This window comes from Euleptes europaea, chromosome 7 (assembly GCF_029931775.1).
Source record: "Euleptes europaea isolate rEulEur1 chromosome 7, rEulEur1.hap1, whole genome shotgun sequence".
In the NCBI taxonomy this organism is placed as follows: Eukaryota; Metazoa; Chordata; class Lepidosauria; order Squamata; family Sphaerodactylidae; genus Euleptes; species Euleptes europaea.
Window position 1 is genome coordinate 77,573,746 of NC_079318.1, and position 63,410 is coordinate 77,637,155.

At 43.7% G+C, this 63,410-nt stretch overlaps 1 protein-coding gene across 1 annotated transcript; it reads right to left on the reverse strand.

The window, feature by feature from the left end:
• Window positions 1-9,017: 9,017 nt before the first annotated feature.
• RAB10 (RAB10, member RAS oncogene family) lies at window positions 9,018-49,398 on the reverse strand. The gene is made up of 6 exons (XM_056852480.1): window positions 49,095-49,398; window positions 22,801-22,861; window positions 14,423-14,561; window positions 11,001-11,090; window positions 10,089-10,190; window positions 9,018-9,668 (listed from the first exon to the last, which is right to left on the reverse strand). Exons 1-6 carry the CDS (start codon window positions 49,219-49,221, stop codon window positions 9,585-9,587), a joined length of 603 nt encoding a protein of 200 aa, XP_056708458.1. The 5' UTR covers window positions 49,222-49,398; the 3' UTR covers window positions 9,018-9,584.
• Window positions 49,399-63,410: the final 14,012 nt, after the last annotated feature.

Genomic DNA, 63,410 nt, shown 5'->3' on the forward strand with positions numbered 1-63,410 from the left:
CCAGGAGGTGGATCCAAACGTGATACCTCCCTCCTCACTTCGCAAAAGAATATCTGAAGAAAAATAAAGAGGAGGGAGGAAGAAAGAGAAGGGGGAAATGGATCTAGAGTTGCCAACCTCCAGGTAGTCGCTGGAGATCTCCTGCTATTACAACTGATCTCCAGCCGATAGAGATCAGTTCACCTGGAGAAAATGGCCACTTTGGCAGTTGGACTCTATGGCATTGAAGTCTCTCCTTTTCCCAAACCCTGCCCTCCTCAGGCTCCGCCCCAAAAATCTCCCACCAGTGGCAAAGAGGAACCTGGCAACCCTAACCTACACACGGATTAAGGAAAGTCTCCACTTCTCCTGACCCTCCAGTACCTGTGGCTATTACTGCAGCTGTAGACAACCCTTTCATTTGAATAAAGGCAGCTAATAACAAGCCCTCAGATCTTGCAAAGATTTGCAAGATCTGAGCAAGGCTGTAATAGACAGGACATTTTGGAGGGCATTGATTCATAGGGTCGCCATGAGTCGAAGCGACTTGACGGCACTTAACACACACAATGACAAGCCCTGCCTTACAATGGCCCCATCCACTTTCTGAAAAGCTCAGTGGGTGCCAAAGAAAGTAATGGCACCATGTCGGGGAACCCTGGTTTAGATTGTTTCAAGGGCATTACAGTGCAGGTGGTTTTATTTTCAATTTCCTAATATTTCCTGAGCATGGAATTTGCCTTGTTCACTGCTGTCTGTTCACTGAATGGACATTTTCATTGAGCTGTCCACCATGACTCCAAGAACGCTTTCTGATTAGTCTTCTGGTTAGTTATTTCTTCCATTGCTTACTCTTTTTTCATACACTGCTTTGTGGGTGCTTATTTAAAATGTTGCACAAATATTTTACATAAACGTGGACCATGACTATAGGATCATCTACGAACAAATGTAATTGACCTGGTCCTAATCAGTTGTGTGGGGTGGAAAGTTTTCCGAAGTGGAAAATGTTCTGATGCTATATTTTTCTGTGGAAAAATTTCTGCCTCACATATCTAAGTAATAGTCTGTTTATCTATACTTGACACTGTTGTAAATCAATCAAGTTAGATGGGCTAAATGCGGGATATGAAGCAAGGACACCCCCCACCCCGGCTTGTACATGGGACAGGCTTGTACATGGTATATTTGCCGCCTTCTGCTAACATTATTTAAGTATTTTCATCATTTATTTAAAACCGAATCAGAAAACATTACCAGGAAATTTCCATCACAAGTTATAATACACATCGGGGGTGGGGGGGACTCCATTGCTTACTTCTCTCCATTAGGATCATGGACCGTTATTTATTTCTTAGCCAATTACTGATCTATAAAAAGGACCTTGATCTCTTATCCCAGGCTGAGTTTATTCTGATTTCCTTTCTTTTTCATTTTATCTGAAGAGTTCTGTATGATTCAGAAACTTACATGTTTACTTTTCAATCACTGAAAAGGTATTGCTTCACAGATTGCTCACTATCCTTTGTTCCCACTCTCTCAGCAAGGGCATTGGCAGAAGAGAGTCACCACTTGTGTTTTATCCTTACAAAACAAGGAGATGCCACTTGGGTTGTCTTTGGATATTTAAATCTGGAGTTTGGGGCCATGAACAGACAGGAAGGATCTTTCTACAAACCTGAGAAAAGACCAAAACTTGCAGAAAAATCTGAAATCTAAAAAAAAAAAAAAAAGATAGTGCAGGTTAACCCTTAAATAATAGAAGCAGCACCTGTAGCTTTAAGAACCAAATGCCCTCATTGGTCATTCCTAGGCAATCACATCAGCACTGCAAGTTGAAGCCTTGGTTTCTGTCAGTAAATGGCAGGGGGAGGGGACAGGGCCCTTTCCAGGGCTGTTTTGGCTTTATTTATTAAAACATTTATATCCTGCCTTTCCTCATAGTTCAAGGCAGCTTACAATACTAGTTAAGAACATTTTAAGTTAAAAACAAAATAGCCAACTCCAGATCTCTCCCACCTGAACTCTCCCCTTTGAGGGAGGACTCATCCAGGTCAGGCTCAGCAGCAACTACTGGAGACTTGCTGCCATACAACTTGGCATGACTCACTCAGTCCAGGCTGCTCGTTACTTTTCAGTAGCAGCTACCTCACAAAAGCCAGTGTGGTGTAGTGGTTAGTTTCAGACTAGGATCTGGGAGACCCAAGTTCAAATCCCTGCTCTGCTATGGAAGCTCAATGGGTAATGTTGGGCTAGTCTCACACATTCACCCTAACCTATTTCACAGGGGTATTGTGAGAATAAAGTGAAGAAGAATGCTGCAAGCTGCTTGGGGTACCCACTGTGGAGAAAGGTGGGGTACAAATGACGTAAATAATAAATAAAGCTGAAGATGGGGGGGTAGATAGAAGGTTGGTGGGCGGGTAAGGGAATAAAAAGAAGCATGGGAAGTTGAAGATATAGGGGTTGCCAGGAGGTTGAAAAGAAGAAATAGTGTAGGGTAGGGGATACAGGGGCAAATGACCAGCAACTGGAACCGAACAGTTTTCTCAGGGAGAGGCTGCCGGGGGAGAGAGAGCTGAGGACAGCGGGGTAAATGAAGGGCAGTTGGCTGGCAGATGGGAAGCAGAGAAGGAAGCAGGAAAAGGGGGCTTTCAGGGAAAGGAAAGAGGAAATAGTGGGGGAGGGGGAAATGAGATGTCCCCCTGCAAGTCCTTGTGGATCCTCTACTTGTTGCTTATATTTCCTTGTGTCATTTCAGCAGTACAAATTAAAGGATTTAGTAGAACCGACAAAAATAAAGCCTATTTGGAACAGACTAATAAGCACAAACACACCAGTGTGGTATAGTGGTTAGTGTGTCCGACTACAATCCTGGAGACCTGGGTTCAAATCCCCACTCTGCTATAGAAGTTTGCTGGATGTCCTTGGACAAGTCACATACTCTCAGCTGAACCTACACCACAGGGTTGTTGTGAAGATAAAATGGAGGGAGCATGTTGTAAGCCACTCTGGGTCCCTGTGGGGAGAAAAGTGGGGTATCAACGAAATTGTTCTCCCACCCTCTCCTGTTTGAGGATCTCCTCATTTTGCCTTGATTCATGTTAGTTTAATTTCCTGAGTTTACCCAAACAACATTACTGGCAAAGGTCAATTGTCCAAAAGCTGAGCTTGCTAAACCAAACCAAAGCACTTTGCAAGACAACACAAGCAGCTTTGCAGAACCCAAGCTGCTTGTTGCTTGCAAGACCTTAAGCTCTCTTCTGATCTACTTCTAGTGTAGATCTTTTTTATATTAAATTTTTTCAATGTATTATAAAACATAAAACATACAACAAAAAGCATACAAACCACAGGACATAACAATTCTGCCTGTCAATACATCTCTAGGACAAGTTACTGTTTGTGAATAACTGGAATGGGTTTATAATCCTTCTAACCTGGACTGATATAAAACTATTAAATGCTTACACAACATAATATTGGTTGGTTAAAACTACATTGACCTGCTATATATTTATCTATATATTTTACTTTACTAAAACATTTTACTTTCATGTCAGTGAATAATTAATAGAATTAAACTCAATTTGCTGATATCAAAAGTTAGCTTATATGGAGTTTAAAAAGCAGGTGCAGATCTTGTCAGCAGATCATATCTCCCGTGTCACTAAGTTAAGCAGGAGATGCCTAGGCTGGAACATACAAAGCAGAATATGAAATCTCCTTCCATTTTAAGAAGCCGCCTTCCTATATTTTTAATATGCTTTGTTGGTGGTATTGGAATAATTTGCTCCATTATTGAAAGGGGTTGTTGTCCTGGTATTGTTCCTTGCTCAAAAAATGTGTTTGCTGGTAGTGATATTTACTTGTTTGAGAGCAACACTGTAACTGAATTAGGATGAAACCAACTGGATACAAGACTGAAAATTGAAGACATATCCTAATCCTACAATGCCTTCTTCTCACTACTGAATAATCTCAGTTCTGAGATTAGGGTCAGTAGTTTCTATATTAGGGGGTGTGGTTTAGAGGAAGATTTGAAACCCCACCATCTTGCCATTAAAAAAAATTAAACCATGGCCATAAATTCAACCATTCGCCTTGCAATAAACTCGATTGCAGCATCCTCTGCTGGCAAGGAGAGGTTCTGCTGGCAGAAAGAATGAGTCTGGCTGAAATTTTATTGGACAGGTTCCATTGAAATCAATAGCTTACTCTGAACAATAAATAGGCCTGTGGTTCAGTGCATTAGAGGGCATTGGGTGAATTTAGAAATACAATTGTAATAGAAATAATAATAGGAAGATAATTATGTAGCTGAAATAGGAGCACACTGACATCTTCTAGAGAAATTAACTTGATGGTACAAGTGAAGTGGGGCCAGGATATGTCTGGATGGAAGACCACTTGGAAATCCCATGTACATCAACATGAGTTCCGATGCAGAAAAGGAAGATGCAAGCTCAAGGAACGTATATAAGATTCTTCTGCTAGATTATCTTCATTGCATTGGGGCACCACACCGAAAAACATTTAAAAACCAAAAGAAAAAAACAAATAACAGCTGCTTTAGAACCACACCATTTAACCTTAGGAATCAATAGCCCCCAATGGGGGAGTGTGGGAATCAGCATTCTTCTGTGGCATTCACAAGGGTGCATGTGTGCTATGTGGTCTTATGTTCTCTCCATCAGGGAATTCAGACCACAAGCTGTGTAATCACTGCAGTTTCTCCTGTTGTCATTAAAAATGTCCTCTGTGAAGGCCACATCATCTGGGGCAGGGGTCGGCAAACTCATTAGTCAAAAGAACCAAATATCAACAGTACAATGATTGAGATTTCTTTTGAGAGCCAAATTTCTTAAACTTAAACTATATAGGTAGGTACACTGTTTATTAACTTAATAAACTTTAATTAAAGTTTTAAGTCTTAATTAAACTACAGGTACACTGAATGAAACTTGATATCGTACTTAATAGTGATCTTATTTATTGATAATAGTGATCTTATTTATTGATAAAAATTAAATTGTAAGTCCCTGCCATTTCCCCCTCCCCATCCGGAGTCCTCGTCTGGAGGCCTGGTCTACCGCCATAAAAGCCTATTGGTGGACCTGGCCTCCGGCTGAGTCCCATTGGAAGGCCAGGTCTACCTATTGGCTTTCTTGGCAGTAGACCTGGCCTCCGGAGGCCCATAGAAGCCAATTGGTAGACCTGGCCTCTGAAGGGGGACTTTTTCCCCCTCCTCGGAGTCCAGGTCTACCCCCAAGAAAGCCAGTGGGTAGACATGGCCTCCCAATGGGACTCAGCCGGAGGCCAGGTCTACCAAAGGAAGCCCACCTCGCCCAACAGCTGATAGGTGGGGGGGCAGGACCCGCCGAGCCACCCGCCCAGCAATCGCGAGGCTGGAGGGGAGGCTTTAGCCTCCCAACCATTGAGGGCAAGGGAAAGGGGGACCCGGCCATTCTCCACGGCGGGGGGGGGGGGGGAAGACAGCGCGCCCGCTCTCTCTCTCTCTCTCAGGCACGCCGGCTCCGCACCCCAGCTGCCGGCGTGAGCAGGCGCAAGAGCAGGGGCTCCGAACCAAGTTCAGAGAGCCGCACTCAACGGGCCAAAGAGCCGCATGCGGCTCTGGAGCCGCAGTTTTGAGACCCCTGATCTGGGGAAACCAAGGCAGAGCCTTTTGAGAATGGCTTCATCATGGCCCATGGAGAAATCTTTGCCGTTGCCTGTTTCAACAGTTGTATAGAAGCCCCCACTAGAACCTCTTCTTGTGCTCCCAGTGCAAATGCTGCTGAACATAGCTTGCAGAGAACATGGATAGGACCTTGTGTGCTTGTTTTTTTCATTCTACAGAAGTTACAGCTCATAGCAGAAAAATTGTGAACGCACACAAATATAGGTATATGGTCTCAGAGCTGGTCACACAACATCTGGGTGGAAAACTGGCCTGTAAGATGGTGCAACCTGTCCAGACCCATGCCAGTTGCTGACTTCCATTTCTTGCTAACTTTAAGCTGTGACCAAGAGACCAGTGGATTTTCACTGGTGGAGTTGATAAGAGTTGCACATGTGCCTCGGAGGGGCTCCTGCTTTCTGTAAATTAGTTGGTCATATCACTGATTTCACCAGAGCACGATGTACAGCACTCCAGACAAGGCAACTTACATGCAGATTTATAATATAGCCACACACAAAAAGACAGAGAAACTGGTTCTTTCACATTGCCCATTTTTTAGTCCAACTAGCTCTTTACAGAGAACGGTTTCCACCTTGTGGAATGCCCCCTCTATTACACCTTGTGGAATGCCCCCTCTATTATTTTCTTTCTGGGAGTTCTGACACAGTGTTAAGTAGACTGAGCATTGATTTGTTTTGGGGAGGGGATGTATTTATTTTTGCTCTGTGTTTTTTTAAAACCCTAGATTTCTTCAAGATTTTATCTTCAACACAAGATAAATGTAAGACAACTCTTTTCCTGTGGCTGGTAGAAACCATTGCAAATGGAGAGAAGGTATTACCACCTTATATTCCAATTCTGAACCCCAGCTTCCTCACTCACGTTATAGCACCTTGAACTTTTGCTTACCCTCATTCAGTAGAGGTAACTAACTGATTGGCCCTCTTTAGGCAAAGCGCCTCTTTCTCTGAAAACTTGCAAACTTTCACTGAAGCACACTGCCACTTAGATGTACCAGCTAGCTATACTGAAAATTGTGGTTATAGATTGGTCCTGATGCAGAACTGATGGAATGTATACTGTGAAGGAAAACTGGTATTCCTCAACTCTGCAGCTTACCCTGCCCATGGAGATAGATCATGGTGGCATGGGCTAGGGAACAACAGGCTAAATACGGTCACTGTGAAGCTTTCTGGGCACAGTTGTCAAGAGCTTGGTACAGTGCTGCAATTGTCAATGGATTCTCTAACTTGCAGAGGAACAACACATGGCTCTTCTGAGCACCATTCCCCAAAATGGCACTCACGCAATGTTTCAGGAAAGTGGGTAAAGCCCTTGCCTAATAGGGCTTCTGGTTGGCAAGTGGTTCCCACCTTTAACCCAGCCACTGTGGGAGAAACGATAAGCTGGAGCCTCCCTGAGGTGCAGGCCTCATGCCGAAGACAAAAAGTAAATGTGGAACTTTTGGTTGATAACTGTAAATATGGCTCTCTGCGAGCCGCAAAGCAAATACCACTGCTCTAACCAAAACAAAGTAATACCAATGTAAGATACTGACGCTAGGAGGCTGGTGCAGTTCCAGCCATTTTCTGTCCCTCCTCCTGGGTTTGGCCTTTGGGCAGAACTGCATTGTGTTTATAAGCAGCAACTTCGATATTAGACAGAGTAACAGGCATGCTCACATACTCTGAGAAATCAATGAGACTCAGATCACACTTCAATATCAACAGAAATAGACCAGCTAGAAACATTTCAGTTTATTTAACTTGTTAAGTAGAATATGAATTTTTAGCTAATAGTACCAGAGAGTGGACTGTTTTTGTTGGTTTTTTAACTGCTTGGTGCTTAATGAACAGAGTTATACAAAGGATCTCAAAGAGATACAGGAGGGCAAAGCCCCAGGAAGCAAATAAGTGCATGTTTTAAACAAAGATTATACAAAAAAAATGACTCATACTCCATATTCCCTTTTTTGATGTTAGAAAGTGCAGATCTGAAAAGGTAGTAATTCCTATTTACAATGCTAATCAGTACATCAATATGCGAGGAACAAAGCTTGGCTGATTTGTCACCTCAAGTCCCAGGGTTTTGTCCCTTGCTTTAACAGCCACTCAGCTGGGAAATATTAAACAAGCACAGGACGACAGACTGCCAAGCACAAGAGAAAGGAGGGGACTAAAGTTCAACGCTAAAAGTTTCAAACACTTTCCTTTTTTGAAAATGCATTCAACATCACTGGCTGTTATGATTAGCAGAGGACCTTTCCTAAAAACAAATGCAAAAAGGTCTGCCTGAAGGTCATCTCTGGGGCACATTTTCTTAAGGGTGGGTGGGTGGAGGAAAACGTTGCAGGAGTCCTCCTGCGGCATATGCGGGTGAGCCAAGCGGCAGGAAGAACGCCGTCCCAGCAAGGCCCCCAATTTCAGCTTGAGCCTCAAGAGATACAGTCCCTGCTTGCCCTCTGACCCCGGCTCTGCAAGATGTGAAGGACACCAGTCCCTTGTTTCAAAAGAGGTATCTTACTGAGGAGAGAAGCAAAACACAAGCTGGAAAAGCCACTCATGTAACCAAGCTCCCCCCACATCAAATAAAGCTTTTCTGTGTACCCCCCCAACCTAGTTTTTTTAATAATTCTTCAGTATCCATTGAAAGAATTAACAATTGCCCATGGTTGTAAACAAGGGATTTTTTTATTATTATGAAGAACTTAACACAGAAGGAGAGCATTATGGGGGTTGGTGATCATCTTACCCCTTTCCTCCCCGCCCAAATTTTAAATATTTCCTAGGCTACCAAGTCATCTGCCTGGAACAGCAAACAAGAGAACCAAATTCATATTTACTCATGGTTGTTGATTTGGGAACCACATGGCATACACGAAGAAAGACAGCCACATCATCCTCCATAGAAAAAACTAATGCATGCAATTACTGCTTCCATTACCATAGACCCCAATGACTACGCGGGGAGGGAGGGAGGGAGGGAGGGAGGGGAAGGAGTAGTAGTTGGTCTGACGGTCGCTAGACAAAGATTAGATACTTAATGTTTTACCTCAGAAAGCTAGATCAGTGCTTTGTATTTAACTGGGCATACATACTGTACTGCTGTCTCATAACACATCACACCATTAAAAAAAAAACACAAAACTGGCATGCAGGCAACAAAAAAAGAAAGAAAAAAGAAAAACTGCTAGTGAGAAAGAAAATGGCAGCAGATACTGGTCAAGAGATTAAGCGTCCTAGGAAAAAGGAGACACCAAGCAGGTTGGAATATCTTGCTCTAACCCCTTTGTCCTCAATTTACTACATCAACCACAGTAAAGTCATGGCAAGACAGTTTAATTTTTTTTTTAATGTGGCATGATCTCCTGCTCGTGCTTCAACCGGAATACGGAAAGGGGGAGGGGGGAGAACCAAAGTTCCTTTCCACATAAGGCACAGGACAAAATAAACCCCATTTACATACTCAAGGCGAATGATTTTTTTTTTACTGATGCAAATATAGTGACTTAAGCACATTATTCATAACAAAAACCCCACTGTTGTACAAAAGAAACTGTTAATGCTAAAGTTTTATTCTCGTACAATTTGCAGGCTGGAGCGGAAATGATTGCTCTAAGTTTTAAGGTTAAGACCGGACTATAATACAACCAGAACGTGATGCTGAGTTGGAGCTGGTACATTTAAAAAAGAAAAGAAAAGAAAAAGGGGGAAAAAGAGAGGAATTGAGACATGATTTTCTTTTTAATACAGTTTGTTTCAAGAACGTTATAGTCAGCGAGCTCTCCTAAAACAGAAGAAGAATAAGGGAGCCGTGTTAAGATGAGGAACAAAAAAATATTTAAGGTTAAAATGGGCAAAGTGGTTTACTCCGCAGCAAGAAGAGGAGGGGCGGTGGATGACGCTTGGTGAAGGGAACACATTCAGCAGCACTTGCTCTTCCAGCCTGTCACTCCTCCTCCACTGCTGATATCTACATTTTCACTGTTGGGCTCTTTTACAGGGGTCTACAACAAAGAAGCAACACAGAAGAGTTACAAGGCATCCCAAGGTCCCAAAGCCGTTTCTCAGTCACCGAACACAAGTCAAGTGGAAGACTCAGACAAGGGTATTCTTCAGAGCACTCAGTGCCAAGAATTTGTTTTACGTTCTTAAGGAAACAGGGCAGGAGGGGGTGGGCAGGCAGGCGGAAGCCATACTGAAATAATATGGTAGTTGAGCACACAGCCATGTTCTCATGCATGCTGATTTCCAAGAGATTTGGGAAACAATGAACAACTCCTGATTTTTAGCTCAGGGCCTCTCACAACACTGCAAGATAGGCTACCGTTTCGGGAGAAAGGAGGCTGACAGTTTCAGGGGGGAGATAAATTTTTACACAATGGGCCACAACAGCTCTCAAAGTGAGAAATGAAGCCCGCAGTTACCTTTCGAAGAATGTCTTCTGCTAACGTGAGGAATGCCTTCTCAATGTTTATATTTGCTTTTGCACTAGTTTCGAAAAACCTAATCCCGTGCTCCCTTGAAATCTAAAGAAATAAAAAAAGAAAAAGAAAAGAAAGAAAAGTCTGTTATTTTGGCAAACACTTCCTGCAGCCGGCACATGTGGGCAAAGGGCGACAGGGCCTCCACTGCCCTAAAATTACCCACACAGCAGAGTACTGAAAATCACAGCAGCAAAATGGCAAGCGCTCATAGTAAAAAAGGAAAGCCAGTCTGGCAACTGAAGGGGCACTCTTTCAAACAGGCATGCCACTCACTATGCAGAAACTGGGTTTGGGCACTGAAAGATAAGACCCCACTGCTCTAACATGATAGATTTCCAACAGGCCTGCAGACTGTTCTCTGGGGAACCTATGGGAGAGGCCTGTCCTTGGGGGAAAGGAGGTGAGTTCTCAATGCGACCAGACTAAGGTAGAATATTATGAGGTCAAAATCAAGGAAGAAGATATTCAATCCCATTGGTTTTCAACTTCAAGTTCGTATCTTGAGATTTAAAAAAAAAACACCGAAAAAGACAAGCCTGAGTTTTTCATATCTCATTATGATATCAAAGGGATGGTTCCACAAAGCAAATGCAACACACCTACTGAGTTGAGTTAGGCAGCTGCTGGGTCTGTGAACAATTTCGACACGTGCAAGTTCACTGCAGCCTTCCAGCCCTCCATGCACATTCAAGGGAGGTAACCCCACATGGCAACTGCCCCATTGCCCTCATCCGGAGGGGAGATTCTCCCCAGCAAGCTTGTTGATCAAAGCAGAGACCAGAGACTTTCCATCGCTCAAGGGGGAAAAGTCTGTCCCGCAGCCTCCTTGCCTCTGGACAGACTGCCACTCACCTGCTCGCCTTTTGCTTTTGGTACCACCCTCTTATCTTCCATGTCACACTTGTTTCCTAGCAGCATCCTCTCCACGTCTTCATTGGCATGCTACGAGTGGAAGCAGACACAACTCTTAATGCCTGCACAAAGCCCCACAGCAATTTGAAAGCCGAAATGAATTTATGTATGTATGCACAGGCCACTACATCCTGCGGTGTTTGTGAGGACCACACCTTCTACTCAAGGCCACATAGTAGGGAAGGGTGATTAAGTCAAGAGTCTTAAAGGCTGCTGAAACCTTTGAAATAAGATAGGGAAAAGACTCTATGGCAGTGATGGTGAACCTTTGAGACCGAGTGCCCAAACTGCAACCCAAAACCCACTTATTTATCGCCAAGTGCCAATACGGCAATTTAACCTGAATACTGAGGTTTTAGTTTAGAAAAAACAACTCATACATTCACATATTTTGCGTTAAAAGAAAAGCACAATAACAGAGCTTTCAATGAGACAAACAACTTTTTATTGAAAGGTAAAAGTTTGCATTTGGCATGCATCTCTCCAGGACTCGTCCTCTGCTCAGCCACCAGACATTATTGTACATAAGTAAACAATTATACTGTGCCTGAACCTCCTCAAGAAGTGCTTGAAACTGTCAACAATTCAGAGCACGAGCCATGATGTAATTCACCATTTTTGTGACATCTTTGAAGACATCGTCATTTTTTGAACAATTAATGTGATTTTTTGCTGTTGTGTGCATGCTGATAATTTGTCTACCCTTGGCTCATACTTTGTAAGTTTGAGAGAAACACATGCAGCACTCAGGTCATCTGTTAGCCTGTTTCTGGTGTCAGATTTGATATAATTCAAAGCTGAAAACAGCTGCTCACAAGCATAAGATGATCCAAACGAAGTAAGGAAAGCAATCCCAAGTGCTTTCATTGACTTAAAATTATTTGGCAGAGAATTCCACACTTTAAGGATTTCATTTTCAGAACTAACTGTGCTGTCCTTTTGCATCCCTTCTATTTTCTCAAGTGTTTCACGCAGGTCATAGAATTAATTTTTCCAGGTAGAGCTTTCTTGAAATTCTATTAGCTCCATTTCCAGATTTTCTAAATCTAACCAGTGTAGGCAGGAAAGATCAAGTTCTTCAAATTTGGCTTTATCTGGAGAAGTAAGAAAACACAGGGTTGTCTCCATCTTAGGGAACTGTAATAATCTGTTACTAAAATTCACCTTTGCAGCTGCTACAATGCTAGAAAATTCCTTGTAGATTTCCTGATGGCTTGTAGGATTGTCTGCAAATGTTGTAGAATTTTCTAAATGCTTTTTTAGATGGGCGGGGGCCCAGACAAACTGAAGACATGAAGGCCTGCAGCTCAGCTGAGAGGATGGGGCATGGCAAGGTGCTGGGCACAGCCTCCCGGTCCAAACTGAAGATGGGCGGGCCCCCCGCAGCTCAGCTGAGAGGGGGGGCGTGGCAAGGTTGTCTCCATCTTAGGGAACTGTAATAATCTGTTACTAAAATTCACCTTTGCAGCTGCTACAATGCTAGAAAATTCCTTGTAGATTTCCTGATGGCTTGTAGGATTGTCTGCAAATGTTGTAGAATTTTCTAAATGCTTTTTAGATGGGCGGGGCCCCAGACAAACTGAAGACGGGTGGGGCCCCTGCAGCTCAGCTGAGAGGATGGGGCATGGCAAGGTGCTGGACACAGCCTCCCGGTCCAAACTGAAGACGGGCGGGCCCCCCACAGCTCAGCTGAGGGGTGTGTGTGGCAAGGTGCTCGGCCACAGCCTCCCCCGTCCAAACTGAAGACGGGCAAGGCCCCCGCAGCTCAGCTGAGGAGGGGGCGTGGCAAGGTGCTCGGCCACAGCCTCCAGGGTCCAGACTTAAGAGGGTGGGGCCCCCGACAAACAGCTGAGCTGCAGCTGCAGCTCAGCTGAGAGAGAGGGAGGGCGCCAGCGCAGGCTTGGGGAGCATGGGCTTGGGGAGAAGGAGCACCGCCCTCAGCACCCTCACCATGGCACCATGCAACACGGCACAGCCCTAGGCAGAGGTGAAGGGACCACGCGTGCCCACAGAGAGGTCTCCGTGTGCCGGCTGCGGCACGCGTGCCATAGGTTCGCCAACACAGCTCTATGGCAACTGAAGTCTGTGTGGCAACAGAATCAGATACAAACAGTCTTGGCAGGTCTTTGTTACAGAGCTTTCAGTGCCTTAGAAATTCCTGCTCTGTTCAAGATACCAAGTTATTCACTAGTTTCTGAGGTTAAATTCCTGACACGTATTACAGCTAAGTACCTTTCCAAAGGAAAGGCAAGGGTGATTAAGTCAAGAGCTGCTAACATGCTATACAATCTAGGGAACAACAAAAGGAAAACTCACCCTTTTGTTGTGTGCTCTTCTCCAGCTTGTAAACCTTTTTATAGAATTGCCATATTGAAAATGCATATGATATTTGTATTGAAACGGTTATTTGCTGTATTTGGCTTGTAAATCTTTTGATAGTGTTCCTATATGTTGCCATTTTTGACTTGTGGACATATGTTGGTACAACCTTGAATTTTTTCTAATTATAACCTTTTGTATTCTGCATTATATTTTGCAATTTTTGAACTATATATACACCTTTTGATATTTTTGATGCTTCTACAATTATTGTTTAGACTTCTGGTACTCTGTACCCCTAGTCCTGTTTATTAGCCTCCACCCTCCACAGGGAGTCCATCTGGAAATGTGTCAAGGATGATGAAGCACAGTCTAACAGAAAGAAGCCAAGGAGGTCCATGATTAAAGCATTAACTGATATCACCTACAGAAGCCCTTGTGCTAATTAGAGCTCAGTCATTTTCAGTAACTGTGTTGTGTCAGTATCTTCCACCTCATTTGACGCTCATTCAAGCATCCTGCACTCCAACTCATCAACAGCTCTATACCACTAGTATTACTTCAGCATCTAAGCAAATTATTCTCCACTTTGTATAAAAGACGGCATTAAATGGCTTCTTGTTGCTGAGCATTGTGCCACTACTCTTTGTGAAACCAAGGCCCATTAGACTGTTACCAATGAAGACTCTTTCACGTTTTTATACTCCAGAGCAGCCACTGTGACTTTCGTTCAGGAAAGGAGTTGACAAAGCTCAAGAGAATGAGTTACAAGGATGTTCATGTGTCTAAGAGGCAAACTATAAGGAACCCAAAGAGGTTGCAGAATCATCTGCTGTGGAGATTTGAAATCTGGACAGTCAGCACAAAGATGCGCTAATTACAGCTCTTCACTGAATCTACTCAAATCAAGAGGGTCCCTTTCAGACAGGGACGTCATATACTATAGGAACATGCCAAACACACGCCCTGTTCTGTTCCAGAAGGCCACTTTCTGCTATGCAATGCTTCAATGGCACTGTACAGCACTGAAATGTTGTTCTCACCTCATCTATGTTTCTGAGCCATTTGCTGATGTTTTCAAAGCTTTTGGCATTGGTGATGTCATACACTAGCATGATTCCCATGGCACCCCTGTAGTAGGAGGTGGTGATAGTGTGAAACCGCTCCTGCCCTGCCGTGTCCCTGTGAAAGAAAGCAAAGACACATTGAAATACAGTGTAGCCATCTCTTAGGTTTAAAGAGTGCAGCTAAATAGCAATATTAGGCAGCCAAAAGTCAAACAATTAAGTTACACGTCAGTATCACAAGAATGGTTCTTCCTGTAGAAGCATTTAGTACAGTCTAACTTACCATTGTGCAGGGGGTTGGACTAGATGACCCTGGAGGTATCTTCCAACTCTATGTTTCTATGATTCCATGATTTAAAGGATCAGTCTACTATAGGATAGGTCCATCTTACACCATGTCCAGTGGATGCAGTAGTGTGACAAGCACTCTTACTTTGGCAGATCATAACTCAGTAAGCAATACTGGTGGGGAACCTAAAATAAAGGTCCTTTTATCCAATCTCCAGTAACTTCTGAGCCTCCCTGAATTTTCTGGACTGCAAGCAGATTCACATGGCCCTTTGTATACATTGAAGCAACCATGAGTTGCTGGTTTGGGCCCAGCTACTGGTCCTGTGAATATACAGGAGCTTATCTAGAATATGTAGCCTGGAAAAGCTTCCGAGTGAGGGCTGAGCAAATACACAGTGAGTCACTCGGATGTTTATTTAAAACAATTGTATACTGCCATTCCAAAGGTCAAGGCAGCTCTTGAACACACAATGTAAAATTCACAAAGAAAAAAAATCCCAGGAACCTCTTCTTGCCTACCAGAAGGCAGTGAGGGAATATGTTCTATAGCTTTGATATCAGTACAGGGAAGACTGTTCCTTGCTTTGTGCAGCGGGAGGCCTCCACTACCATGGTCTCTAGGGGCCTATGTTTCATTGTGTACTCTGCACAGCATCCCAGGGGTCCTTGCAATCTACAGGCCCTCCCTCCACAGAACACTCCTCATAATGACTGACATTTTACTAATATAGAAACGAAGCCCAGAGGGCAGCTCCAGTCTGTCAACCAATTTCAAACCAACCCAGAATTACAGTACAAGAACGCAGCAAGTATAAATAGGCAGCAGAGCACCACTTGAAGGAAATCTCTCTTATGAACACAGAACAGTGCAGTGAGGAATCAAAGTTATTTGACTGTGTAAGCACCACTTCTGCTTGGATTGGAAACAGAAGAATCACAGAAGAATTATCTCCAGGATCAGAGGAGCATGCCTATTGTATTAGGTGCTGTGGAAAACAGGCAGGATAATGCTGCTGCAGTCACCTTGTTTGTGGGCTTCCTAGAGGCACCTGGTTGGCCACTGTGTGAACAGACTGCTGGACTTGATGGGCCTTGGTCTGATCCAGCATGGCCTTTCTTAAGTTCACAGACACAACAAACAGTTTGCAGGGTAGTCTCAGCTAGCTTCAAGGAGTGAGCTGTCACCAGATGATCTGAAAATACTGTATGTGCAATGTCAAACCAAAAAAACAACAACCCAAGTAGTTAAGACTTTCAGCATGACAGAAGAAATTGGTACTACAAAGCACATGAGATGCTTCTCCACTATCCTGATTGCATCATTTTCCAAGAACTCACAGAAAGCTATTCTACACAGGTCTCAGAAGTGCCCACAAAATAGGCACATTAAGTGCACAGAATAGAGTGAATGTCTTTTAGCGAAATCATTGGAGGGGAATGTGGGGCTGTGCTGCTGGACCATCAATGGAAGGTCTGCCAAGTACCCTCCAGGTGCCAAGAAGGGGGAGTATGTGATGGCTGCCAGGCTCTCAGCCCTTGTTTGAGCCTCAGATCTGGAGCGAGGGGGTAGGTTTCAATCATTACCACCCTCTTTCCTTATCGGGCTGTTCCTGTGCCTGCAGTGCTGGCCCACTCTCTGTGGCTTGGATGACAGGGAAGGAGCAGTCCCAACAACCTCCTCCGTGGCTCTGGGCTGCTGAGCCTTAAATATCCCTAGCCACTCTCCCTTGGTCCTGCCCCCCTGGCTCTCTTCTCCTGAGGCCTGTAAGCCTTACGAATCTGGGCTTATCCCTTGGACCCCCTCTCTGGGGCTCTCCGCTGCCCCCCGGTGGCCTTCCAGCCCACTGCCTATACAAGAATGGGGCTGTCTGAAAGATGGGCGTGACCCCACCCAACAGCTGATCAATGGTTTTGATCTCACTGGGCCCGTGTGCATCTCCGGCAGTGCTGGATTTGGCCCTGGTGGTGCTGGAGGAGTCCTCATCTGGATGAAGAACTGGCCGGCGCAGGGAGCCACCCCAGAAAATGCCACATCGGGCTGTGACACACACACACCCCTCCCCAGAGGGCGAGTCTCAGTGGGAGGTAGGATGCTGAAGCCAGGGATAGGCCTGGCCTCTGGCACCATCTTCTGCTGCAGAACCAAAGCTGATCAGGGGAGGGGCACTGTGGCTCAGTGATAGAGCAGAAGGCTCCAGGTTCAACTGAAAGTATATCTAGCTAAAAAGATCAGGCAGGAGGTGATGTGAAAGACCTTTACCTGGAGAGCTACTGCCAAAGCAGACAATATGATTGTGACAGACCAAGCGTCTGACTCCATATTAGGCAGCTTCAGGTGTTCCCCTGACAAAAATCCAAGCTATACCAACTGCTTCCCAGCAACACACTTCCCCATTCCCTGCCGCCACTCCACTCCGACCCCCTTCAGGAAGAGTATCATCTCTATACCTACTGTTTCATGTACAGTCTTAAGACAGCCAAACTGTTTGCATCATAACTGTAGCAGGTTGGAGCTTTATGAACAAAATAAACATTATGGTAGGGAAATCAAAGCAGTAATTCTGAAATAGTGAGTGGTAAGTTGGAAATTTTGTTGTAAGTTCAGCACCCACCCAAGGGAGTAATGCTTTTAGAAGGGAAGCAGTTTTGTTATCGTAATGCTTTTATATTAATAGCAGGAGGATCAAGTAACAACTATAATGCACTGCAATGCCATGAAATGCTAAGTAGTCCTTCCTGCACTGAAGGGAATTGTTGTCTTCAGCAATGAAAGCTTTCTCCATTTTCACTCATGGAATTTCACCAGAGTCGATCTACTGTGGCCTTTTAGCAAGCTACTGACATTCTCACAGGCTTACTCCAACTCCTCTTCTCTAGAGAATTATGTACCAAAACAATTTTAAAATTAGAAAAATTATCTATTCATGAATTTTGAAAAGATTCCCTCCTCTGCTTTCATTCAAACACACATGAAGTCAAGGAAAAGGCTTTCCTTCGTGGCAGCTTCTGAAATCTCTCTTCAAACTAATGACCCCAGACAGAGGGAAAGGATGGAAGTATATGGGTTTCCAGAAAGGGGAAAAAAAAGATTTGGGAGAAGGTAGATAAAAGGGATACTACCTTGCAGGGCCCCATATGTGATGGTGGAAAGTACTGTCAAGTCCCAGGTATGGCGACCCTGTAGGGTTTTCAAGGCAAGAGATGTACAGAGACAATTTGCCATTGCCTGACTTTGCATAATAACTCCAGTCCTTCCTTGGTGGTCTTTCATCCAAGTACTAACCAGGGCCAACCCTGCTTAGCTAGCCTGGACCATCCAGGTCAGGGAACACTATGTATAGCACCTAGAAAAGTATGTGGTGCAGAACCTTAAAAAGCCTAGAAACTGTGTACTTTCTGTTTCATAAAGGGATTCACTGCAAAATTTTCAATGCTTTCATCTGTGCCTGGAAGACTTACTATGACACTCTCCTTGTTGGTTTTTCATCCTGCCAGCACCGCTGTCTACTCTGAGTGGCAGCAGCTCTCCTGGGTCTCAGAGTTTTTTATATCACCTGCTACATGATCCTTTTAACAGGAGATGTCAGGGATTGAACCTGGAACCTTACACTCCACCACTGAACCACTGCCCTTTCCCTCTGATAACATTGTATCCAGCCCCACAACTTCTTTGCAAAGGCAAGCATCTGTTCTCTGCAACAACCAGTAGTAGCCATTTACTGATTAACAATCATGGCTGCTTGAGAACTTATACTACTAAAGCCATAGCTCAGTGGAAATGCACATATTTGGCATAAAGGTAGACTCAAGGTAGACTTTAATTTCCAATTAAAGAATCCCAGGTTAAACGCTAGTACTGTAAAGTATCACTTGAGATTCCAAAGAAAGCAGTAGTTCCTATGAGGTGGTGATGGAGTAAAAGCGTTTTTCTCCACTACTGTTACAACAGCTGAATCAACTCTTACAAAACTGTTCAAGGTGGTTTGTGATCTCTTAATAATGAGACCTGATCTCCAGGGAGAGGAAAATTTAGGTGAAAGCTGTGATGCTTTTGTTAGGTTCTTTACTAATGATTCCTATAACCTGGATGGATTTAGAAGCCAATTTGATTGTCGACTCTGATTGTAGAAGCATCTGCTTATCACGATCTGTTGAAGAGTTTTGGTTTGGTCTCACTGACTGATGTAGATAGAGCAGCTTGATGCTGTGAAGCCTACCATTTGAAATATAGCTCCTTGCCCCTCCCGGCCAATTAAATCCATGCTGAGAGAAATTGGAGGCACCTCTTGGGAGGATTGTGAAGTCTTGTTTGACAGAGAGAAAATATACTTCCACTCAGATGAGGAAGTGGTCAGTCCTTTAATGAAGAAACCTTTATTAGCCAAATACAATCAGACTGATTATAGGCCTGATTCAGATCTCCACATTTTAGGCAAAGTGACTGAGCAGGTGGCAGAGCAGGAAATGTATATACATCTAAAACATGCACATACCTTGACTGTTTTCAATCTGGTATCAGGCTGGCCAATATGACAAAGATAACTATAGTTGTTCTGGTAAATGATCCCCATTTGGCAATCCATAACTGTTGAAACTATCTGCTGCCTTTCATTTTATGGGTCACATTATAGTATTACAATAGATAGAGAGGCTTATGGGGATGAAAAGAATGGCTCTTTGCTGGCTTCCGTTTTTCTTAATCTAAACAAACTAAAGAAGTCATTACTAGAGACCTTGAACAACCTGTTTGAGACTTTGAATATGGAATGCTAATTTTGTTCCCTGTGCTCTTCAATATTTATGTTCAGCCACTAAATGAGATCATCCAAACCTCTGGAATTAGGTGTCATCAATATGCTGATGACATACAGCTATATATTTCTTTGACTAAGCCTCTAGAAACTGCAATCCGCCAGTGTCTGGAAGCTGTGATCATGAGAAGGGAGGGGGGACATGATGAAGCCAAATCCAGACAAGGACAGATGTGATGCTCCTAGGGAGGTCTGAGTTACTGGAAGAGATCCAATTTATATCTACTTGATGGTGCAAAGTTACCATTAGCAGACTCCATCAAGGACTTAAGAGTCCTATTAGATCATGTATTGTTGATAGAAAAAAGTGGCTGCCACAAATCTTTATCACATTCATAGACTATCAACCCTCCTGGACAAGGCTGACTTTGCTACACTTCTATAACTTCTAGGCTAATCTACTGTAACATGCTCTAGTCTATACGGAGCAGTCCTGCTAGTTCAGAGTGTGACCACGCATTTGTTAACTGGGAAAAGATGTTTCTGTGATGCGGCTGTACTTTTAAGAAAGCTTTACAGGCTTATTTGCGTCCAAGTTGAGTTCAAAGTGCTTAACTTCAAAGCCCTTCATGACCCGAGGACCCACATATTTGAAGGACCATCTCTCCCCTCATGGACCCACATGCCAGTTAGGGTCTGCTGATCAAAATGTGCACAGCTGGTCATAACCCACTGACATGCCTCACAGTTGTGGAATGAGTTTCTGTTGGAGGTCTGTTGGAGCTCATTGCTGTTAGCTTTCAGCAGGGTTGGATAGACCTTCAGGTGTTCAGATGAAGTTAGTGAACATTTTCCTATCTGAGATTTTAATGTATTGTTATTTGATGTTTTAAATATGTAGGTTTTTAATTGATATTAGCAGTCTTGGGCTCTGAGAAGAACAAAAGGTTTCAAAATGCTTTTTAAATAAAGTGTGGATAAGACAATTCCTTATTTTCTTAGACTAGGTGCAGCTACAATGGAATAAAGTTTAAAACTAGGATTTGCAAAAATAAGAGTTGGCTCATACTTCCCAGTGCCTTATTTATCCCAGGACCCAGTCTTTAACTGGAAACTGTGGCAGGACAATTAAATGCAGCAGATGAGCAGCAAACACACCTTCTATCAGAGGCTCTACCTTTCGTCCTAAGATGCTAAGTTTAAAGAAGCCACCCTGGTTCAATTTGATATATATACCATTTGCTGAATCAGCAACAGCCAAAATAATATACTGGAACCAAAAGCCTTCCTAGGAACTATCACTGGCCCAATTTTCCCTTTTTCTTCTGAGTATGCAATTAACTAGTGCTTGCCCTCTGAATAATCCTCTTCTATTCTGTAATTATAAAACAGGAAAACCTTTACATTTCAGAAAATTAGTGTGTTAAATCAGACCATAACATGTTGGAAATTTGTTGTGTCTGATTCCTCTAGGAAGCGATGTTCTACTAATGGTTTGTTGTTAATTCTGTGTGCAGTCTGCTGGCCAAATACGCTGTTGCAAAACTAGAGTTCACTGTCATAGAATCATAGAGTTGGAAGGGACCACCAGGGTCATCTAGTCCAACCCCCTGCACAATGCAGGAATTTCACAACTACCTCCCCCACACACACCGTGACCCCTACTCTATGTCCAGAAGATGGCCAAGATGCCCTCCCTCTCATGAACTGCCTAAGTTCATAGAATCAGCACTGCCATCATGACCCTCATTCATGCATGTCTGCTGATTTCTGCTTCAGCCATGTGGGTTCTTCCTGAATCATCTGAGCAGCACTTTCTTCTGGGTCAGAGTTTCTTTTTTCTTCTAGGTATGTAATTAACAGGTGTGTTACTTCTCAATCATCCTTTTTACACCCTTGTTTTTGTTTTACACTACTTGCTAGCAAATTTAAGCCCCATCAAGCAATTAGAAAAAGCACCTGACCTTACAAGGATAGTGCACAGTGACACATGGCCATTCTATTTCTCAAATACCTACACCAGTGGTCCTCAAACTCATTAGTCAACAGAGCCAAATATCAACAGTACAACGATTGAGATTTCTTTTGAGAGCCAAATTTCTTAAACTTAAACTATATAGGTAGGTACACTGTTTATTAACTTAATAAACTTTAAAGTTTTAAGTCTTAATTAAACTACAGGTACACTGAATAAAACTTGATATCATACTTAATAGTGATCTTATTTATTGATAAAAATTAAATTGTAAGTAAGGTATCCATAAAATTAAATCATGACAATGACTGACAAACACTGTAAATTTTCCCCATCTGCATTCTCAAAACTCTGCAGGGGGGCTTATTGTTGAGTTTTGAGAATCTGGATGGGGAAAATGCGCATCTGAGTGGCAAATACAAGGCAAAACCTCCCATTCATAAATGGCCAATAACCCCCCATGCAGAGTTTTGAGAATCTGGATGGGAAAATGTGCATAAATCAAACATGGCTTCCCCCCACCAGGCCCCGACCTCCTCCTCCTCGCCACCGCCTGGGCTCCTTCCTTCCCTCCCTCCCCGGCCGGCCGCCCCTCCTCAGCGCCTCGGCCTCCTCCGCCAGCCAAAAACAGCGCAAAAAATCCCACCTGCTGATTGGCTGCCGCCGGCCCTCGAGCGCCGCGTGCAAAACCCGGCCGCGCTGTGAGGAGGGGGGGAGGAGGGCGCTTTACCTCACACACCGCCCCTCTCGTGGGGGGGGGGAATAAACCCAAAATGGGGCGGTGAGGAGAGGTTTCGTCCTCAGAAACGTTTGGGTTTCCAGAGCCGCACTCAAGAGGCCAAAGAGCCGCATGCGGCTCGCGAGCCGCCGTTTGCCGACCACTGACCTACACATACATAAATAAAACTAGATCTAGACACATGGTCATTTTCATTTCTTCAGGCGAATGCAGTTTTCTGCTAACATGACCTATGTCCAGTGTTCAAGCAATTCCAAAGTAGTACTTTGAAGAAGGAACCTGAATTTTGAGGGTGGTGGTGGTGAGAATGGTTGCCATTTTGTTTGAATCGTTTCCCCCTCAGCCAATTCAAGACCATGTAGTAAGCAAGACATCACAACACTTGTGCAATAGTCAGATGTGTCACAGAAGCCAAACAAATTTAGAAAACACTGCCTTCTATCTGAATAGGTGAATGTTTTATCCCCTTCAATGAAATCACCAAAATCTCATTGTGGAGAGAGAGTGTTCTTTTTGATACTGCCAGGAATGCTTAAGTAGCCTGCCACCACTCTTTTGGCTTAGCCCTATACACAGCAAATTCAGTAGTGTCGCTTACCATATCTGTAGCTTGATCTTCTTTCCTTGCAATTCAACTGTTTTGATCTTGAAATCTATCCCTAAAAAAATAAGCGAAAGGCAGATTTAGCAATAAAGTATTACACACAGGCCCAGAAAAACTATTTAAGTGCCTAACCCCTTATATACATGCGTACACACCCTCCATAAAGCACTGAGCATGCATATTCAAGACTAACAGTGCAAGTTCAAACTACCAAGCTCTCACTGTTCTATGCTGGTGATCAACATACACAGCTCTCGTCAGATGAGATCTAAAACCACATAATTAAACCTTCCCAAGAGAAGTACTTTTAAGATAAATGGAACAGAAATCTTTAATTATGAGTGCTACCATGTTCCAAGTCAGCACCCGCCCCGCACCCCCAACGAAGTCCAATCTCTGCTTTTATAATCTTAGGTGCGCTGTCTATCTGATTGGATATTATGATGAATAGCTCAGTAAAAAAGTCAGAACTAGTTCACAATAATGAAAAAAGGCAAATTCTGTTATTCCATGTGTGGGATCATTACGAAGGGAGGGAGATATACATGAGCTGGGAAGGGTGCAAGAAAAGAGCAACTAACACAATAGGTGGAGTATCTTCCCTTATGTGATAGCCAGCATGATGTAGTGGTTATTGTGTTGGATGAGGAGCTGGGAGACCCTGGTTCAAATCCTACTCCGGCTTGTTGGGCGACCTTGGGCCTGTCACACGCTTAACCTAACTTACCTCACAGGGTAATAGTGAGGATAAAATGAAGGAGGAAAGAATGTTGCAAGCCATTTTGGGTCTCCATTTGGGAGAAAAGCAGTGTATAAATGTAATAAATAAATAAAGAAAATACATGGGAAGGCTGAACACTTGAGGTATTTCTTTCTTTATAAAAGAGGTTAGAAATAGAGAGGAGAAACACAGCAGGTTTATAATATTATGAAAACGATGGAGCATGTGGATAAAAATGTCTCCTCCTTACATAATACTCACACTTAGAATCATCAGCTGAAATTTATATGCAGTAGATTCAAGACAAATGCATAATTCATGGAACCTGCTGCCATAATGGCAGCAGGGGGTGGAATAATGGATTACCGCTCTAACTACTATTAGCCATGGTAGTTTTATAGATCAACATATAAAACATACATAGTTCTGTATGCCAATGGGTTTTTTTTGGGGGGGGGTGCTGTCACCTTTCTAGAGATTGAAATTTTCAGAAATTTGGAAGCCATGAAAAAAATGAAGATTCAGAGGAAACCGAAACAGTCAATGCTTATTTTCTTTTCAAATCTAATTAATTTAATTTTAAAATAAAACTCCTAATTTGTAATAGCATATCAAACTGTAGTAGTATTTCCCATATTTTCAGAATTTAAAAGTATAAAGAAATCACTGCAAACAACTATATGTTGGGCTTATATTGCATGTGTACCAGTTTTTCTGATAAGTCAGAAAAATAGAGGTTTAATATAAAACAAGCTTTGTAGTGTTTGTCCCCATAATCTCATTTAGATAGTTAAACTGTATAACACTGAAAATAATGAGCTCTTCAATACTGTATTGTTGCATACATTAGACCATGTTAAGTGTGAACAAATTAAACACATTTAAATATATCCTTTATAATATGCCACATATATGCATAGTGTATACAGGAATGATCTAATGCCGTAGATTCTTCCCTCATACCACAAATGTTGATTAAAATTATGTTTAAAAGCATTTTACTCATTCCCCAAAGAGAGAAATATTCATAGTATTTTTTTTAGTGCTCCCCAATACGTCCAGTTTCTTTCACTGGAAAATTGGCACAAATATTTAAAAGAGTTTTTAGTCAACCCTTGTCTAAACTTGTACCAAAACATCCATGGGGGAAGTCCCCCCCCATCTCTACACCTTCCTACCTTGCTTATGCCTTTCCAGAAAGCATCTCGCTGGCCATTGTTAGCAATATGATACTGGATCCAGCAGGGCTCTTTAAAATTATTATTTTTCTAATTTGAATTCATTTTCCATGAACACAAGTAAAACAAGGTTGACAAATCCCAGATGTGGCCTCTCTGGTATGATGTACAAAGGATTTGTACTTCTTCGTACGTGTTAGAAGGATTTCACTCAATACTGCCAATTGCATCTGCTGTCTTTCCTGGCTCAGGTTTGTGGCTCACCATACATACACATACATACACATCATAATACCACAGACATACAGAATCCAGCTTCCTGTATGCAATTATAAGGGCTAAAATCTGCTCAGAAAATGCTGGCTGAAGCCTCAAAAGCTAGAAGGGTGGATGAATATTTATGATGAAAATATTTACAATCCACTTTTCTCTCCATGGTTCGAGGAAGCTTATAAAAATGTGCAATACACAATAAAACACCAAATTTCCCTTTCGAATAAGCATTCCACCAGTGGTCAGGAGGTGATGGTAATGGGCCTCCAGTGCCCTGTGGAGGTTCCACACACCTTCCCATGAGTAGCAAAAAGTGAATTATGCAAAAAGTATGAAAACATTCTTAATCTGAATTAGTGTGTATCTCAGAATTAATGATTTCAGCACAGAGTACATTGCTCACAATCTTCAGAAATTATTCTTCCACTGTCATTTTCTATATCATTAAATCACACAGCCAATAAGTCCAGCTGTTTCCCAAATGCATTTAGTGCCATTAAAATTTCATTCTATTTTTAGAAATTCCCGTTCAGTAGGGTAATCCTATTCTGCATAGCTTCTCAGTCTTGAGCCCCTTTAGTATCATTTGCAAGTTCTATCTACCTTAAAATCCAGTCACAAGTGAATGGAAACTGAAGTTCTCAGCTAGTTAACTTGTGTATTTCAGAGAGCGTCACATCATTCTGACTGACTGAACTCTGATCCAGGTCAGGAACACTGCTGCCTAAGTGCATTAATAAATTTTGATGTGCAAAATGGTTCCAAAGCATCCACAAAGTGAATAAACACATCTGAACGAAAACTGGGCAACCACTTGGCTCTCCAGAAAATAGAATTCAACTGCAAAATTTCCAGACCGGTACTGAGGCAAAGGCTTCTGCCGCTATCCATTCTACATGTCAGAGAATGAGTCATGCCTATGAGTCATGAGCATTTCACTTTCACCTACATCAGCTCCCTTGTGATATCTTTTCCCCTCAATTCACAACCAGACTTACTGCTCTGGTGAGACAGCCGTCTGTTTGCCACCCTGGGCAGCCACACGCCTCTAGGATGCGACAAGCAGGGCATGCAGGGCACAGCCCTCACTCTATTATATTTATTTAAACACTTATACCCCACCTTCCTCGAGCGAAGAGGAAAGGAGAGGGATAAATAAATAAATACAATAAGCTCCCAGCAGCAAGTATTCAAGGATACCTCGCACACATATAGATCCTGCTGGAGAAGACACAGGTGCCAGCCACTGCTGCTCTCCAATCACTTACACGAGAACAGGTACCTCTATCCTCCTTTTCCATAGTACCTAAGGAGACTCAGGTAAGCACAGTCACAATATTTCAACAAAACCTCATCCTTAAATGAAAAAAATGCACAAAATAATTAGAATACCTCATCAGTTTTAAATTAAAACAGAAGTTATGAACTGTCCCAAATGAACCTTCCCCAAGTGTTGTTACTCTTACACTGCTATGCTAAACTGAACCGAATATAACAACAAGGAAAGGAAACAACTAGAAGTACAAAACAACCAGACAAAGAATATGACGCGGAAGCCAAGCGGATTAGCAGTCTTGACCAGGATACCCATCAGAAAGTCCGCGGCCACATAGAAAAAGTGTAGTTTATTTTACAGTGCAGAAATATATACAGATACTCCTTTCCGCTCATAACATCCCACATAGAACTGCGGTTTCACTTCATTATATACAGCTGGTGGTTGCAGCCACCAATCACAGTAGATACTCAATTATCCTGGCATTGCTACTGCATTGCATCAGCCACCTGGCTCTAGCTGGATCAGGCCAGCTTTCTCTAGCTCCCCAGGTACTTTCCAGGCTGATTACATCATCCTTAGATCTCACTGATCTATCCTGCACCTGTCAAACTAACTGACAGACTTGTAATCTTGACACTCCTTCTCAAGGATTTCAGATTAGTTTGATTAGTTTCATGAATCTATTGCAATCCACAATTTTTGTAAATAGATCTGCCACATTACCAGCACTGGCACACTTTACAATACATACCAAGCCTTTGTTCACAGCTTCTATTACACTGACATATCTTATTCTTATATGTTTACTTCTGCCTTTAAAGTTTTGCTCAGTCGCAAGTTGTAGCGCTGATTGACTGTCAGTATACACCTTTACTGGTAATTGTACAGACACATTGAGTTCCTTCATGAGATAGACAAACCATTCCACCTGGTTTATACATTCACTCACAGCACTATATTCTGCTTCACATGAACTCATGGCTACAAATGACTGTTTTACAGATTTCCAATGTATGGGTGCTTCACCAAAATACAACACATACCCGGTCGTTGATTTTGCGTTCCCCTGATCTGCCCATGATGCATCTGCATACGCAGTCAGTTCCCCATTACATGCATTCAAGCATAACTGTTTGTTCACAGATCCCTTCAGGTATCTGAGTACACGCTTAGCTGCTTTCCAGTCACTCTGCTTTGGTGACATATTTTTTCTGCTCAGGCAATGTACCGCCTGATATGTCTGGGCGAGTCCAACAAGCAAGATATAACAAACTTCCTATCAGGGACTGATACAGAGATTTGTCACACTCTTCTTGTTCCTGAGACTCTTCACATAAATAACCTGTGACCATTGGGGTTTCAGCTGCATTAGCATCAAGCATGCTAAACCTTTCCAGCAACTGTTTTATTTTTTCTGTTTGAGACAAGTAAAAAACACCTTTACTGTCCCTGTTTATTTTTACCCCAAGATAATTTCTTATCTCTCCCAGACATTTCAGTTTAAAGCGTTCTCCAAGCTGTTTTTGAAATTGTTCCTGGTCACTCTCATTATTGGTTATTACACACAAATCATCCACGTAAATCAGCACGTATGACTCCTTCTGATCTGTGCACCTTGAAAACAAACAAGGATCAGCAACACTCTGTGTGAAGCCTAACTTTTTAACAGCGTCAATTAAACATTTGTGCCATTCCCTCATCCAGGTGCAGCCAATTTACAAACTGCCACCTGGTAGATTAGAGTGAGAAACCTTGAGCTATTGGCATTCTTCCATTTCAGCCTTCCTTGCTCTGAACCACAATAGCTTTTCTCTTTCATTGTCAGCTACTATTCTTTCATAGCTGCCAGGTTCACCATCATCCATACTGTAAACATGATCACAATCATCAAAGCCATATCTTTGTGGAGGTACTCCTTTATTACTTCTGTCTGATCGTCTGACAACCGTCACTAGACTCCCCTCCTTCTGGAGTCTCAACCTTCTCATTTCCATGTAATCTTGGCCAATTAAAAGATTCTCCAAAGTTCGCAAATTTGCTAAAAGACACCTGGTTCTGATCATTAGCAAAGCGATAAGATTTTGCTGCATTCTGATATCCCAAAAAAATCAGCGGTTTGGATTTCTTGCCACCTGCTCTGCGGTTCTTTAAAGGTATATTCACCCAAGCCTTTGTACCAAACACTCTTAAATGCTTTAAAGAGAGATTTCTATTGTACAATGCCTTGTAGGGAATATTGTTAATGCTGGAGGTTCAAAGTCTATTAATCAAATAACAAGCCACCTTGATGCCTTCCCCCCAGAACCTGGGTTTTAGATTAGCATCCTCTATCAAAGCTTGCAACATTGACTTTAGATAACCAATCCTCCTCTCAGCCACACCATTCTCCTGAGGGACACAGGGATTAGCCAATCTGTGCTCAATTCCCTTGCTTTCTAACCACTGGGTAAATGCACTAGAGACAAATTCACCGCCTCTGTCAGATTGTATACTGGATACCTTGAGGTCTAGCTGCCTTTCCACCCTTTTAATCCAATACTTGATGGTTTGACATGCCTCACTTTTCTGCTTCAGCAGATACACCCAGCCATAACGAGTAAAATCATCCACAATACATAAAGCGTATCGGTTCTTAGACACACTCTCAGGAAATGGACCACAGAGATCTAAATGAGCAATTTGCAGAGGTCTGGTTGCCACCCTTTGGCTTACCTTAACCACTGGACTACGTCTGCTTTTAACAGATTTGCAGACAGTGCAATCTAGGAAAGAATTACATCCATTCAACTTAATGTCATCCTTCCCTAACACACTCAGGGTCTTCTTTAGAATGGAAAAGGAGGCGTGGCCAAAACGCCTATGTAGAAGGTGTATGCACTCATTATGTGGATTTTTATTCACAGACTCCACTACCATAGAAGTTTCTCCTGTCCTTCTATGCACCACATAGACATCCTTTTGCAAGTGCCCTTCTAACATTACAACCTCCCCCTGGCTTATCTGGCAGGTGTTTCCTTCAAACTGCACCTTAAAACCAGTCTTAGCCAGCACAGAAACACTTAGCAAACTATGCTGTAACTCAGGCACACAAAGTACATTTTGAAACATATGATTTAACTCTGGGAAAAACACCTCCCCTTCAGAGTGTACCTTTAAGTGTCTCCCATCTGCCAGACTTACTTTAGACTTAGCAGACTGCTTTTGGTTAACCAACATGGAAGCTTTGTTAACAAAACATGTACTTGCCCCACTGTTCAAAAGCCAAATGTCCTCTTTGTCTCCAGCCTCTGCCAGCACAACAGCAGTGTAAGTTCCATTCACTGACTGTCTCTTTGGTTGCTTTTTCCTGGCCAACTGGGGACAATTTTTTTTCAAATGTTGTGAGGACCCACAGAGAAAACACTTTCTGATGAACATCACGCATTCCTCCTCTTGCTTGTAGCTCTTACTCTTCCGGTCTCCCTCACGTGCTGGCGTCTGAGCCATCTGCGCAGAGTAGAACGCTGCCCCTCCTCGTGGGTTGTATCCCTGTTGGGCTGCTGTCATCGGCGTTTACTTTGAATTGCCTCTCTGCCTGGGTTGATTTACACCGAACTGCACGGCACTTGACTCCCGTGACGACTCCGACGTTCCTCTCGGGTGAACTATGAACTTCTGGGCTGCAGTCATCTGGTTACGTCTTTCCTCCCGTCGTTCCTCTTCTTCCAGAATTCGTCCCGTCACGTATTCATAGGTTAGTTGCCCTGCTGCCAGGCTCTCCAGCGAGGTTACTAAAACATCAAAGCTCGCATCCAGAGAAAAAAGCAAATACACCCGGTCCTCCGCAGATATAGCCTTTCCCCTCAATTCCAGCTGTCTAAACAACTCTGCCAGAGTCTTCAAGTGGGCTGCGGCCGGCGTGTGCAGTGATTTATGGCATCTATAAAGACGCCTCATTAGTGCTAGCAGCGTGCCTGCTGAGTCCCGGAGATACACTGCTCGCAGACTATCCCATGCCAACTTTGCATGCTCTTTGCCAACCACAAAAATAAGCTGGTCATCTCCCACCGTCAAGGTGATATTGGCAAGGGCTTTTATGTCCTTGGCAATCTCGGCTGCTGTAGTAGGGAGTCTTTCCACAGCATCCCATAAATCTTCCCTTTTCAGATACTGCTCCAACCTCACAGACCAAACGTGGTAATTCTCTGAGGTGAGTTTATCCACCGGGATAAAAGATTGTTGTGCCATTACTCACACACAGCCGTCACTTCTCTAGTAGCTTCTGAAAAATGCTGGACTCTGCTTAACTACCACCACACATAAAACCTGCGCAGTGTAGCAGAAACACTCCTGTAACGTAGAGGAGCTGGGCCCAGAGCCCTGACGCGGAAGCCAAGCGGATTAGCAGTCTTGTCCAGGATACCCATCAGAAAGTCCACGGCCACATAGAAAAAGTGTAGTTTATTTTACAGTGCAGAAATATATACAGATACTCCTTTCACACGCTCATAACATCCCGCATAGAACTGCGGTTTCACTTCATTATATACACCTGGTGGTTGCAGCCACCAATCACAGTAGATACTCAATTATCCTGGCATTGCTACTGCATTGCATCAGCCACCTGGCTCTAGCTGGATCAGACCAGCTTTCTCTAGCTCCCCAGGTACTTTCCAGGCTGATTACATCATCCTTAGATCTCACTGATCTATCCTGCACCTGTCAAACTAACTGACAGACTTGTAATCTTGACAGAATAGAAGTGCCTTTCTGAATTGAAATACGATCTTGCATTAAAGAGGCAGAGATATGATAAGCAACAGCAGAGAAACAGTGAACAGCAGAGTAAGAAAAAAGCTTCTGTATTATGAGAAGTCACTTGATGTCCTCTTTATCTAGACCAGTGGTTCCCAACCTTTTTTTGACCAGGGACCACTAGGACTTTTTTGTTCGGTGAAGGGACCCCAAGGTTCAAAATAAAAATTCTGAGAATTTGAAAATAAACTTTAATCATAACTGTTAGTTAAACATGAAACTTAGAATAATACTTGAATATATTTTTTATAATAGAGAACTTTTAATTGAAAATGAATGTGATTTTTGAGCTTGCATCTTTTTTACAAGCTGGGCAATTCTGGGGCTAATACTGTTGCTCAGATCTACACGAATATCATCACTTGTTTCCAATCGATTTCTGGTCTTGTTCTTAATTATAAGCAAAGCAGAAAAACCTTGTTCGCATAAACAAGTTGTGGAGAAGAGTATAAGATATCGCAAGGCGAATCCCCGAACTGTAGGATATGAAATTGCTTTTTTATACCAGAACTCTTCAAGAGAAACGGATTCAAACGCATCCTTACAGTGCCTATCATTTTGTAATTCAATGAGCTCTTCCTGGATTTCTTCTGCAACCTCTTCAACAGCAATACCAAAAGGATTGCGAATCAGCTTTTGGGTATCTTTTGATTCGGTCTGCTTATATTCCGGGAACTTTATAACTTTGTTTCGCTGACCTTAATTTAGTTCTCGCGGACCCCTGGGGGTCCACAAACCCCTGGTTGGGAACCAGTGACCTAGACTGTAGGTAGTCTGGAAACAGACACAAAACTGAATTTACTGGGGGAAAATCCTAGCGGTTTTTAGGAGGAGGATGCTGAGAACTTACTTTGTTCATGCTGATTTTTTGTAGTGAAGCCTCTGTGAAAGACTGGCTCACAGGCAGTATTGTCAGCAGTTTCATATCTGCACAGTAGCATTATTTGCGATGGCAGCTGGGTAAATGATGATCAAAGCAGGTTTGGTTATCACAGCCATCTCATTTAAAAGTAGAGATGTTAGCTTGTAGGTGCTGTTCACTCAAATGGCAGCATTCCTTCTCCTTGCTCTTCACAGCCAAGACCCAAATGTGCAGCTCCAGCCTTCATCAATTTCATGTTAATTTCACATAGGTATGATGCTGCCTTATACAAAAAAAAAAAAAAAAAACTACTGGTCCATCAATGTCAGTCTTATCTACTCTGACTGGCCGCAGCTCTCCAGGATCTTAGAAGGAGGTTTTTCAAATAATTTACCATCTGATCCTTTTAACTGGAGACGGTGGATATAGAACCTGGGACTTTCTACATGCAAAGACGACGCACTACCAGACAGTCATATTCCTTAGGCCCAACACTGTGCACCTTCCAATATATGCATTAACAGTGCTGCTCACCCACCACACAGAAGATTACATTGTTAATGTATTAGCTTGCAGCTCAGATCCTAGAAACATGAAACAAAGCTGACTAAGGCTCCCTTTGCTACTTTTGGGGGAAAGAGGAACAGTTCCTGACTGATTTTTAAGCTGATTTTTCCCCCTTGGGCAGACGACAGTCCCATGTTTAGGTGCCATTACACTGATCAACTCAATCGCAAATCAGTGAACAAACTACATTTCAGAGCTGTTCTGACCTAGTTTTTAAAAAAGGAAATATTTTTGCTAGCCATGTATCAAGAATTTCTGCCACAAACCTTAACTGTAATTTTCTTCTTAATGTTTGCCAATTAGCTCTAAGCCCTGTTAAAATGGAATACTAGGTAGCAGTAACTTTTACACCAATGAACTGCAAATGTAGTCAGCATCAGCAAATCATGGTAGAGGAAAAGGGGAGTGAAATATCCTGGAGCTCACCCCCTTTCTCTTAGGAAGAGGTTTCTACATCCCCTACCCCACCTGACCCTTTTAATTGGAGATGCCAGGGATAGAACTGTTATGCCTGCAATAACCCACAAGGACTGACATTAGGCCTAACTATCCCAGGCTGACTAGAAATTGCTAGGAATAGAATGCTGCGTTAGATGGACCCAATAATTATGCTCTTCATATATACAACTTCTAAATTACTGATTGAGGTGGCTGTAGCAATAGGTATATTTAATTTCTACAATATTTTAAAAAGTAAACTAAAATATTTGAAATGAAAGCCACCACATATTAAGCTGTATGCACCACACCTACAGCTCATTCCTGAGCATGGGGGCCGAAGGGGCTTAGGAGGCAACCAGCCCCCTACGCCAGCATCCATGTCACTTGCACCGTGCAGACTTGGCGTACTGCTACTTGTGGCGGCCCCCCAGGACTGGTGGGGCAGAGCAGCCCATAGACGCTGGCTCGGCCTCCCGTTGGTATCCTGCTGGTGCAAGTGCTTGCACTGGCATCCTGGGAGGTGTTCCGGGGGGCAGGGCTGCTGGTAGGCTGCCTCCTAACCCCTTCCAGCCTGGGAATGCCCCCTTCTGAAACAGTGGTGCTGCACCAGGTTTTTCTGGCGCAGCATCACTGTTTTCTATGGGGCTTTCCACCCCATTTTTTAAATTATTACTTTTAAAAATGGGGTTTTAAGCCTTGCAGCGGACGGGAAACCTCTTTGGAGGTGATGCCGCGGCACCTCGGCCACACCATCCCCTTTCGCTGCCAGGCTCAGGAATGGGCAGATAGTATATCTGTTCTGTCCCACGCCTGAGCAAGGCTGAGCAAATGAATGCTATGAGAAGGAAGGGCAGGGCAAATGTACATTTCACATTAAAATTAAGGCAAAGTTGTAGGATTGGATCTGAAGGAATCAAGGATTTCCCATTCTGTGCTGACATCTTTGATTCAAATGGGACAGTTAGCTCACCCATCAATGAAAATTTTGTTTCACTGATGCACTGTCACCTAAATGTGGATCATACGCGAAGCAAACTTGCCGGTTTACAGACAGGAAGGCTGGTACCACTCTTAACAGCACTACATACAAAATACACCCATGATTCTTTAACAAGTTTCTGCCACCTCTCCTGTAAACTTCCACAGAGTGCCTTGCATGAGAAAGCAGGTTCTGCCACAAGCGGTTTTAAATGCTTCCTCCCCAAGGGATGCACTGATACCAGAGATTGAAAAAAGACAATGGACAGTAAGCAAGTGCTGTTCTGATCATCCTGGACTGGAAAGGAAGGGAATGCAAATCAGTCAGCTTTAAAACAACACAGAGCCTCTGGTAAGAAACAAAGAGGCCACTTTGAGCAGTTCCAAGATGTTTAAGAGGTATCACTAAATATGACATGGGAAATCATCCCTTATAACATTTGGGGGCAGTTTGCAATTTTATTTCAACATTTCAAATTATACCTAAAAGATGCTATGGTAGCTTTTTTCATATAATTATTTACATATGAGCCCCTCCCCCTGGCATTAAAACTAGCAAACCTGCCATCTGGGCTCCTCCTTTTAGGCAGGAGAAGGTGCCATCCAATCTCATTACAAATACCAGAAAATATCCATAGCTGCAACAGTAATCACTTTGCAATCTACTTGAAGTCCAATGTGAAACTGCAGTAATGCTCTTCCTTCAACACTTCAGATCTAGAAATGAAATTCAGTTCAGGAAGAAGCTCAGCCAGCAGCCTACTTCAGCTGATGCATAATGTGATTTAAACAAATACATCCTATTACATGACTTTTTGTTTACATAGGCAAATATGGTACTTAAGTCACTTTGTCTGGCAGCATCCATGCAACTGCTCTAAAGACCCCCCCCCAAAAAAACCAAAATACCAACAACAACAGTACTCCAAGTTTTCCCCAAAACATTCCAGAGGATAAAGCATTCAGTTACTAGTTCAAAGAGGCAGGAGAATCTTTCCTTGAGAGTCTCTACAGATGAAGCTACTGCCACAGAGCCCCTTTTATCACAGTGGAGCAGATCCCAGGTACAAGGGTTCAGCATGTCACACAGCTGTTAGGTTGAAGTGAAGAATGATCCAGCAGTTTGCTTATCAAACCTAGTGCCTCATATAGGACAGTAAGTTGGGGGGGGGGGAAGGGTCATTGCTTCCCCTGCCCCAGATTATTTAGGCACTGGTGGGGCTGCCCCCTTGGCAGTTTAGCGCCAGTCCTTATTTTTTAAGCTGGACTGGAACCAGTGCTTTTCCTTCTGATTCCAAGTAACCACCTACTAAAGACCACTTTAAACTGAGAAGGGGAAATCTCTTCAACAGTTTCAAAGATCCTGGGGAAAGTATCAAGAATATTTTAATGATGGTTGCTTCACTCCTGAAGAACGGTGGGTGTTCCCTTCACTTATGCTCCCCCCACAAAAAAAAAACTAATTTTTTGCAGGTCAACAATTTATCTGCTCAGATTTATAGCCATTTCCAATCAAAAAGACTCTGGGCAAGGAACATACCAAAACAAAGTGATTTTTCAAAATGCAGCTTAAAATACATCACTAAACATATCACTAAAAGTAACACCTACTGGTGCCCATTAAACATATGCTCGGTAAGACCAGGGATGTCAAGTTCCAATTTCAAGTTCAAATGGGTGAAAGACCAAATTCCCTACCCAAAATACATTTGGGGCTCCAGTCATAGCTTCAACCCTGAATCACATCTCCCATCTCCGCCCATCTGATAATCCTCCACAGGCTCTGCCCGGATACTGGCAAGCATTATCTAGTCATTCTACCTGACTCAGTCCTGGGTTAACATCATACTGCCCCCCTCCCCATAAGACAGTAAGGGAGGAAAGAAGAAGAGATTGGATGTGGAGAACAAAAGATTGAGGGGGTGAGAAGTGAAAAGGTGGGAGCAGAAGAGCATGATAGTGGCAGCATGCAGTGCTGTCACTCACTGGGGCCAATGCAGCATGCAGCTGGTGCTCTATTCACTCACCTCCCCACTGCCACCCAGAGAGATGAAAACCAAGGAAGCAGCTCTGTGCTGTGCCAGCCCTAAACGAGCAGAGCTAGAGTTCATTCACAATAGGGCTGTCAGGCAACAACTTTCTGCTATGTGAGCAAGCATGGCAGTTTCATCTTCCATCTTTTGCTCAGTGCAGTGGGGATCAGCTCCTGGGATCGATCTCCTTTCTCCCTGGGCGGCGCCTGCCTCCAGATAGAAGGCACTAGATAATGAAAGATACTGACAATATAACCTGTGGTACCTTACTCAGAAGAAAATCTCACCCAATTCAACGAGGCTTCCTCACAAACAAAGTTTTTATAGGGCCACAGCCAAAAGAGAAAGCAAAAATGGCAAACTCACTTTTCTCCGAAACAGAATTGTCCCTGAGCAACCACAATGCAGACTTTGAACTCCTTAACAAGCAACAGCCTTGACTCCTTCAGAGGAAAGTCCCAGACAGGCAGGCTGACAACAGACAGAAGCTGACTCTCCTAAGCCACCCTTCACAGCTAAAATATAAGGTTACTCAACATGCACCTTAAAAAAAATCACCCATTTTCTTGAGGGAAGTTCTCATGGGTTGCATGAGTGCCCTTGGTAAGCTGAACGCAGCCCACAGACCATATGCTTGACACCCCTGATTAAGATCTTTAGCAAGCATGATAAGAAGGCAGTTTCAGAGCTGGGGGGGGGACTATTACAAAATCCCCTCCAGGCCCTTCTTATTCACAGGGTTGCCAGGTCCCTCTTCACCACCGGCGGGAGGTTTTTGGGGCGAAGCCTGAGGAAGATGGGGTTTGGGGGGGGGGACTTCAATGCCATAGAGTGCAATTGCCAAAGCAGCCATTTTCTCCAGCCGAACCAATCTCTATCGGCTGAAGATCAACTGTAAAAGCAGGAGATCTCCAGCTAGCACCTGGAGGTTGGCAACCCTACTTATTAAAGTTTGTTACATGAAAGGCACACTTAAATAGGGAGCACTGCTGAAGTAGATGGCTTTATAAACCATTTAGACATACCAGCCAGGATGGCTTTAAGTGTAACCGTCATAATTTGAGGCAGTTTACCCCTGGTAACTAAATGAAGGAAAACAAGACAGACATCTCCGCGTTGTTGAGCTATGAGAGCATCTGACTAGGTACTACCAAAGGCAGGGTGCAGATTAGATGGCACTCTGCCTTGCAGAATCAGACCATTTCTCACATCCTATTCCCAAGCAATTTGTGGATGTATAGGTTAAAAACTAATTCCTTGTGGTAAGAAAGACTGTAAATGCTGAAACAGCAATGCTACTCCAGAAATCCACCCCTGAAAGAGACAAGCGGCTGTACTACTCGAGTTGCCAGACCATTTTAAGCCATGATTCTGTTGCCACAACTTTCACACAAGGTCTGACAGCAATGTTCACAAGTCATAGCTTATCAATTCCCATGAGGGAAGTGGGGGTGACTGAACCCATCCAGTTAAAGCAGGAGATACTATGGAATCAAGGCCACCTTAGCAGAAAGAACTAGAAGTGAACAATTTGTAACAAAAACCTATAATTTTATCTGCACAAATGGAACATATTTGGCTCTAGTCTTTGTACTCTTTTGTTACAACACTAAGCAACACCACTTGTCAATAAGATAAGAATGTTTTTGTATTCCAGGTTTTGAATTTTCGTATTTTTGCATAATTACTATGTCTTGGTTTTTGACCCTTTGCCACTTAAATACTAACAGCTGGATCCAAAGCCATCTTTAGCCTGTAGAGAAGCATTTCAACATGTGAAAGGGAGGCAGTTCTTTCTTTTCTTTTTTTTACTGATTCCCCATCCTATTGCAGCTCCTATCACACCCTAGGGCTTATGAATCTTCTGAGACAGTATGAATCTTGAGAGATCAACTTAAATTCCAGTCTGGTCAACAAAAGGAATAGAAGAGCCCACCTGACCCCTTCATAAAGTTGGCAAAACAATAGACATGAGATCAGGTAGAACTGTGGAATTTTTTTGAATTAAAGAGTCCACATTTCTGGAGATTATGAACCCATGGATCTCTCTTTTATGGCAGTGTGCGTGTGTGTCTGTGTGTGAAAATTCATGGGGGAATTCAAATATGCAATACTTGCTCTCCTATCAAATAAAACATTTTACTAGTTTAGCAATGTAAAATGCATAATTTATAACTTAGTTAGCATATACAATTGTTCTAATTAGCATATTTATATAATTTAAAAGTATAAATGCCTTAGTTTCTTTAAGCACAACTGCAATACTTGAGATTGCTGGGAACTGCTGCACCCTATGCAACTTTAGAATGTGTATCATAATTTTGCCATCTGAGAGGTAAGGAAAAATAAAAGTTGAAATTAGAAAACTAACCCATATAGTCACAATAGGATTAGGAGCACATCTAGATATCAAGGAACACTGAGAACACTGAAAACACTGAACTGTTTACAGCATATTAATAGTTGTCAGAATTATTCATTTTAAAAAACAACATTTTAAAGGATAAGTTTGAACTCTACCATAAGCATAGGGATTATCAGAAGCTAAAGCCGCAGATTATTTTACTCAAAATGAAAACTTTATGTAGGACATTGCCTTAAAAAGTAATTTACTCATTCCAAAAGAGAACACATTTCCATAGCAAATTCCCTCCAAATTTCCCATCAGAAAAACTGAAAGTCCTCAAAACACAAAGTGCATACTATTTTCTGGGCCTAAACACCTCTGTCTGGAATTCAAGATAACCAACTACTTTCCTGAAAGCATAGTGAGATAAACAAGTCTTCTATAAATGGGCTTTAACATGGATTTAACATGATGAGAAATGCATGAAACTCAAACTCATCAATGCAATATCTGAGATGTGGTACACTGAAATCTTCGGTATAGATAGCTGCAAGGGGGTTTGATAAATTATATTAGACAAAGCAAGCCCATTTAAACAATTTACTTGAGAGTTCATGAATACATCTTCCCTTCTATTCTTGCTCAGAGATGCTCAGGATATTCCATAAAATTCACGAAGTGCTACACAGTACCTGGACCTAAAGAAGCTTAACATTCTAGTTCCAGTTTGAACATTACAGAAGGCTTTCATTCATGGGGCCCTCACAAATCACCACCATAAAGAACAGCATCTAAAGCTTTATCCTTAGAACATATAATATGCTGGACTGATCATACTTCACCATGATTTCTAGGAAACTGCATACACCCATAATTCACCTTTTTAATTTAACAGAACGGGAATGTTTAGATTAATTTCTACAATCAGAGAAGAGAAGCCTACGGACTAAAATCTGAGAAAAACCTTATATTTTTCCAACAGTGGATTAGACAAAAGTTTTTGCTACACACAAGTGTTAAGTTTTTAGCAGCTTATACTGTTGCTTGTTAATAGGAAGCACTAAAATCTTCCACCCATCCTAGAGTTAAACATATCTTTGGATTTCCAAGAAGCTTTTGGCAAAGAGCCTCACGAAAGGCTCTTAAGCAAATACAATAGTCATGGGATAAATTTGGGTAGGTCCTCTTATGGATGACTAGCTGAAAAACTAGGAACAGTTTTCACAACAGAAATAAACAGTGGAGTCAAACAGGGGTCAGTTTGGGGAGAGATGTTTATTTAACATTCAAGAATAATTTGGAGTCAGGAAATTTATCAAGATAGCCAGGTTCACTGATGACATAAATAATTCAGGAAGATGACATCCAAGCAGGGTTTGAAAAGCTCCAAAATATTCACTTCAAATTGAATGAATGGGAATACAATGGCAGATAAAATTCAGTATGAGCTGCACAGTGGAAAAAATAATCTTACCTGCATGTAAGCTGATAAGGTCTATTTAATATTAGGAAGGGATGAGTAAAGCAACAAGTAAAATAACTGCATAATATAAACATGGCATACCAATACTTAGAATATCATTAACAGCTCTGGTTTTCCAATTTCAAACAACTTTGGCCTGGTATGATAATAGGAAGAATGGTAGGTCACTACCCTTTTAATCTCCTGCCCATCCTCAGGGATGTAGGGAGGATACCTTTTAGTCTGTGAACAGATTGCTTGGGGTGTCTTGAGCACCACGTCACTTTTGTCGGTCCAATTTAATTTCCCTGTGTTGTGTCAACTAGATCTTGGGGTGTGTGAAAGCTACCATCTGCAGCCCAGACCCATGCCCTCCATAGCTTGTAAGATCTTATGACCAGGTAATGAGTCCTCTGATCCAGAAAACTGTGAACAGGTATTAGCCAATTAGCAGATAAACAGTATTAGCCAGTTATACACCTGTGTCAAATCTGCTTCTTCTGGGAAAAGTTATTGAACAGGCAATAGCAGAACTTCTCCAGCTTCACTTGAATGACGCATCTGCCCTTGCCCTTTTTCAGACAAGCTTTAGGCCTGGCATCAGGGCAGATGCCTTCAGTAGTAGTGGTAGATTATCTTCCAGATAAGGAGAGCATATAATTGCGGCTTCTATCAGAATTTTTGGCTTCTATTAACACCATGGACCATACAATACTCCTAAAAGGAGGAGCAGACTTGATTGAGACGTTTTCAAATGTGTTAGGCCCTTTTTAATAGGCTGTGCTTTAAGGACAACAGTGGCAAATGCATAATTCCAGATGGGAAATGCATAATTAGATCCATACGATCCTTGTTAGGGAATGGGGTGTTATCAATATGCTGATATCACCCAATAATAGATCACCTAGGCTAAATAACCAGGAAGAGTCATCTCTGTGCTGAGCCAATGCCTAAATGTGGTAGTCATAAGGCTGAGGAAGAATAAACTGAATCCAAATGAGACTGAAATGCTACTGCTTTACAAAATGCCTGCAATTTCATTGAATCAGTTAAAATGTTAGAGTACTTCTATACCCAGGCCACCTGGTAGCAAAAAATACTTTTTTTGTTCTTGCATTTAATTTGGAAGTTATCCCCATTTCTGCAGACATCTAATCTGGCCATACTGATCCATGTTATGGTAACCTTGAGGCTAGATTACTGTAATACAATCTACATGGGGCTGACAATGAAGGTGATTTGGAAGCATAAGGTGGTACAAAATATGGCAACCTGTTTGTTATCAGCAGCCACCCACCTTTTAGAACCACATTATACTGGCACTAAAGTCTCTTCAAGAGCCCTGTGGCGCAGAGTGGTAAACTGCAGCACTGCAGTTCAAGCTCTGCTCATGATCTGAGTTCAATCCCAACGGAAGTTGGTTTCAGGTAGCCGGCTCAAGGTTGACTCAGCCTTCCATCCTTCCGAGGTGGGTAAAATGAGTACCCAGCTTGCTGGGGGTAAAGGGAAGATGACTGGGGAAGGCACTTTCAAACCACCCTGTAAACAAGTCTGCCTAGCAAACGTCAGGATGTGATGTCACCCCATGGGTCGGGAATGACCCAGTGCTTGCACAGGGGACCTTTACCTTTTTAAAGTCTCTTCACTAGCTGCCTATTTGTGTAATGTAAGGTGCTGGTGCTTACCTAAAGGCCTTCATAACAAGGAATAACTGTCTCTCCCTGTATAAATCCATGCAGCAATTGTGCTCCATGAAAAAGGGCTCCGAGGAATCTTTTCATTTTTCAGAATACAGTCTGTCTGGGCCTTTTCTATTATGGCTCCACTGCTATAGATCAGCCTCCAGGAAGTGGCAAGGCAGGTGCCTTCCAGTGAGGTTTCAAAACTGAGTTCTTTAAGACAGGTTGAATGTAGATGTGGGCTTTGGCTTACCTGTTTTTATTATTTTAATAATTATATTGTATTATTACCCCCCTCAGGTCCTGACTGTGACAAGAGGAAGGCAGGGCAAATGAATAAATAAGTTACAGAATGGAGAAGAAGCTGTTGAGATCAAGTAAAATTGGTTCCTATGAAGACAGACTCAAGAGCCTGGAACATGTTTAGCAAGTCACCTTAAGAGGGTGCTGTGTATAGCTTTATAAACTGCTTCTTTTTGAAGCTTCATAGGGGAAAATGCCCCTCTTCATCCCAGGAGCCTCTGGGGTATCTTAAAATCTGATTTGAACATGGCACGATGTGATAACAAAATAGGTCCTGTTGGCCTTTTTCAGAAAACTAGAAACTGAAGAGTTGCACTCTGCCTACATGATTTGAAACATCCCCTCCACCTCCTATTTTTGTTCTTAATATCCAGCCTGGTGAAGAGTTCTCAGGAACTCAAAAACTTGCCCTCACATTGTGTGATATTGTGGGTGGTCCTCACAAAAAGATATCAACACTAACGTTTCTCATGCAGAGAAGAACAAGTTAAGAAAATATCCTCTTCGCAAATAAAAACTATGATTCATACACATTTGATTTTTGGAAAGCCTTTTAAAAGTGAAAGTATTTCTTCACTTTACATGTACTTAACTTGGTAAATCCATTCCTACAATAAGTCATGATGGCCCCTAACTTAGCTGGTTTTTAAAGACTATTAGAGCAATTCATTGAATAAAAGCACATCATAATAGCAATCTCCAGAGGTAGTGAATTTCTGATTATCCCACACATGCAGGTTCCTCAAGGACATCTTGTTTAACCCTTGGTTGGATCCAGCAAGATAATTCTTATGTTGATTTCTGCCCACTGCAATAGCCTTTGGCATGACATCAAGTCAAGAAGGCATCATTTAGTTGATTACCTGTGATGCAATAAATCATGAAAGATGAGGGAAAGTATTTGTTTTCCATTTAGTATTCCACAGCAGAAAATCAGGAATCCTGTGTCCTGGGACTAATTTAACAACATACAATTATCTTAACGCACTAGTGTTTAAAAGGGGACAGTCAGATTAGCAGTGCAAACAGTGAAATGCGAGTTTTATTGTGTTCAGAGAGGATGCTCTGTTATCTTGTCAAAACAACTCTACCCTCTGCTTCCTTATCCTCCCACTTCAAGCAGAAAATGTCCAGTCCTATAGTTTTCTTCACTTTTTCTTAAAGCTTATACTACACAAGGAAAAAATGAGCCATGTGAATGGTCAGTTTAAAGCTTTCTGCTCACAACAAAGCACATTCAACTGCTTGCTGTATATAAGGATTTGGTTATTTGCAAACAACTGAAGTGGTAAAATACGTAATTGGCACTGAATCTGTCTAAGACATGGAATCATTGCAAAACAAACAATCCTGCAAGAGGTACTGACTTTCGTAGAATGTTATTCTTTCTTAAATTCTCCATCACCTTTAAGGCAGACATGTGAAATCTAACACGGAAAAAATAATTCTGTAAAGTGACTGAAGAGTTGTTTTAGGAAGCTGGAGGAAAATGTCAAAATTTGTTAGGCACAGGAAAAGATTGATGGTTGGGCTTGAACAAGCACCTAGCTATCTGAAAGATGTTTGATTGTTCAAGCAGAAACATTGAGACCAGGGTCATTTCTCTCTATAACAGGGGTGGGGAACATCAGACCTGGGGGCCGTTTAAAGCCCGCAAAATCATTTGGTCTGGCCCTTCACGAGTCCTGGCAGATCTCTAGCTCAGAAGGATCTAAGACCGGCAATCCGCCCCCTCCCGCGGACAGGAATAGCCCCTATTCAAGAGAGATGTGTTTGTTTTGCTGAGAAAAGGAACCATTTTCCCCCTTGCAGAAAAGTCATTAGCTATGGAGCTGCAAGGACAGCCCAAGAAACTGTGTTAACCCTTTCCCACCCGGGCCATGGAGAAACGTATTCCCTCTGTACTACAAGAGGGCTGGGGGCAGAAGTGGCGACAATGGAGGGGTTAAAGGGGGCAGGGCAGAATGCGTGTGCTTGTGGGGGGAGTGAGTTCTTAGCCAGTGTGTCTTCATTTCATCCCTGCAGGTGGAGGTAGCAGGAGCCGGCTGTAGAATCCGGTCCTGACCATGCGGAGTAGGAGCAACTCCGGCATCTGGCTGGATGGCTATGCCCGGCTGGTGCAACAGACTATCCTGTGCCACCAGGTGGGTGAGTGCACCACCGGTTGGATACCTGCCTGCTTGGCCATGCCAGGGGGTCATCTGGGGCAGCTGCCTTCTTGGGGCTTGGTCGGCTAATTTTTAAGTTGATAATTTTGTATGGCCCGCGGATAATGTTATAAATATCCAAATGGCCCTTGGTGGGAAAAAAGGTTCCCCACCCCTGCTCTATAACTACAACAGCAAAAATGTAGTCTTGTTCTGATTCACAGTCAGCAGAAGAGTGGTGGGGAGTGTGTAGGAGAGCAGAACATAACAGTGGGATGTTGTTCCTAACCCAGTCCTGCTGTACTCCATTCATTCCCTCCCTGCACTGAGTTGCTATAGCTAACACTTGCAAGGTGGGAAAACAGAACACAGCAGAACCCCCATAGTTGCCAAAGGAACAAGGGTTTGTGAACATATCCTTTGCCTGGCTCAACTTTATCAAATAAAAGAAGCAGAAGAAGGATGGGAAAAATAAGTGATTGATGTAAGGACTGTGGCTACCAAGAAAGAAGTAGGATATCTGGACATTTTGGAGGCATCAATTCCACACCACATAGCTCAATGCCAGAAATCAAATTATGGCTACAACTATTATTTCTGAAGCTTCTTGTACAACAAGTTTCACAACGTTTGCAATAGAGTGTTACAAGCCTCATGGGTATTCAGCCTGCTCTGAAGAACATAGCTTCCAGAATAGTTTCTTTCAGCCATGCATTCAGGAAATCAAGGATACTGATCTTTCATGGCTGCCCCACTATTCTATTTCACTGGGTTATCTCTCAGCCCAGTTTTCCTTAACTACACAGGTTATACAAAAGTATCTATACCCATGGTAATTTTTCCAAAGTTACCTATATATGAAACCACTCAACTCCATCTTATGTGCATTAGTAGAAGAACAGGTGGTACATCTGGTAGTGTTAATAAAGGGCAGGAAGTCCCAAGTAGTTCAGTCAACCCAAGTTCACAGCAGACTATCTAAAGTGATTTCTGAATGACAAGAAAGTTGGGCAATAGATCTAGTGTTTTAACTGCTGTCAGCGAAGTGAGTAGTTCTTTGGCCCATGTGAAATTAATATCAAAGTGCTCCAAAAGCATGTGAATACTTCATGGCTCATGAACTTGAGCAACTCTTCATACAAGCACCACCAGTACTTCTGAACAGGGCAGTTGTTGCTGAAACTGATCACATGACAGACAGGGTAGAATGGGGGGCAGGGAAAGAAACAGGAAAGGAGAAGAGTCTCACAAGTCCACAAGAGTCTAATACATTCAAATGAAAAGCTCAGGTAACACCCAAAGGCAAGAGAAGTTTGTACTCTAATTTACTATGCTTTCTTGGACTAATTTAAATGTCACAGCTTGCCTTTGAAGAAAGAACCCTTGCTCTATTCAGGGCACTTATGATGACTTGGGGATTTTAGCACTAGAGTATATTTATAGCACCCCTAGCCAGGGTACTGAATTCATCTGCCTCCAGCCAGTAACTTATTTTTCAAGCAGAAGCTAAGCTACAACTAAAAATAACCAAGCGTAATATACATCACTAGCCATCAAAAGACCCTTAATTTCGAAAATCCATTATCTCCTGAAGTAAATGTATCTGATCCTTGTACCAGATCAGTACCAAAAAGTCTAGGTATTCAGACTACTGAAGCTTCGTTAAATGAGGCAAGCACTTGTGAAATTTTGCTGCACTTGGAAATGAGCAGATCTGTCAGGACTTGTTTAAAACTCGAAGGAAGCAGTACAAAGGAAGAAAACTCGAAGGCAGCAGTACAAAGGAAAAAAGTGCCCTGGACTCACCTACCTGTAGACAAAGAATATTATTAAACTACACTACAATTTTAATTACTAATATTTGAAGTTTCAGCTGCCTATCTTTCGGGGAGGTTATTCTACAGTTGCTACAGAAACAGTGTGGTTTGCTGGTGACTGCAATAGTGGTCACACAAGAGGCCTCCAGTATTTCAATAACATGCCATAGAGGTTTGCTGAAGACTGATGGTCTATAAATAGCCACTCCCAACTGCAAATAAGTCTAAAGATGCTAGCCTGCACACCCACACATACACTTACAATACAGTGTCATTGTAAGGATCTAGAAGACAACTTTTACAAGGCTTTTCAACCTCATAGTGCAAAGAGGATTCTTCTTTGCCACAGGTGACCAGACAAGTGGCTACTTATATGTCTGAGCACTCCTCTATGCAAGCATTAGATTGCAACTAGGAAGGACTGTGAAAGCAAAACAATTCAGAAAAACCAGCTATCTGTAGAGCAACTGTAAATTTAGTACTAAATTCCACAATGTAAGAGAGATGCCAACTTTTGTGCATCTCAGAAAATGGGCCTATTAAATGTTATGCTATGAAAATCCTGCTGTTTTAAGGTGCCACAGGACTTATTTTCAATACAACGGATTAACCCAGCTATCCCATTACGTTTTCTAGGCATGAATACTGCATATGTATGAATACATCTGAAAAATACAACTGGCTGTTCCTTTGTACTGAGTATGCAGTCCTTAGAAAATATAAGTTTACCTCTGCATTGTATGGCTTTAAGGCAAGCTACTCCACAGAACCTTGACAAAACATTCTACCACCACAGCAAGTTGTTTACAGAAAATTCACACAAAATACAATGAATACAAGCTATTATAACCTGAAACAAGTTAAACATAATCCTGTGATATTAGGATTATGTTAATCTGGATTTCAATTACCTGAGGTCCATTAAGACTTTATACTTTCCAATAGTGCTACCTCCTTTGAGTCTTACATTTAGAATGACCTGGGCAAGGTCATAGGGAATAACAACTCTCATCCTTTCCTCTTGCAATATAGGTCAAGAGACCATCTGAAAAGTGTTTAACCACACTACTCAGCAAGTACTGGCAATAAAAGGCACTATAGATCGAAGCTTAATCTAGTACAAATGGTGGTGTATTACAGTATGTGGACTATGTATATACCCACAGTATGTGGGTATGTTTAGCCTGAAGAGGAGAAAACTGAGAGGGTATATGATAACCATGTTCAAGTACTTGAAGGGCTGTCATATAGAGGATGGTGCCGAGTTGTTTTCTGTTGCTCAAGGTCGGACCAGAACCAACGGTTTGAAATTAAATCAAAAGAGTTTCTGTCTAGACATTAGGAAGAATTTTCTAACAGTTAAAGCGGAACAGGCTTCCTCAGGAGGTGGTCAGGCTTCCTCAGGAGGTGGTCAGCTCTCCTTCCCTGGAGGTTTTTAAGAAGAGGTTAGATGGCCATCTGTCAGCAATGCTGATTCTGTGACCTTAGGCAGATGATGAGAGGGAGGGCATCTTGGCCATCTTCTGGTCACTAGGGGTGTGGAGGGGGGAGGTAGTTGTGAATTTCCTGCATTGTGCAGGGGGCTGGACTTGATGGCCCTGGTGGTCCCTTCCAACTCTATGGTTCTATGACTAAAGCACATCAGTCATTATCATGAAACAGTCCAACCAGCTGATACAGCTGAGAGGTCCCAATACATCAGTATCACTGACTAATAGGAACTGCTGCATTGGCCACGAAATAATAAAACCAACTCTCTGCTCGTAATTTGAGATCTTCGGGGAATTTTTTCTTGTATGAGTAGAGCATGAGAAGCATCTTATTTAACAGTTCCTATTTTAACAGATAAGGATTATCTGGTAGAAAGACTTACAGAGTATACCAAATTTCCATAGTTGATTCCTTTGCTGCCACCTTCTCCCTACAGGTCAGCAGAGAGATATTACATCTATATTGTTTAATTGCTCCAAAAGTGTCCTGCTTATGGGAGAGAAATACCTTTTAAACATATATGTTAAGAGGCATGGCAAAGCAAATGACTAGAAATGCCTTAAGGAAACACACTTGTCACTTGGTGCCTAAAGCCAGAGATGCCTGAACAACAACATTCCAGTATAAAAACTGTGCTACTCATTGAGTTCAGCACAATGATAACCTCAAACTTCATTCAAAAGGTTTTGGCTGTTAAGGTTTTCTTCAGATATTTTCAAACTCAGCAATGTAGGAATTTGCATAATTTAGACAAGGCAGAGCTCACCTTTCTTCCAAAACAGAGAAAGAGAATGCAAATATGTAGACAGAGGATACACAGCCCTGCAAATAACTTTAAGATGACATAAAAAGGCTGAAGTTACATTTGCCTAATGTCAAATATGGCAGTCTTAAACAAAGCACAATCCAGACATCAACTTTCTCCAAGATAATGTTTTCTCAGTTTCTGATTAAGTCCTCCGCACCTCCTATTTCCAGTTAGGTCAATCTGTAAAACCTAAAAGAAAAGCAAAACGTGTCCTCCTAAACCAGCTGAAAGCATGCATTAAATCCCCCCACAATTAGGCCAAACAGACATAGATGATGACAAGGGCGTGACATGATAGAGAAAGAGACTCCATGGTGAGAATAAGAAGCCCTGAACAACAGCGATGTCACTCCAATGAGTGACTGAGACACTGGTGGTGGAAAGTGCCATCAAGTCACATCTGACTTGTATTGGGAGGCCATAATGGTATTTAGACACAATCCAGGAGACAGCGTGAAGAGAAGGAACAGTTGTAGCAGGCGCTTGTCCACTGAAGACAAGCAAGAGCAGGCAAGGACAACGGAACCACAACCACGCCTTATATTAACATCATAAAGTAGGCCAACAGCAGGGGTTTTCTAGAAGTCCCTGCTGTGGAGCAGCAACGACAGATGTGGCTATTCTCAGCAAGGACAGAGGATGCATTCCAACACATCCACACAATACAAAACAAGGTTAAGTGTTTTACAGTAGTTAAGTTTCTTCCCCAAGGAAGAAAAAAAAAAGCTATTATGGGGGTGGGGGGAGTGAAGGAGAGACATGAGAAATGAAAAATGAATAAACGACGGGAAACAGAGCAGAGTATCCCAAGGCAGTGATTGGCGATTACCCCACAAAAATAAATATTATAGTAATAAGACCATGCCTTGAGGGGCATAAAAGTTACCCTTCTCCCAGGTTCTGCTTGATAGCGCCCTAAGCTGGGTATGTCTGCGGTAGTAGAGAAAAGTATCCAGCAGGGGGAACGCTCAAGGGAGGAAGGGGGAAGAAGGTGGAAACAGGCTGGAGAAGAGGGGGAAAGCCCTATCAGAATCCAAGGGTTCACTCCTACTGCCTTGTCAATGGCCGCTTGGTGGGTGGGTGGGTGAGGTCTTGGGCGCTTCCTTACCGATAGTGGAGATGAAGGTGGTGTTGAAGGCATCGTCGGAGAACCGGAAGAGCACGCAGGTCTTGCCGACGCCCGAGTCGCCGATCAGCAGCAGCTTGAAGAGCAGGTCGTAGGTTTTCTTCGCCATGGGGGCCCCCCCGCGCCGTGCGCCCCTCCCTCGCCAGGCTCCGCCTCAAAAGGCCTCCCCGCCGCCGCCGCCGCCTCCCGTTTCTGCGAGGCCCCCCCCTCAGCACGAGGCACTCCACGCAGGCCGGGCCGGCAAAAGGAGGGGGGACGGGAGGTACAAAATGGCGACCCAGGCGGCGGCCGAGTTGGGCGGTCGGTGGGTGGGTGGCGGAGAAGAGAGGAGGGCGGTGGTGAGGGAAGCAGGAGCGGCGCGCCGGGCCTCCTCACGGGTCGAGGTAGGCAGCAACGGCGAAACTCGGCTTCATGCCCCTCCTCTGCTCCGTCCCTCAGGCGAGGCGCCCCGTTCTCCGCCCTCTCGCAGGCAGGCCGCGCGACCAGGCCTGACTGACTGACTGAACGGCGGGAGGGCGGGGCTTACGTACGCCCAAGGCCGGGTGAGCAGGAGGGAGGGGGAGCGCGCGCGCGCCGGCCGCTCCCTTTCTTTTTCCCACTCGCGAGAGGAAGCGGACGCAGGATGCTGGGTCACGTGACCGGCCGGGAGGCGCGCACGCAGGGACGCTGCCCTCGTAGTCAAACTTGCGGCGCTCGAGCACCGAGGTGAACGAGCTTGCGGTTACGTACGTACGAAGGAGGCGTGCGACGTGCCCAATCGGGAGTCAGAACGAGGAAACGCGAAGGGGAGGGTGGGAAGGTTGGTCTTGCCCTCACCCTTTTTTTCCCTCTCCTCACGCACGCGCCCTTAACGAGGCCTGTAGTGGGAAGGGCAGAGATGATGCGCTGAACCCCCGCCCCTCCCCATCCTGGATTGGTCGACTGGCCTTGACGGTGAGTGGCTCTATGCGAAGGGACGATGACGTAGCTCGAGAGGAAGCGAGGCATTGGAGTACGCATGCGCAGAAGGACTCGAACCAGCGTGTGCGCGACCTGATCTCCACCCCGCGCTGTGTATCTCGCTTGCATGTGTGAACTGCGCACTTTGTGATCTCAGAAGGGTGGGTTTCGCCTGCTTAAAACTGGCTGCGAGGAGAAAGCTCTGTCTCTCCTGATAAGATCACCCCGAATTAAAAGACTATGCACCGTGAAAACCAGATACGCTCACTCTGGTTTTATTTGTACAGATTTATTCAGCCCTCTGGTCCTTAATGCGGTCCGTAGACTTCAGTCTCTCCACTCACAGACTAAAATTAGCCACTCCACAACATTGCTTCCAATTGTAGTTGATCTTCAGGCCTTACAGCAAGTTCCGTCAGACACACAATATCACACAATAAGTCTTTTCTGAAATCCTCCCCCGCATCCCTCAACAAGAGGCTACCTTGATTTAAGCATGATTTCTGGCCAAGGATTGGTGTGATTCAGTTCTGGCTCTTCTCCCCTCCCGCCCCCCATACCCTTGAAAAGAAAACTGCCAAGCACAGTATTGCTGTTAAGAGAGATTCTGGATGCTTGATCACATCACTGCCTAGAAATTTGCTGTTCAGAAAGCGGCAATATTTTTTCAGCTCTCCAGACTTATATGGGCACATCTACACTCCTGTTCATGGGGGCTGAAAGAGCAAAACTACATTCTTTCAACAAATCACTACTCAGAAAGGGAGAACTTGTCTTTAAAAAGCATTACGTTAACTTGAATGCTCACTGGCCTCAGACATATCTTCATAGAATGCAAGCTCGTATTTTTTACATTTTTAGGAATGCATTCTCGGGACGTAAGGAAAGTTACTATCAGAATGGGAGGTTTGGGTTGTGGTGGCAAGGAGATGAGCTGTGCCAGAGCACCTGCTCTTAGTTTTCATCCCTGTCCACTTAAAAAATATCACAGGCAGCAGCTGCAGGAATAGCTCTTTGACTGAGACCCAGGATGGCTAGCATTAGTCAGAGCAGACAGTACTAGACTAGAGGGACCAGTAGCTTGAGTTTGCAAAAGGCAGCTTCCTATGGAGATAAGGGCCTTTTATGCAGGGGCGTTTCCCAGCGGTCACCCCCGCCAACTGCTTCGGGGCTTTCTTTTGTTTATGCATGCCTTTTTTGCCCGTCAGAGGTCGCCTCAAATCTCCCTGCGCGTATTGCCTTCATTTTCCATATTCTGGCTAAAACAGAAACGTCATGCATAATCAAAAGGAAGCCCCGAAGCAGTTGGCGGGGGTGACCGCGGGAAATGTCCCTGCATAAAAGGCCAAGGCTTAGCAGCTAGAGTGTTGGACTGAGACCTGGGAGACCCAGGTTGAATCCCTGCTGTGCCACCGAAGCTTGCCAGGTGACCTTGGGGGCAGTCGCACACACTCGACCTAACCTACCTCACAGGACGGTTGTGAGGATGAAATGCAGGAAAGAACAATGTAAGCCACTTTGGGTCCCCATTGGGGAGAAAGACAGGGTATAAGTGAACTAAAATTTTAAAAAATGTTAAATGCCATTCTGCTCTGTCTGCAGGAGACAGGGTCCCAAATATATGTAGTATGGGAGTCCGCACCTTGCCCTATGTCCTCCCCCACAGGTTAATTTTTTAAAGCATGGAAAATAATAGTTCTTGTAGGTTATCCGGGCTGTGTAACCGTGGTCTTGGAATTTTCTTTCCTGACGTTTCGCCAGCAACTGTGGCAGGCATCTTCAGAGTAGTAACACTGAAGGACAGTGTCTCTCAGTGTCAAGGGTGTAGGAAGAGTAATATATAGTCAGAAAGGGTTTGAGCTGAGTATTGTCCTGCAAAAGTATTGTCCTGTAAGTATCAAGATAATGTGCTAATGAGGGTATGGTATGTTAATATGGAACCATTGTATCCTGAAGTGATCTGTTAATGTGTGTAATCCAAAGCTAATCTGTATGGCTATTGTTGAATGCTGTCTTTGTCTGGAGGTTTTTCAGGGCCTGTCCTGTTTGTGTCAGTCCATGTTCAGCCACTGCTGAGAAATCAGCAGTGGCTGAACATGGACTGACACAAACAGGACACAGGGTCTTATTCCAAGACACTGAAAGACTGGACAATTCTACCAACTATTTTGTCAGATTGCACAGAGAAGCCATTGAAATTCATAAACATCAGCACAACTTTAACAGAAAAGAGGAGAGTTTAAGAATGAATAAGGCTTGGCTTCCTGCCCTGAAAAACCTCCAGACAAAGACAGCATTCAACAATAGCCATACAGATTAGCTTTGGATTACACACATTAACAGATCACTTCAGGATACAATGGTTCCATATTAACATACCATACCCTCATTAGCACATTATCTTGATACTTACAGGACAATACTTTTGCAGGACAATACTCAGCTCAAACCCAACCCCCTTTCTGACTATATATTACTATATATTACTATATATTACTCTTCCTACACCCTTGACACTGAGAGACACTGTCCTTCAGTGTTACTACTCTGAAGATGCCTGCCACAGTTGCTGGCGAAACGTCAGGAAAGAAAATTCCAAGACCACGGTTACACAGCCCGGATAACCTACAAGAACCAATGAACTCTGACCGTGAAAGCCTTCGACAATATTATGTGCAACCCCTGTGCAACCACTGGGTCATCACTGACCCATGGGGTGATATCACATCCTGACGTTTGCTAGGCAGACTGTGTTAACAGGGTGGTTTGCCACTGCCTTCTCCAGTCGTCTACACTTTACCCCCAGCAAGCTGGGTACTTGCTAGGGGTAAAATGTAGTATTGGTCAGTTCCAATACTCTGTTAAGTAATACTAAGATTACTGCAGGATCTTTTGTTTTGCTTTAGGACAAATGTTAAGATGTCACCGGTTTGTCTATGGCAAGCACAAGCAAAGCCTGTCACCATGCTCCCTTACAGTTGGCACACAGTTAAAGGACTGTGGGATTGCAGAGCCTTGAATCAGATTCCACTCTGCCTTCACAGTTGGTGGAGAGGAAACAAACCCCAGTTTGTCCAGGTGCCTGCATTCAGATGTCACAGCAAATTGGAGCTTGGTCCAGACCCGGAAGCCTTGAGTCACAATCTGCATACAGAGGGAGGCAGCAGGAGTGAAGAAGCAACAAGCCATGTTCCCACTTCTGATATCAAACAGGGACTTGGCTCATTGAAGAACCAGCTGTTCACTGTCTTCCACCAGGAACCACTTGGCCACTTCCATTGCTAAGAGGGTGTGTCTTCATTGCTTCCAAGCAAACATTGTGGAAGAACTCTGGCCATAAGCATCCCATCCTTTGCCAGCCTTGCAAACCACACTTTCCTGCAACTCTACTATGCATCGAAAAACAGTTCTAATCCCCCTACCTCTTTTTTATTTATGTATTCCCCCCCAAAGCCCCTTGAAAGTAAGCCCTCCCTTCACATGAGGCGGCCTCATTTTCTTTAAAAAGTGACATCAGCCATCTGTGAATGGAAAGAATGCTAAGCTGGAAACAAAGCAGCAAGGAAATTAATTGCACATGCTAGAAAAGGGTCCTGCTGTCTCGGTGCCAGGGGCAGCCTGAGAGATGATATCTTCGCAGATAAGATTGGATTGAGCGTTACTGTTTCTGGCTATAATTGGTCAGTTCCATTATTGTGGAAATCAAGGTTTTTTTGGTCTGTTGTATATTTAAAGCTTTTACTCCCAGCACTCACAACCAGGGTTCTCAAGGCAGCAGCTGCAACAGAACTGCATGCTAAGGGTCTGAGGTCAAAAGCCTTTACCATCCATCAGTGCCATAGCCACTGTCTGTCCCCACTTCAAAACTTGGGTGATTTGGGCAACACTGGCCATGAACTCCCAGCTCCCAGTCCTCCACAGTCTTTCTCAGCCTAGACTACTCCCCAGGGTTTTTGCTTGTCCCCAGCACTGGTATTCAAATTGCACTTCATTATTATTGTTAGGTTTTTTTTAGAGCACCTCCCAGAACTAGGTGCTGTACAAGTGCTTTCTTTTCTGGAAAGAAAGATATTCGCCTCCCATTATGTCCTGCAACCAGGAAATCTAGAGAGTAGGAAAGAAGGGCCCCCACACAAGGGCATAGTAGGCAGTCTGCCAGAAAATGTTCTGCTGCATTGTTAACGTTTTTAAAAGGAAAAAGCATGGGATGTGTAGTTTCTTCTCTTAGAAGGAGGTGCTGATGTCCATGCCTACTGACTTGCTTGCCTCCTCTTAAGAGACAGCTTTGAGAATGAGCAAGGCTTGGTTGCAAGACAGAGATATGAGAATAGCACACAGCCCTTGGGTCCCATTTAGAATTAGGAAATCCATCAATCTCTGCCTGATGTGACTGTTGGACGGGGCCAGCCCTGATCCCAGCAGCAAAACAAAGGCCCGATATGGTAGGTGGGGCCATTTGTGATTAGTGGTATGCACTGTAAACTTAGAAGTGCAAGTTCCTTACACTATTGACATGACACCTGTGCACACACACACACTACAAGTGCCTTTGTAATGGCCAAACAGAACCTGGGACATGTTGCCTTTGACAGCAGGCCAAAGAGAGGCTCCTGAGGAAGGTAAGCATCCAAGTGCTTCAGGGGTCTGGTCTGCCTCCTCTTTCCAGGGGGCATAGGTGCTGTTTCCCATGACAATGCCACATGCCTACAGAAGAAGGAAACAGCTGCAGCAAGAACACCAACAGTGCCATCCTAAGCAGAGTGGCACCTGTCTCAAGTCGATTGAAATCAATGGGCTTTAAAGGATGTGACTGCACAGGAGCGCGTTCATTGCTCAAGGCCTGAGGAGAACGGCTGGATCGTCAGACACATCCTTTGACCACACTTTTCCTTTGACCACTATGACGGAGATCAGCATCCTTGACTCACTCTGCCATCAAAGAGAATTCACCATACATGAAAGAGATTTTTTCAGAGATTGCTGAATAAAAACAGGGAGGGAAACTGCAGTGATGCGGTTGCTAAAGCTCCAACTACTTCTGCAGTTTTTCACATTGGGGGAAGCAGCACTGGAGTGGCTCACCTCTGAGAAATGATCTCTTAGAAACTAGTCCCTAAGCTCAGATTCTGTCAAGGCTGAGTATACTCTCTGCACTCCTTGTATTGAGTCAGACGACTCTTCCACATGAGTGGTGGAGAGGAAGGGAAGGAGATTGTTAGCTGGTTTGATTCTTCCTTAAGTGGTAGAGAAAGTCGACATATAAAAACCAACTCTTCTTCTTCTATCAAGGTCAGTATTGTCTACTGAGTGACAGTCTCTCTCCAGGGTCTCAAGCAAAAGTCTTCCAGTTTACTACTACTTGAGCCTTTTAGTTGGAGATGCCAGGGATTGAACTTGGGACCTTCTGTATGCAAAGCAGGTGCTCTGCCACTGAGCCACAGTCCCAACCATTTCTATAGAAAGCTCCTACCTTTCCAGGAAGGCAGGTGTACAGTCCTCCTGTGCATCTCTGGCCTTTACTGTAATGTGCTCCCAGTCTGTCTCCTGCCTCTGTACTTGATGTCAGCCCATAGGATGCATTTGTTCCAAGGTCGGTGCATCTATGCAGAGTCACTACGGAAGGGCTCCCACCCATCAGAGGGAAGGGGAGGCAGAAACAAGTGCTTCAATTTTACAATTGCACTTTTTTTACAGAACTGAAATTTCAGTACCTGCTCTAGAAATTATTGTGCAAAGCCCAATCACCCTGTATCACTTCAAGTCACTGCCCTCGATCTCCTTTCCCTTGGCAGCCTGTTTGAATGACTAGCCCCACCTCTGCTTACCACTGAGTTTGATACATCCTTCCTCTAGTGTAAGCCTGGAATCACGACAGGCCGAGCAAAGCTGCATCATTAAGGGGTTTCCCCTGGAATGCCTGTAAATTTTACTTCTGACGCTGCTGGTAAATTGGAGTGTTTGTAGAAGTTATGTTTGCTGTTTTTACTAAAAAAAAAAAATCAACTGGAAATATTGTGTATCTCTAGAACACAGACTGGGCTAAAGCAAGCTATAAAAGCCTTTACTACTTACTGCAGCAACAAACTTTTTAGAGATTAATTATGATAAATCTAAAATCATGATATTTACAAAATCCAAAAAGCGACACATTAAAAACTGGAAAATTGGTACATACTCAATGCAAGTGGTTAATGAATTTAGATATCTGAGGGCTGTGTTCCAGATTAACCTTCCATGGTCTAAACATATTCAGTATGTCAAACAAAAAACAGAATTAACATTGCTAGCATTCAGGAAAATTTTCTTTCCCCAAGATGCTGAGTACATACCAACACTTGGGAAAGATTACAAGATACTCGTGATACCACGTACGTTCTATTGTTCACCAATTTGGTTTTCAGGCCCAGTTAAACTATTTGACAAGCTTCAGATGACTTTTTTTTCATAAAATCCTCACTCTGTGTATAGTTTATTTTGTCATACGGCTTGAAATGGGCCTCCCAAACATTTCACCCTTGATATGGAAAACCATTATTAACTACAAGTTTAGGCTGCTCAATGCCAAAAAATCTTCCAGTATTTACTTGATTAGCAGCCCACCGGCACTGTTGGTCCTTGGGGATTCAAACCTGGATCTCCTAGATCCTAGTCTTACACTCTAATGTAACCACTATACCACACTGGCTGCGGAGCTGAAGAAGGAAGGAGGTTGTGATAACAGATGTCAATTAGCAAAATCATTATGTATGCAACAAAGTTGTCATGAGAGAGACTGAAAAGACAAATTCATCCGAGAAAGCCCTCTGAAAGGGGACGGTTCTGCAGTCCCTGAGAAAAGCCTTCTCCACATCCAGTGACAGCCCATTCCATAGAATTGGGGCTACCACCAACAAGGCATATGTCTTTGCTGTGGATGTCCACACCTGCTAAACAGAGGGCACAGCTAGCATCCCCTCTTGTGTGGACATAAGTTGCCATATGGGTTCATAGCAGGAAAGGCAGTCCTCCAGGGTGTCCAAGTCCATAGCTGTCATGGCTATGGGGGGAAATTAAAACAACATCCCTTGCAAATACATGGTAATTAACATGAGGCACAATCCACTTGAATGTTGTCCTGGTGCAGGCTTCATTGACATGAATGAACTTCCTTGAGCATCATGAAAGGAAGGAAGGATATAAATAAATCAAATACACGGGAGCTGTGTTGTTGCACAGCTTCTGTTCATTTCAGCATGGCTCACAGAGGAGAATTTCTCAGTGGACTGTGCCCTATGAGTCAGATCTGTCTGTTTCCCACTTTGTCACTCTTAATGGTGCCCAGAAACCACTGATGCCTTGTGGTAGGGCTGCCCTGGCATGATTCTTAGTATATTCCTACTGCACAATATTCATCCTCTTAGTCCCCTAGAAAGGAAGACAGAAAACAGCTCTAACAGGTTGCCGATGTGTCCAAGTTTGAGCACCCTCCTGGCTAGCACTTCTGGTCCAAAACTGAATGATGTTGCCATTGAAATTGCCAATTCCAAATACAGCCTGCACTATAAAGACACAGTTATTAAGTTATATGCTTATCTCTGTCTACAGAGCATTATGTCTAGTGGAGACTTTGAGTTCAACTCTGTAAACGCTCTAATCTCCCCCCCCCCCCCAGCTCTGTGCACCTGAACACTTCCTTCCCGTGGTTCCTCATGCCCTTTGCCATGTAACTTGGTTATGGAAGCTATTTTAATCTGTTCTCCTCTTATTTTCTCCTATGGAGCAGAATGGCAACTTAAAAGGGGCCTTTGTGTTCAGGACAGCAAAGACATCCTATTGTTTCTTCCCTCCACCGCCACCAGTCCCATGCACAGGATAATGCGTCAGCTGGCTGGATGACACATCAGCCCCACTGATTTATGGCCCCTAGACTCATGGGCAACCACAGAGACAGGGATTCAAGGCAACAATGAACCACTGGAGGTTTCAGGAGAGAAAGAAAGAGGCAGTGCCATGCAAGGCCAAGTAGTGAGTATCATGACTAAACCATTCTTATATTCAGTTCTCCATTCAAATATCTGTGTAGACAACATCTAAAATCAGAAACACGGTAGGTGGGATCCCGTGGACCTGTTTCACTAATGGTGGCACTTTCCCCCGGTGTGTGCAGCCTTTCCCTGACGTAAGAGGTAATGCTTTATAAGCTGTGCAAAGGCATAGGTGCTAGCATCAGTGCAACTGTCTTGGCCGTCAGGGCTTCATTGGTAACCTCTATGTTTGCTTACAGATGAAATCCCTCCAGGTAACAAGTACCTAAAGGCAACTGTTGTATGCCCCATTTGGCCACCATGAGGACTTTGGATCAGAAGTGCCCTAGGAGTACATGCTCAGAACTTAATATTCAAGCATGTGCAGGCCCAGTTGTCTCAACCCAAGCTGTTTTCCCAACCTGCAATGGCCCCAGGCAGCCATTCTTTCCCCAGCTGGGGAAACGTATGTATAGCCATCAGTATATGTAAGTTTGACCAAATGGGGAAACAGCAGCTCCCCGGGATAATTTCAGGTCAGGAAAAGAGTGCAGGGGGGACGGCGTCAGACCTCTCTTCCGTTTACTATGCTCTCAATCCAAATTGGGGGGGCCCACACCTAAGAATTACATTCCGAGCATGGAGCTCCCAGTCCACATCTATTGATAGTCCCCGTGGGGGGACACATGGATACCGTAATGTGTGAATTGGCCCTTTGATCAGTTGTCCTTCACAGCAGTGTTGATGCAAGATGCCAGTTTAGACTCTTTCCAATTTTCTCACAGTTTTCATGTCCTCTTCCATCTTCATGAGACCTAGCATCATGGAACAAAGCCAGCGATCTATTAGTATAAACTGTACCTGCTGCTGACGCACAGGCATGAAGTATTGTTGTTGTGTACCCAACACAATGATGAGTGATCAAATGACAAGAGAAACCCAAGGACAAAAGGGAGGGGTTCCACAAAGACATGGACTAGGGTTGCCAACCTCCAGGTGGTAGCTGGAGATCTCCTGCTATTACAACTGATCTCCAGCCGATAGAGGTCACCCAGAGAAAATGGCAGCTTTGGCCATTGGGCACTAAGGCATTGAAGTCCCTCCCCTCTCCAAATCCCACCCTCCTCAGGTAGGGTTGCCAGGTCCCTCTTTGCCACCGGCAGGATGTTTTGGGGTCGGAGCCTGAGGAGGGCGGGGTTTGGGGAGGGACTTCAATGCCATAGACTCCAACTGCCAAAGTGGCCATTTTCTCCTGGTGAACTGATCTCTATCGGCTGGAGATCAGTCGTAATAGCAGGAGATCTCCAGCTAGTACCTGGAGGTTGACAACCCTATCCTCAGGCTCTGCCCCAAAAATATCCAGGTATTTTCCAACCTAGAGCTGGCAACCCTAGCGTGAAAACATAGACAGATGTAGACATTGATTATCCAAGACTATATTCAAAGAACATGTAACGTTCCACCTCAAAGCAAGCTCTGCCCGTCAAGTCCCATCTTGACCATAAGAACTTATAGTAGCGACTGAGTTCCTGTTCATGCAATGTTGGGTGTGCCCCTGATTTTTATGACTCACACCCTCAGCTCTGCCCTTGACTCCTACTTTAAAAAGAAACACCAGAGCCCACAGCCCAGGATCATTTCCTCATCAAGCAGCCAGATTTAGCGACTGTTCAAGGGAAGTTCTGGCCCAGCTGAAGTGTTCTGTAGCAAGTAAGAAGCCTATTTAACATTCCATGTCCCTGGGCAGCTGTCAACCTTCACCTGTTCCCATCAAGAATGGAGAGGATGTTTTTGTTGTGATAACTACAGAGATTTTAAGATCTGCATAGTTTGACAGGTCAAGGATTGTACTATGCAGATTGTCGATTTTATTGACTGTGTGACACAGAAGGAAAATGCAAAGTAGGCAAGGTTATATATTCAGTGGACTACTTTGGGGTTGGTACAGGAGTGTGCAAACTTTTGTGTTTCAAAGGATTCTTCGTCAGACTGAGACCTGCATCTGCTGAAAGGTTCTGTGAAACCCAAAAGTTTGCATGTGCCCACATCAACCAAAAATATAATTTATCTTAGTCTGAATAGCCTTTTTTAAATCAAATAAAGCAGACATCTTTCAATTGCACTATTTTTTCACTGTGTACCAGGTATTCTGGCTGTGCCTAACTCTTTACTAATAGTTGGATGTGGTTCACAGGTTGTGTCACTGGTAAAATACCAGTTTCTCTGCTTTACTACTAGTCTGGCTAATATTTGCAAACATTTGCAGTTCTAGCAGTCTCAATGCTAAGCTGCCCCAGTCTTTTTCTTGCAAAATCTGGATGACTCAGAGTTTCCTGGATAGCAGGAAAAGGTACATTTTCATGTTAAGATTTGTGGGGCACAACTCCAGGCATCAAAGCAGTTATTTATTTATTTATGTGTTATTTAATTTATTTGAAATACTTTTATACTGCCTTTCTACAAATGTATTCAAGGCACTTCAGAATAAAGGCAATCATGGATTCCTGAGGTATGCAAAAAAACCATGGCGCTGGTGCAAGCTTCATTGAAATGAATGAACTTCCTTGAGTGTCATGAAAGGAAGGAAGGATATAAATTGATCAAATGCATGGGAGCTGTGTTTTTGCACAGCTTGTTCATTTCAGCATGGCTTACAGATAGGGTTACCAACCTCCAGGTGGTGGCTGGAGATCTCCTGCTATTACAACTGATCTCTAGCTAATAGAGATCAGTTCACCTGGAGAAAATGGCTGCCTTGGCAATTGGACTCTCTGGCGCTGAAGTCTCTCCCTTCCCCAAACCCCGCCCTCCTCAGGCTCCGTCCCAAAAACCTCCTGCTGGTAGCGAAGAGGGACCTGGCAACCCTACTCACAGATAGGGTTGCCAGGTCTCTCTTGGCAACTGGCAGGTGGTTTTTGGGGCGGAGCCTGAGGAGGGTGGGGTTGGGGGAGGGGAGGGAATTCAATGCCATAGAGTCCAGTTGCCAAAGCGGCCATTTTCTCCAGGTGAACTGATCTCAATTGGCTGGAGATCAGTTGTAACAGCAGGAGATTACCAGCTATTACCTGGAGGTTGGCAACCCTACTCACAGAGGAGAATTTCTCAGTGGACTGTGCCCTATGAGCCAGATCTCACTCTGTCACTCTTACAGTGCAATCCTAAGGAGAGTTTCTCCAGTCTAAGCCCATTCATTTAATGGGCGTAGACTGGAGTAACTCTCCTTAGGATTGCATTGTTAATGTGGCCCAGAATCCACTGATGCCTCATGGTAGGGCTGCCCCGGCTTGATTCTTGGTATACTCCCACTGCACGGCCTCCATCCTCTTATGACCTCCACATGGGAAAACAGAATGCCAGGGAGAAAAGCCAGGCTGATTGTGCCCTTGTGCCTGACGTCCTTGCTTTCTACACCATGTACCATGCCTTTCCCTCCCATGAGGGAACATCCACTCACCCACAGCATCCCAAAGTGGTACAATCCAGCAAAAGCTTGACCGCTTGGCTGATTGCACCAACCGGCCATGTCGTCTAACACTCTGCTCTGTTCGCTTGGGTGGGCAGGCCATGTACACGCTCCTGCGCTGCCCCCCCCCAGCATCGCTCTCACTGCTTCCCCTGGAACACAAGCACCCATTGTCCTTCACAGCTGCCCATTCATACCCATCCTCCCTCTTTCATCAATGGGTCATTGCAGGAACTTGTCCTCCAGGAAGTGGCTTAACCCTTCGTGCCCCAGCACGTGTGCTCCGCCAGTGCTGATAAAACAGGCTCAGCATCGGGAGGGGACCTGCATGGATTCTTTGCAAGTGAGCTGACGGGCAGGCTGCCAGCCATGGCAGGCACTGGGGGGAAATGTGGAGCCGCAGCCCCAAAGGGGCTCATGCTGGAAATGAGTAAAAAGACCCTGTGGGAGATCACCCCATTGGTGCCAAGTCACTTGACTCATGGTCATGAGAGTGAGGACCGCAGAGAACAAAGGTCACCTTTGTGAAAAAGAGGGAGAAAAGCAGCACCTAGCAGACACACCTCTGACCTGCTGCTCTAGAATTAACAAGCTCCATGGCTTGGGATGAATCAGCCAGGCCTGCAAACCACACCCAGCCTCTGTGTTGTTCTAATCCATAGGCTACTCACCAACCTAACAATGGGAAACCCCAGCAACCTTGCTGCTAAGATCACAGGATTCTGCAATAATCCTGCAGCTAGGCAAGAAGGATCCCAGCCATCCAGCTGTTCGCATTTACTTAACAGGAGCAGTCAAACTTCTGCCTAAGCCTTCTCATCCTTCTAAGCCGGAGCCTAGCCAAGCTTTGTCCGGACAAAGAATATTGTAACCAGCATCACCACCCTCATATGCTTGCCAAGCAACCTCACTGTGTGCTGTTTCTGCTTACAAGACAATTTGAGGTGGGGTGGGGATGTTTAGTAGGCATTTTCTGGTTGGAAATGGCTAGCTTTGATTGGTTCCCACCCACTGTTTTCAGGAAAATACAACAGGAGTCCAGTGGCACTTCAGAGACCAAGCAAATTTATTCTAGCATAACCTGCTGTGAGTCAGAGCTCACTTCATCAGATGCATGACGTGTATATCCATAAGGCCAATTAATTTATGTTGAAGGATACAAGCCACAGAAAGCAGGGATGGGAGAGAGGAAGTGTTGGTAGCTTCCAGGTAGGGCTTGAAGATATCCTGGAATTTGAACTGATTTCTACAGAGATCCGTTCCCTGGGAGAAAATGACATCTTTTCAGGGTGTACTCTATGGCATTATATCCTACCGAGGGACTTCCCCTCCGTGAACCACCCTCCCCAGGCTCCACCCCAAAATCTCCAGGAATTTCCTGGCCCGCAGTTGGCAACTCTAGGGAGAGAGGTTACAAAGAAGCCAGTTTAAAGCACAAGCCAGTCAAAAGAGTTATTCTCACGCTGTTTGTTCATTTGCCATGAGCCAGTTCATTGTTGGTTTTCTGAGTTTATAGCCTTCTGACATTCTCTGTTATTATCTTGCACCTCATTCCGAGCACTTCTTTCTGGAGAACATGACTCATAAATCCATAAATAAACAGCAATCTACTGACCATTCATTTGTCTAATGCTGTCATTCTTGTCCATAATGGCCTTACTATGACGAAAGAAAAGCCAGCCTGTGCTAAACATTTGGGACAGAGAAACCCCATCCAGGGACCAGAATGGTCCCACACCATATTTGCGGATTCCACACAAATATTCCCTTTCGTATGGAGTACTTTGCACAGCATAGAGAAGAGACAGCATGTATATTTGTTGAAAACCCTAATTGTGGCAGCAGGATTTTTTAGCAGATCGTTTTTCAAATTTTATTCAAAAAGAAACGTTT

Excerpts from the sequence above, each read along its gene's own strand:
- RAB10 (XM_056852480.1), bottom strand. The coding sequence starts at position 49,221 with ATGGCGAAGAAAACCTACGACCTGCTCTTCAAGCTGCTGCTGATCGGC. Across the intron at positions 22,862-49,094 it reads CACCTTCATCTCCACTATCG|GGATAGATTTCAAGATCAAA; the intron begins GTAAGGAAGCGC and ends TTATTTTTTTAG. Across the intron at positions 14,562-22,800 it reads AAGATCAAGCTACAGATATG|GGACACGGCAGGGCAGGAGC; the intron begins GTAAGCGACACT and ends TTTCTTTCACAG.